General features: G+C 31.8%; 2 protein-coding genes across 3 annotated transcripts in view; both read right to left on the reverse strand.

The window, feature by feature from the left end:
- The window catches only part of LOC106693955 (TBC1 domain family member 30-like), a 526,797-nt gene extending 508,149 nt beyond the window's left edge, over positions 1–18,648 (reverse strand). For both annotated transcript variants that reach the window (XM_053741241.1, XM_053741239.1), the window contains exon 1: positions 18,536–18,648. In XM_053741241.1, the coding sequence (XP_053597216.1) occupies positions 18,536–18,629 (94 nt within the window). In that variant the 5' untranslated portion in view covers positions 18,630–18,648. The remainder of the gene's footprint in view (positions 1–18,535) is intronic.
- A 10,412-nt stretch (positions 18,649–29,060) lies between these two features.
- LOC128668222 (uncharacterized) lies at positions 29,061–34,430 on the reverse strand. Its single transcript, XM_053740619.1, has 5 exons — positions 34,361–34,430; positions 34,154–34,276; positions 32,377–32,468; positions 31,814–32,092; positions 29,061–29,306 (listed from the first exon to the last, which is right to left on the reverse strand). Exons 1-5 carry the CDS (start codon positions 34,428–34,430, stop codon positions 29,061–29,063), a joined length of 810 nt encoding a protein of 269 aa, XP_053596594.1.
- Positions 34,431–72,089: the final 37,659 nt, after the last annotated feature.

Raw genomic sequence — 72,089 nt, forward strand, 5'->3', positions numbered from 1 at the left:
CTATTACAAAAATTTAGCTATTAAAAATTATTTAATTACAATTTTAACCGCAACATAAAATATTAACAACACTTAATAAAATTAATTATCCAAATACAATATTAAACCGAAAATCTATTAACTATTTGAATATAAATTCTAAACCCAAAATTAAATATTAAACAACACTTGAAGTAAATTCATCATTCAAAATACAATTTCAAATATAAAAATTCGTGACCAGACTATTTCTTAAGGTCTTTTACAAAATTTGATCATTCAAAATACAATTTCTAATACAAAATTCGTGACCAGATTATTTCTTAAAGTCTCTTAAAAATTTTATCTGTGGTGTTTTATATTTAATATTTATTAACATACCTGGGTTTTCACCTTGCAGTATTTACCGTTGCGAAAATATTTCATTAAAAGGATATACTTGAAGAACCTTCAGTACAAAGCTCACTGATTCTATTTAAAAATATACTTTATAGTTCTACGTGGAGAAACTCGGCCACTGAACTTAAGTTATGATTTATGATACACACACTTGGAGATCCTGGTCAAGAGAGAGATTTCACACAACCAATTTTTCGGGTCTCGATTTTCGGGGCGTTCCAGTTGACCTCAAATGGGGGAAAACCGTGACCAATTAGGTGTCCGATTTCCTGGGCCCTTACCCTCACTCTTAGATTTTCCAGAGAGCGTCGTCTGAACTCCCACTACAGCTGGATGCTCTCTTATGTGCATGTGCACATATATGTGCGTATATGTGTCCACCCAAACGCAAGCACATTTACACATGAGCAAAACACACACACACATACATATTCATTTTTTAAACTAAAATTCTATCATCGTTACTATTTAGACTTTTATGAATTATTATTCATTATTTATTAAATATTATTATTTATCACGTCTGGTGTACTCACCTAGAACCCTTACTATTATTTATTAATTATTATTTATCAGATATTTAATTATCTACCAAGTCTGGTGTACTTACCTAGAACCTTTAACTATTGTTTATTCACTATTATTTATAAAATATTATGTTATTTACTAGGTCTGGTGTTCCCATCTAGAACTTTTAAACATTATTTATTTATTATTAAAATATGAAATATTATTATTTATCAAACTATGAAATATTTTTTTATGAATTATCTTTATGAAATATTTTTAGTTGAGATATTAAAAATGAGTCATTTGTTTAGTTAAAACATTCGTTAAATGAGTTTGTGTATATATCTTATCTATAATTCGAAAACTCATAAAATTTTTGTTTATTTGTTTGTTTTGGTCTTAAGCCGTTAAAAGCTTTTGTGACGCACCAAAGCGATTTCTAAAATGACCAGCGAGGTACTTAATGTATATTCTCATTATTCTGTTTTTAATTATTTAAAAATTATAACATGGAAAATAAAATGTTTAAATGTTGCCAGATGTAACAATGAAATTTTAAAAAAAGAAAAAAAAATAGATCCCATCGTTGTTCCATTGTAAGCATAGCTGGAAACGTTGAAGAATGGGTGAGAGTTTGCTGTGAGTACATGTTTTTTGTAAATCGATCATTTATTCTGAAAAGTTAGAATTTCAATAGAAGCGTGGTTCTAAAATTTTTTTTGATATTTTTTATTGAAAAGATATCTAAAAACAAACATTTTTTGACTTTCTAAAAATTTCGTTTAAACCACTTTTCACAAAGTTACAGGCATTTGAAAGAAAAATCTCTTCCTTTTTCAAAATTCGATGTTTCGAAAACGATTGGAGGAAAAAATTTAATAAAAAAACATGATGGCCTCCTTCAACCTATGCTAATAGATTAAAAAGTTTCAAGAAAATCCGAGGTTCAAAAGCTAAATGGTATCTGATTTGGCGTGAAACGCCTCATAGATAGCCCCACTGGGAATCGAACCCAGACCATGTTGGTATCGCGCTAAGTGCTCTATCAGTTGAGCTATCCGGCACTATACTAATTCCATTCAATTTGATCTATAACTTATTGAGCCACACCGTCCATCGTACGGTAATACACCAATTTTATAAAGTGGAAACCTACACAGAGTTAATTTTTTTATTTTGCTCTACAATCAACTGAGGCAGTACGAAATCTGCCGGGTCAGCTAGTTGATAATAAATATATATAGTCATAATTTAAACAGGGACAAAATTTTTTTATTAAAATTTAAATAATAAAAAAATAAAATAAATGCGATAGTTTCATTATTAATTAAGATACATTCACTTTCCTAAAATAGTTTTACGGTTAATTGAAGATTTTTGATTTTTGATTTAATCCAATATATTTTCAACGGAACTATCCGAATAATTTATTTAAATGTAGATTTCTTCAATACAAATATCATATTATTCAATTCAAGAAATCTACTTCTTCATTCAAGTATCGATATCTTAACTATTAATATATAGCGAGTTGTGCCAAGAATATTTGATTATTTAAAATAAATATTTTGTTTATAAATAATGAATGAAAATCTAACTAATCTAATTCTCCATAATTAACTCTTCCATTTATTTGTTTTAAAGAAAATATCTTAACTATAATGCTTTAATCTTCCGCGCTCTCATCATTATTTCTCACGGCGGATAAGTGATTGACAGTATCGTTGATCACTAATCAATCATAAGCGGCTCCCCTAATCGCATTCTCACCGCAAAAACCGCTCGAGTGAGGATGAAGAAGACGGAAGTTCTGTCTCTCTCATTCATCCAGGCTTTCTCTCATGATTATTGCTTAAAGTTGTCACGATATTTTAATATCGCGGCAGTCTCGCATCAGGTCGGTGGGCAACAGAGGGCAGCACACGCTGCTCACACGTCTCATCCGACACTGTATTATAATTATTGTTTGTTTACATGTAAGATTTTATTTAATTATTGTGCTAATAATACGTTATTGATTTCTTAGGTATAAAGTGTATTTGAATCAGGAGATTTCACTGATTAATTGAGCATATATTTGGATTTTGTAGCGCTGGGGGAAATAGTTGCGCATTTCATTTATGTGCTTATGATTATTTTGAATTGGTTGGCGCATGCGCGTCAACGCAGCAATTAGCATCAGTAAATTTATTTATTGTAAATAAATCTCTTAGTTTAGTAAATAAATCATTGATAGATTTATCTTAAAATCATATTAATAATTAATTATGGAAAATACAATTGGCCATTTAGCGTCGGGAACTTGATAAATTACACGGCCACAGTTATGTAGTACGTTGGTGGTACTTTTAATAAATAACATGCGACGGTTGTATATCTCTATTAGGTGAAGTGAGATATACGACAAAATGGCGTCGGCCTAGGTGCCGGCGTGAGATTCACGTGCTGCCATGGTCAGACGTGGGATAGTCTCTGTAAGAGTAGCGTGTGGGCTCTGTTACATTAAACTAATTATAAATTTGTCGCCATTTGGTATTTTGTGTAGATAATATAAACCCATTGGCATTAGTTTAGCATTTTGATAAATCACATAAAGGAAAATTCATTTACCGTATTAGCGTGCAACCAAGGGAGTTGAATAATACGTAAACTGTAAGTACTTTTTGGCTAATACATTGGCGTGTGATTTTGGTTCCCGAATTGGTGATCATTTGTATATAGCCTGAGCGTGAGAGAGATAGTAAATTCTGAGTATTAGTAACTGGTCATAAGCATATGATGGAATGCGTGAATGTTATACTCAGTAAATACGAGTACAGTCAGTGAAATTATTCAGTATTATTTTACCAAATGTTGAGTGCGGTAAATGTTTGGTTATTTTTCATTATGATTTATTAATAATTTGAGTTATAAATTATTATTTATTTGAGTATTATTTATGAATTATTATTGATTTGATGTATGCATTATTATTAAGCTGAGTCATGAACTATTATTTACTTGAATATTGATTATGAATTATTATTAATTTGCGTATTGATTATTATTAATTTGAGTTATTAATTATTGTTAATCTGAATTATTATTATATTTAATTTGAGTTTAATTCATCAAGTATTATTCAATTATCACGTGAGAGTGATCAAGGTATAAATACCAGTCATAAGTATTATACCCAATAGGTTATTTATCTTTATTGTTTGCGTTTAAATAATATTATTTTGAAATACCGTAAATTCGCCAGTGGAATTTACTGGGAATTGTTACTGAGAATAATTTGAATAAAATTACTTATGTTCACGTGCGAGTGAAATATTAATTATTATCAGATGTGGGTTTTACAATACATTTATTGTTTATGTAGTATTGTTACTATTTGAAGTTTATATACACATATTATTATTATTATCATTATTTTTGTCAGTGAGCTATTATTATTTTTCCAATTATTATTTATGTGAATATGCGATATATGTGACTGGTTAATTTATTAATTAATGGATAATTAAAACAAGTGGTCATCAACCCGGTATTTATTCAATTTTTTTATTTTAATTACTGCTATCTTTCTTGCTATCCTTATTCCTAAATCTGAAATCGCTATCCTGTGATTCATTTTATTTTCATTTTCATTTTTCTCCGTTGTGTTATTTTTGAGTTAATTTTGTTCGTGGGGCACACGAACTGGCGCCCAACTAGGTTTTCTAACCCAGCCTGAGCAGAGCAGCCAGTCCAGGGAGATTCAGGATATCTCCAGGTGGGACATTTGTTTTCTGGGTTTATTTTATTTTTTAGTTTCGACCAACGGAGAGCCATAACGGCTATTGAGCGCCAACCACACTCCGCCGTGGGACACGTGAAATAGAGGAGAACGTTATAAAGTATTCTCTTCGCTGACGCATTGTGCTCTCATTAAATCTCTCAGTTCTTAAAAAATCAATAGCGTTCTCATTATATCTTATAATAGTTTTGTTCTCATAATCAATCTCAGTGCATTCTCAATTCAATTATTCTCACCGCGTGTACCAGCATAGTTCACATCTAGACGCCATTTTAGCCATGTATTGCACGCGAGTGAAATTGCATTAAAAAAAAAAATATCGAGTGTTAAATAAAATTATTACTACCAGAACAATTCTCACATACCAAATCCTCTCATCCTCTCATTTTTTAGTGTACAAAAATATTTCTGCAGAGTTTTCCTACAAGACATAGAAAATAGAAAAGTGCAATGTGGATCCATTTCTTGTTAGTATTAAGAGCTCTTATTATCACAAGTATATTTTTATAACTGAATAACACTTTTCAAACGTTTTCAGAGAAAAAAATATTTGTGTATCATAGGACACCTGAGAAAAGCTAAATTCCTTTTCCGTTGTACATAAAACCCTAATTATTCATCGATTAATATGATATAATTTCACAATGGTAAATTATTAATTAGAAATTTTCAGGAATGACCTTGAACTTTGCCAACACCCTATAATTTTTAAATTAAAAATTGCCAACTTTAAAAGAAAAGTTTATCTTAGAATTGAAAAAAACACTCGTGTTTATTTCATCGAAACTTAAACGAATATTTCTCTAGTTTAGTAAAAAAGTAATTATTTTCGTTCTAATTTAAAAATTCAATCGTAAATCACTTATTTTCAGATTATAGATTAATAAAAAAAAAAATCTTCTTTGATTTATTCAATAAGTTTTGAAATCTTCACGTTTTTTTTTTTCTAATTTTATTTTCAATTCTAATCACTGAAATTAGCAGACATCTAATATTCTTAAAATAATAAACTAGTTAACTTTTGAACTAGATGATTTTTTTTAAATTGAAAAAATTACTCGTATTTATTTTTCTGTTAATTCAATCGAGTAAATTTTTACTTATAAAAAATATACATATATTGAAACTGTCACTTGAAAATTACTTATTCAATTCTCCATTTTGAAGTTATGAACCAACATAACAATTTCAAAGATATTATATGTTTCAAAAGTTATATTTTCTTTATTTTAAAAATTCCACATATGTGATAATTTCAAACGGTTCTAAGCGTTTTCATCCCCAAGACGAAATACTCCCAAACAAAAGATCTCTAAGACCCCAAATCTTGTTTAGAGTTGAAATTCCAAACTATGATTGATGGTGCATGCATATGTAGAAACGAAAAAGCGTTAGACGCCATTTTTAACTTCCCGCTAAGGAAATCGATGATTTTCAAAAATTTCGGGAAGTTATTGTTTTCACCCTGATTTTCAAAAATTGAGTTTTCATCAGATGTTGACGTTTTGAGGTCCTAGGAAGCTATTCTGACTATTTTCAGAATGATGTCCGAATGTCTGTATGTATGTATGTGTGTGAATGGACTATAACTTTTTAACTAATTAACCGATTTGAATGATTAAGGTAGCAATCGAAAGAGCTTGTTGGCCATCAACTTTCCTAAAAATTTCAGATCACTTGATTAAGTAGACTTGACAATATTTGTGAATTACGGCAAAAAAATTTTTATTTTTAGTTTTTTATTGATTTCTCAGAAACCAGTTGAACGATCAACTTTAAAATCTAATCAACTCTAGAACTTTATAAGCCGCGTCAAATGCGATGACAACCATCTCAATCGGTCGATTCGTTCGAGAGATATCGTTGGAGAAAGAAATGGTAAAAAACGGTTTTTTTCAATTATCTTTGAAGTAACTCATCCAATTAATTTCAAAATCTAATTAGCTCTAGAACTTAATAAAACGCTTCGATTGCCACCTTAACCATCTCAATCGGTTAATGAGTTTGAGAGATATCTTTGAAGAAAAAAATGGTGAAAATCAGATTTTTCGAAATATCTTCGATATCGCTGAACCAATTTAATAAAGTGGAAACTTAAAACATGCAAACCTTCTCAATAAGACAATTTATAAATAAATTGAGAAAAATATAGATAGCCCGAACTGGGAATCGAACCCAGACCATGTCGGTATCGCGCCGAGTGCTCTACCAGTTGAGCTATCGGGCACTATACGATATTCCGTTCAATTTGATCTATAACTTATTGAGCCACAGCGTCCATCGTATGGTATTACACCAATTTAATATAGTGGAAACCTAAAACATGCAAACCTTCTCAATAAGATTGCGTGATTAAAATGTGTAATTTGCCACGTCAATTTATCTGCTCATAATATTTGTCAAACTTATAGTTCAATACGCACCGAGCAATATTAGATTTCATCTCAGATATGTTTTTGGGATCATACGCAAGGCACCTCCAACACATTCTGCCTCATACTTAATATTGAAGTTACCAAAAAATTATAAATGGGTTGGACCTGTAACGCCACCGTCCATCTTTTGGTTTTAAATAAAATTAATTATCAAATATTTCATAATTTTTATTCAATTTATTACAATATGGTACACATGCGATATCACCCAACAATGCATTTTTTAAACTTTTTTGGATCACAAGTCAGTGGGACCAATTGTCAGGGGATCAAAACGCTCAGAACCATTCTTAAAATTGGAATCGAGAAAAATCAACAAGTACTCGTGTAGATTTCGAAAAATGTTACATAAATCAAGCAAACTTTTGATTTTTGTTTTAATTTATAAATAGGGATGTGCGAATCTTGTTCAATTCAATATTCTAGCCGAATATCAAATAGCTCGAAATATTCGAATAGTTTGAAATTTTTCTGAATCTTCGGCAAATAACATTATCGCATCTGAGAAGTTTAATATTTATGGCTTTATCAAATTCTAAAGCCATTATATTATTATATTTGTAATAATATTATTAATGAATTAATTTATAATAATCGAGCTATTCGAACATTTCGAATCTTCGAGGTGAATCTTGAATCGAATTGGTCGATTCGATTAGCCTCGAATAATTTGAAGTTTCAAGTATTCGCGCACCCTTCTTTATAACCTAAAAATAAATGATTCAAAATTTTATCTTCAAATTATGACGAAAATAATTATTTTTTTAATAGACAAAATAGCAATCCTCCCAATCCCAAAAAAAAAACAGGAGTGTTGTTATCAATTCAAAAAAATTTTTTTTTTAAAGATTAGGAAACTTTTATTTTAAAAAATGTCAGATGACGATGAACTTGACGATCATTTTTGAGTCTATGAAAATAAAAATAACATTAATATCTAGTTTTGAAATTAATTATACTTGCATCAATAATATTCAATGCAATAGTCTAATCAATCTGAACTATTTATCACAAAATACATTTTTTTATATTTTTAATATATTATTAAAATATATATTTTCATTTTTAATATAATATACACAGTAGTTTATTATTATGATGTCAATTATACTATTATTAGTATTATGATTTCTTCGTTAGTTAAATGCTCAAGGGGTTATTACCGATAGTCCAACTCTACCAAGAGCTTCACCTGAGTATCAAATTGTTACTGCTACGATGATCTATCAACAAGATAGCCAGTATGTGCAGCAGACCAAGTTTCGTTGCCTTAGGAAACGGAGAGATCCGAGGATAGCATCCTTTTGAATGCAAGATGTCAGAAACTCAACTTGCGATAAAAAAGTTGATATACTAGCCAGTGCAGACACAAAAGTCTGCTTCATCCCTCTTAGGACGCCAACAATAAGTACGACAAACTTGACACTGTAGCCTGGGTGAAGATCGTCAATTTCGAACAGGAAATCCTGATATATCTGGTGTTTGTGCTCTTCTTCAACCGTGATGTTATACTCAGTGATTGCTGAGAACTCAATGACATAAATGTCACGAGTGGTTTTATCAAAGAGCACAATATTAATTTTATTTTGGTCAATCTTCCGCGTTGTTGCGAATGCCACGTTCCAATACATATTGTAACGGTCATTCTCAACAACTTGCGGAATATCTCTTGACAGATAAGGCAGCACTGGCGTTTTATCGAGACCGTGCATCTCAGGATGTTGCTTACACACCCTACATATAGTGTCGGGTAACTGCATCTGAAGCACATTAGCATGGTATTTGAGAGTATTGATCAAACCATCTTGGCAGGCAAAAATATACCCTTCGGTGTCTGACATCAGGCTAGCTAACTTAAGGAAGGAAAACGTCAGCTGGGTGGACAAGCTTTGATCACGCTCGTGTTGAAAGAACACGTGTGTGTACTGAACAGTTTTTGCTGCTCAGCGTTTCTGATTACTCTCTTCGATTCCTCCTTAGGAAGTTCAATTAGAGGGTTTACTCTCCTAAGACCGAGGGATTTTGCCGCGTATATCGCTGCCTTATATAAGAACGCTCCCTTATGCCTATTCTCATGACGATAAACAATTTCCATAAGGAAGTCATCTTCATCTGCAGTGAAATAGACAGGTTCGTATATTAAACCCAACACCAAACGATCATGTAGCCACTCCAAGCTCTGCAGCTCTCTCTCACCGATGTGTCGGGAAAGGTTTAATCTGGTGACTGAAGATTTAGGGTGCATACTCCAATTAATGTTCATGACTTTACGCGTCTTGATATCGAGGTCTTTAAACTCTCTCTAGGCCCATTAGAGGACACCGAAGGAGTAGAGTAGTACCGAGACAGCAATCATGTTTGTTGGAGCAACTTTCTTCTTTCCGAAAAGTTCTGATAACCAGATTTTCCGGAGTCTCTGCACATACTTGCTGCAGAGAGTCATTTTGATTTTAGAGACGTCCTGCATAGGACTCCCATCAATCTCTAGATATTTTTATTATTATTATTATTATTATTATTATTATTATTATTATTATTATTATTATTATTATTATTATTATTATTATTATGGTTGTTATACAACTTACCTTAGATCATTTATTTTTTATCAAATATTTTGAATAAACACAGGTCATAACAATAAATAGTTAATACGAAGAGGGAGGTTAAATGCACCACAACACATGGCTCTGAATACATGTATATTTTATGTATATATATATATATATATATTTTTTTTTTTTAACACGTAGAAAATTAGACGCCGACACGTGGTCACCAATGTCGTATCATAATGAAAGCCCTTAATTTAACGACTACTTGATTGGTTTTGTTGTTGTTTTTTTATATAACTTATTAACTACTCACTCGGCGGGTTTCGTCGTTTACTGGTAAATTATTCTGAAAGTAGATTAGGTTGGTACTCTGGGACGAGAAGGATCCGAGGCTCAACTCGTTATCGTCCCAATTAAAGTACAGCTAGTAATAAGTTAACCGTAAGTAGGATAAGTTTTTATTCAATTTAAATATTTCGATGTTAAGTGGCGTGGAGGACAAACAACTCGGTTGCGAATCAAGGGGGAGTCATTGCGATCGACGGAGCCGAAATGCCAGACGATGTCAACTGCCGAGCCTGCGAAGTGACTGCTGGAGCAATTAACCAAGCTACCAATTAACACTCAATGCCGAGATGGAGGCAAGCCAACAGAAAGTCGGGACGAGACAATGACGTTCAGCGGAGGGTCCAGTGACGGGTAACCGGCGGATGTTAAGTGCCGAAGGGCAATATAAGCACTATAATATTTAGCTATTGCTCCAAGGTAGTATAACTGAACGGGTAAACAGCCGTGAACAAAAGGCTGTTAAATGTTACTATAGCCGGGCCTGATGGGATGTCTTGAGGAGCCCGTATTGCAGCCATCTGACAGCTGGGAAAGTTAATTGAAAAGATCCCTGTTTGGATGGAGACGTCGTCGAGTGACCAAGAATGCCGCCACCTGATCGCCCGGTCAGAGACTAAGAAACAAAACGGGACTTGGAAGGAAAGATGATGACTGGCGGCCATTCTGGATCGTGCCACGAGATTGCCAACACGCGGTTTGTCGTTTTTTGTTTTTTTTTTTTTTTCCTGTTGACGAGACGTTTCACGAATCATTACTTCAATTTAAGTAATTCACAATAAAACTACATTTGGTAAATTGTACAGAGTGGTTTGTCATGTTTTTTTTTCTGGAGCCGGAGAATATTGTGCCGTGATCGGCTGGGATCTCCCGAGTGAGCGGCTATAGCGGGCTTGGTGCAAGAAGGACGAAGTTAGAGATATTGCTGGCCACGTGGAGTTGATTCAACGGGAAAATTGGAAGAGTGACGGGTTGCCGACGGTAAGCGAGTTGTCTGTCATCCTCCTCGTAAATGAATCGAGCCGGGATCGAAGAGATTGTTATTTGGGTCGGACTTATTTTGGTCGAGTACCTTTATTGTTATTTATTTTTCCTATTAATTGACGGGGTCAGTTAACACCGCGCGTCGTTGTCGCGAGGAGCGGAACGATACTGACTCGAGTTATTGTCGCTGATGCGCTGTCAAAGCTGATTTTTTTTTATTATTATTTTATTCTTATGTAGTATTATTCAGGAAAATCAAAATATTTTTTTTTTTGGTTGCGCTGTGTTTGTTACCCACTTATATTTTATTTTGTGTTCTAATTTTTTTTGAGATCATTTTATTTGTTTGTTTAGTATCGTGATTGTGCCTGGTGAGATCACTCCGTAATTAGAAGTGAGTCACTTGTTAGTTACAACCCGGGCTTGAGCCTTGTCAATTCGCAGGAGTCGGGAAAATTGACGGACGAGATTTGGTGGCGAATGGACGTCAAGCGTGCTACCGGTTGCCACTCTGATATATGACGCGAATTTGCCGGTAAGTTACCTGGTAAATGGACTGCAGGGAATACTCAGTACGTACCCGGTACGAGTTGACGTCCGGGCGCGGTCAATTTCATAATTTATCGAGTCGGTCGTGAATGCGGCGTGTTAGCTGGGGTACGTTTGCGTTTATTTGGGAACGGCAGGCTTCGTTTGCGATGCTCGAGGAAGCCAAAAATTCGCTTTCGGGTATTATGAGGAGCGACATTACGGGAAGACCCGTGAGTCCACGGCTTGTATAGGGTGGGGGAAGAATGAATGGAGAAGCGAGGATGCGAGATTGACTGCTAGTAGTATAGTATGCGAGTGAATGGAGTAGGAAAATAGAGAGAAGCTGTTGAGGAAGGACTATGGTGTCCGAAAGTTGAGATTCGGAGTTGCTCGAGTACAAGCAGACCCGATAGTCGAGTTTGGGGTCTTGGAGCGAGTGGTGGTGAACCGGAGAGCCCCAAAGGTAGACCTCGACCACACCCTCGATGGATTCCATTTTGTTCGGGCTAGTGGCTCTGCGTATTGAGTTTTTTGAGACGTTTTGTCGTGAGATTTGTCGTTTTGATATAAGAACCGCGTCATAAAAACCGCGACCCTCTCTCCACAACCTAGCATACTGAGCTCACCAGGACATGCCGCTATCACCGTTCATTGCTGTCATCTCCGAAGGATTTAGGTATTAGGTTTTAATTTACGTGTACGTTTAGACCCGTTGCCGATACCGGGGAATTAAAAATCGACTGGCGTCCGTCAGGATCTGGAGGAAATGAGAGGAGTGATCGGTAGGCAAAGTGCAACATAGCCCGATTTTGTGTAATTTGAGTTTGAGTAATTGAGTAAATTTATTGAGTTAATGTGGAGGTCTAATTTTGTTGAGTTCAATCAAGTATTAAGTAAAATATACGTTACAATGATGTTTTAAAATATTTGCATAACTAGAAAACAAATGCCTTCTTCTCTTGTTTTATAGATGCGCGACTAGAGTCAATCAGTCATATATTGACAGCATAACAGCATACATCTGTATATCAATAAACTATATCTCTCTTTGCCTTTCTTTTACTGCTGTTAATTGTGGTGTTATTATTTCTAATATAAGTGTGTTATCATTGTAGTGTATAAGTGATATTAATTTAAGATACCAGCCACTACAATTTAGTGCCAGAAGTGGGATAAGTGCGCGTAAACTTTGTGTGTCGTGTGAAGTTACAAATATAAAATTAAAATAAAAATATCGGTCAAAATATCGAGACACGACGGAAAAGGCAAAGATCAATACAAAAACGATCGTGGTTCGTTCGTTGTTACTAAAGATGCAAATAATAATAAATTAAAAAATAATTCGGTGATCAATTAAACGAGTTTAGTGAAAACATTTTTTTCGTTTTATAATGAAGTGTGTATGTGAATTTATTTAAATTTAGTGATGAATTAAATACATTTTGTGAATATTGAAGTGCGTGTAGTAATATAAGTAAATTCGGTGATTAATTAAAAAAAAAATAAAAAAGTTCCATGGATATGTGTTATTGTGTTGAAATTCACGTAGTAATATAAATAAATGCGGTAATGAATTAATTAAGTCTTGTGAATATGTTTTATCATATAGATTTCAAATGCGTGTAATAATTAAACTGAATTCAGTGATTAATTTTATAAGTTTTATTAAAAAATTTTTTTAATCGGCGTCAAAGTACGTATTGGAATTTACTTGTGTGATATACCACATATGTAAAAAAAAAGTTCGTGATTAATGAATTAGTGTTGTGAAAATATTTTTATTAATTTATGTTAAAGTGCGAGTATGCGTAATTATGTGTGTGATAAAGATATGAAATAATAGTGATCAAAACATTTAACGCCAGATATTGTTATTATTTTTTTTTTTTTAAACACAGTGAAGCTGGAAGAATATTTTCTTTTTAGCAACATTTGAGGAGTTGGAGTTAAACTCATGAACAACTTGAAAATTCGGAAAGAATGAATTTTTGATGTATCATTATTTAATACTACTAGTAGTTACGTGAAATAAAAAATAATAGAAACGTCATTTTATCAGACACAAATTAACTAAAAATATCGTGATATCCAACCGCTCTTTTGTATTGTAATCGATTAAGGTGATTAATAAACCGGGTATATTTAATGATTTTGTGTTGAAGAACGATAGATAAAAAAAAAAATAACATTTGTATAGATAGTCAATGTGAAAATACTTTTTTATTGTCCTGTCACGCTGTATAATACCTCAAGTATTTTATTGAGTCAACGAATATAAATTTAGACGCATAAATAAGGAATTTTGTAAAACTGCTAATATTATTATCATGAATTAAATTTAAAAAAAAAAAAGAAAAATCAATATTAACAAAAATAATTTTAAATTTTGTTTATTTCAATGTGATTGGAAAGGTCCTTATGAAATTGAAAATAAATTAAATAACGTAGTTTACAGAATTAGGAGACTACCAAATGGAAAATATAAAGACGTACATGTAAATCGACTGGCACCATACTATGATCAATAAGAGATAATAAAAGAGAAGTCCAGCTGGAGTCCTGAACGACCTCAGTGTAGACGTTGAAAAGGGTTTCCGGGATTCTTCAGTCAATTGGTAAGACTAGGATATATCTCTTTCGAACTGATAGAAGTGAAAAATTTGTCTGGACGACTTACTAAAGACTGGTATAGTCCTTGAAAGAAGTCTGGCAGTGGACCCTGAATAACCACACTGTAGACACTGCCGACAAGTTCCCGAGATTCTGAAAGAAGTCTGGCAGAGGGCTCTGAACAATCTCAGTGGTAACGTTGTTCGAGGGATTCTAGATATTCTATTAGGACTGGGGATGTTCTAGGTTCGATTATTAGCTGAGGGAAGTCTGTCTGAAGGCTCTGAACGATTGTTAGTTGCAAGGGGTTCCCGAGATTCCAGTGCCTTTGATGAGAAACTGGATATTTCTTTTGATTTACGTGAGCCCAGCTAAAATCAGAAGTTTGAATTCTTAGGGCTTATCATTGGTCAACAGTATCCTGGCAGGAGCTTTGAGATACATCTGGAGTTGACATAGTCAGCATTTTTCTTAAAGAGTGCGCGACTTCTGGGAGATAGGTGGATACCCTGGAGAGTTTTCGAGGAACTTTTAGGGGGAAAAATTGAAATTCGTTGCAACGTGTATTATTCAGTAATCATTGATGTGTTAGCTCGAGATAACACATCAGCATATGAGGTTAATGAGTCGAACAGTAGAACATTGAGCATGTAAGATCGGAAATTATTGAATTAATCATAATGATAGTTTATAAATTAACAACTCACAAATAATAAGATGTAACGATGAAATATGCTTAAGTATAAAATTAAATAAAATGTTGGAGATACTCGTTTTGTTTTCTTTATTATGTGCAGATAATATTTCCAATTTCATTGGGGAATATGAGAAGGAATCCATTCCTAGCCCTTCAAGGAGAAGAGAAAGGAGTTCCTGTTCCCATCCCGTACCAGTTCCCATTCCCTTAAAGATCCATTAATCATGACGAGGGTTACATTTTTTATTTGATTTATCTTGATTCGTTGATTAGAAAAATAGAGTCACGCGTATCGATTAACTTCTTAGCAGAATATTTTATTTTTTTTATTAATTCTTATCTCAATTAAATGATAGACTATTTTTTTAAATTTTTTTATTATCTTTGCGTTAGCTTACCGGTTTGTTTTTGAGCTATGGTGTTTTTTTCCCTGCAGGATGATAGATAGGGTGTGTTAGGACCATAGTGGAATCAAACCAAAATTGTAAATGATTTTAATTTCAATTAAGTTCAATTCTTCCAACACAATTTTTATCAGGACGATAATTTATTGAGAAGGGCGTAGAATAACGAATGTGAAACTGATGTTTTAAAATATTTAAATAACTAGAAAACAAATGCCTTCTTCTCTTGTTTTATAGATGCGCGACTAGAGTCAGTCAGTCATATATTGACAGCATAACAGCATGCATCTGTATATCAATGAACTATGTCTCTCTTTGCCTTTCTTTTACTGCTGTTAATTGTGGTGTTATTATTTCTAATATAAGTGTGTTATCATTGTAGTGTATAAGTAATATTAATTATAAGATACCAGTCATTACAACCCTGGCGGATTCGTGATCACTGTAAAATCATCGTAAAACGACGGTAGAAAGACCGTAATGTACGGTACCGACAAATGACCGTATATCGACTGTAAAAGAACCGTCATTTGATGGTGAAAGACAAGTGCCGTTGTGAAAATTCTCGACAGTAACTGTGACGATTAGTTGATACTTGATTACTGATGAATAAAATACCATGCAACGTCTTACACTGTTTTTAAATGTTATTTCGGTAACAATAATCTGAATCGGTAGCCTTCCGCAATGCCATTAACTATAGCGTCATTTCTGGACACGTCTGCTCGCTTCGAGCGACCAGAGTCGAATGCTTGAGTCCCTACTCCCCAAACTAAAAACATTATCGCCATTTTTATCAGCACTGTACTTCACTCCATAACTCCAACTCAATATTAAAGACTCAACAGGCAATAATTAAGGGCATTCTATTGATTATGGATATACCAATGTGGTTGCTCTCCTGGACTTGGCTTCGGTTGAGATCGCAGACCAAATTCCTGAATTTAAGTGACCAGCGGTTACCCTCAGCAGCACACTGGTCAAAACTGTCCACTGAGGTCTACCAACTAACCGCGAAACTCCAAAAATGACCGGAAATAGCGGCTTCCACAGCGATAATGGCCACAAAATTATTGCTAAGTCCTGCCAATCATAATATCAAAAAAACTAATCTCATGTTCCTAATCCATAGTCCGTATTTTGGAGCGCTAGCATTTCAGCTAGACTTATGCAATCCACATAGAAGTCTCATAGGGTCAGGCAAGCATCCTGACATCAGATACAACCGGGTGGCAATTACTTGAGCCCTACTCCACGGTTGTTCTGACTTGTTTACATACTCAATACACCCAAAACTGTAAATCCAAAACTCCAACCAAACTCTAATCTCAAGCCATATCCCATAATAATTTCCCATAAATCTGATCCTAATTCTTTACTCTAATTTTTCTTATCAACAACTTTATCTGTAGCCAGACGTTACTCTATATTTCATTCTTAAACTATAACTCAAATCAAAAATCTGTATCGAAATCGTAAATTACTGTAAGCTAAACTATAAGTCTTGAGTTATCATGCTCGAAAATACAATACAATTAGTTGGTGCTTGTGAAGTTAACTTTAATCCAAGCCTCGGACAAAAAATAACGTCACAATATATATATATATATATATATATATATATATATATATATATATATATATATATATATAATACACACATAACATACATGTACATGATAGAAGAGAGGAAAGAGGAAACAGGCCCACTGCGCTCTGCCTGTGGCAGTGCCTTCTCTCTCGCTCATTTCCATTGCACTTTCTCATGTCACGTTACTTTTTCTGTGTTAGGTCTCCATCCCAAACGCGCGTAAAGAAGATTAGCTTCAAAAAAATTTTTTTTTTTAAACTCCCTAATATATAAATAAGATCGATTAACAAAACACAACTATTTGTTTTTCAAACACACACTTAAGAATTCCAGTAGAATAAAAGAAGAGGCCTGCTAAAATTTATGCACTTATTATTAATATTAAGTACTTCCTCATTGCAATTTTCTATTCCCTATTTGAATAGATCAAGGAAATTTTTGTTTCAGTTTGAAAGATTTACTCATCATCTAATTATTGTATTAGAAAGCACATTCCATATTCTTGTTCGAAATTGTTAGCTTCATAAAAACGTTTTTCTTATCATTTTTTGATTAATTTACTCTTCCAAAAGTTATTCAACGTCAAATTTATATTCATAGTAAATTTCAGTAATAATTCATGTTTATGACGAAAATACCATTTTTATCAAAAAATGTTGTGAAACTTTTTGTAGACCATTTTATTCTCAATAAATTATTTTCTACCGTTTTTGAAATTTGGCAATGCTTATTATTATTATATATTAGCCATTTGCATTTAAATGCTAATTTCTTAATTATAATCGTGTTCTGACCATTTTTAACCAGTTTTCGAACTGAAAATGTTACATTTTTCGACTTAAGGTACTTGTTTAAAAGTAACTCAACAACATTGCGCGGACCATGGAGAAAGACTGCAACCTCTCAAAGTCTTACCGAACATGGACTGAAAAGCATTGCAGTTGCAAAATCTATCTCCTCCAGTCGTAATCTAGAATTCTCATTGGCCAAGTCTTAACTCGACTCCCGCTACTTTCAATCCAGCCATCTTATTAGAGCGCAGGTACCGAATTTTCCCACTCCGCGCCGAACATTCTAGAACCTGGCTCTCGGGTATAAAAGAAGGGAATCCGAGAGCAGCAGCGTATTCATTATTTTCTTTACTTTTACCCTTTAAGGGAATGAACAAGCGGATAATAGCTCGTTCGGAATCCGAAAGAGAACAAGTGACGAAGCCTTTTCCATAAGCTACCATGTTGACTAGTGCTGGAAGACTGGTACCACGAGGGGGGGGGGGGCTTTCCAAGCCCATTTCGATAAGAGTCTCTTTATTTTCTGAGATGACCCTGGTGTTTAGCCTAGAAGAGATAGGACTCGTGGTGGATGTGGTTAGATACCACGCACAGTGAGGAGTTTTGATTATACCTCCGGATAATCTCCACCTTAGTCGATTATTTTCGACTAAGAGTGTCGTCCGGGTAGTAAATGGGGTATACACCTCGCAACGCGTGTATGCCCAAAAGGGTGAGAAAACCGCCTCTGGTCGGTGGAAGTGGACTTAGATTAGGTCCCGTTACATTATTTCATTACACATACATGCATACCTACAAACATATTTACACTGACAATTTGTTATTTTCGAATAATGCATCCTATGAATTTATATTATTTTTTAAGTACAAATAGGGTTCAGAATCACCGATAAAGATGCATTTGATAAATATAATTGCATTACCTTCATGATTACTTGCTTCTCCATACTTTGTAGTGCCAGCAACATGAGTAGCTCCAGTTGCAAGACTCTTGAGGGAGTTGAAAAATGCACTCATTGTTGAAATAAATTCTCTGATTTTTTTTTCTTTAATTTTCTTCTTATTTCATTTCTATAACATTATTTTATTTCAATTTTAATTAGAAATACACTCATTCAAAAAATTAAAAAAACAAAAAAATTTTGCTCAGTAAAACGAATGGTGGCTTTAAAAACTTCATTAAGTTCCCTACGAGACGCTTTCTCAATTTTTTATAGAACAAAATTATTTCTATCTGTAGCATCTGTGAGAAATAAGTACAAAGAACGATTTATTTTAGTTTTTTAGTAAATCGCTTGCTACCTTGGAAATATCGATTGAATAACTAATGTTGCCAGGTTTTTTTTTAAGTGAATGTACCCTTAATAACCTCGTAAATTTTTACATTGATCCATCGAACCGTTTTTCCGGGGTGATTGATCAAAGTTTTACAAAACAATTAAAGGAACAAGTTTTGCTCCTGTGATTGTGTTGTCATCATAAAAATGAAAAAATAACTTTTTTCGATTTTTGCATTAGTGACTAAGTAAATGCAAAATAAATAGAAAAAAAAATTTTCGACAAATTAAAAAAAATACCAAATTTGAATGAATTTAAAAATAAAAGTCCAAAATTTTCTTTTTTATTAATTTTTTTTCTCCTCTTTACCTTACATTAACTGAGTAACTAACGCAAAAATAGAAAAAAAAAAACAATATTTCATTTTAATGATAATAACATACCCACAGAAGCGAAAATTGATCCTTTAATTAGTTTGTAAAAAAGAACCTGGTAAAATTAGTCTTTCTATCGATATTTCCGAAGTAGCAGTCGATTTACTAGAAAACCAAGAAAAGTCATTTTTTCGATATTTATTTCTGATAGATGTTCAAGATAGAATAAATTATTTTTTATAAGCATACAATAGAGTCTTGTAGGAAACTCATTAAACTTTTTGAAGTCGCCTTTCGATTCACTGCCCGATCATTGGTACACGGAAAGAAAATTCCACTATTATTTACGATGGTGACATCGTAATCGTGGATTATCGATGAAAGACGATTTTATCTCATTATATATAAGTATATATGATTATATATGAAATCATACATAATTATATATATATATATAATCATTAATGGAATTACATATGATTATACATGGTTATACACAGGGAATATAATTCCAGTTAAATTGACGATGCTAACATCGCAATTTGACCTATTAATTATTATAGTGGTGGACCATACCTTCAAAATCATACCTCTCACTATGTAGAATTAAAAATTTCATTTAAGAAATAATACTTCAGACAAATAATGCAAAGTCTTGAGCTCTATAGTAGAAATTACGATGTGAACATAGTAAAATTTGAAGAGAAATTTTAAATAAAAGAGTAAAATAATAATCGTTTAGGAGATGGATTGGAACCTGAGTTCCTTTTAATGCAAAATGTCTGACGCCTTGGACCACTCGGCCACAGCAGAGCCGACAAGTCTACCGTGTTTTTAAGATTTTAAAATGAGATCTTAAAAATAACTTTATTCGCTCATGGATGATTATATATAATTATTGGGGTGCTTCATTTCAGAGCAACATTTTTTTTCTAAGTGCATGTGAAAAAAATCATATTTCAACACAAAAAAACAATTTTCGCGCAAGAAAAAACATTCTATGTCGATTACAGACCTTGCTCATTTATAAATTCGATTTCCCTTTTAAATAACACGGGATAAAAAATTTTTTTTCATTTCGAGTATTTTTAACTCGTTAACAAATCAAAGGGTCAAATAGACTAATACTGTTTTTGAAGAAAATTGAACGCTCTACAAAAAAAAGTCTCTCATCATTTTTAGATCAATCTGCCTGTTTAAAAGTTATTAGAGCTCAAAGTAAAGTTGGAGATCTTTTTCCTTTTCAAACGAAACTATCATTCTTATCACAAAATGTTATGAAGTCTTTTCTTCGACAATTTTATTCTCTACAAATTATTATCCGTAAAGTATTTTCTAATTTCGCATTGTTTTCTAGTTATTTCCATTTCAATTTCAAGCTCTTAAAAAAGCGGTTCTGATCGATTTTAAGAGCGCGATATTGAAATAAAAATAACTAGGAAACAATGTGGAATTTGAAAAAGCTTTACTGATTATAATTTGTAGACAATGGAATTGTCACTGTGTTTTTTTTTTGCTCTTTACCTTACATTTACTGAATAACTGATTCAAAAATGAAAAAAAAATCCGAAAAAAATTAATTTTTTTATTTTGATAATGATTACACAGATTAAGGAACAAAACTTGTTCCTTCAATTGTTTTGTTAAACTTTGAGCAATCGGCTCGGACAAACGGTTTAACGGATCAATCTGAAAATTTCCAGGGTTTTCGGGGGTACATTAAGCTATGAAATCACCTGGCAACATTAACCTTACCATGAAAATTTGCGAAGTATCGATGATTTGACTAAAAAACCAGAAAATCACCATTTTTGTGGGTTTTTCAAATTGATATTAAGGAAGAAAAAAATTGCTTTTTTTTTTTAATTGAAAATCGAACTTGTCGGGATTTTATTCAAGTTTTTTAAACTGCTCTTTGAATTTCTGTGCGACCATTAGTTGCTGAGATATGGATAATTACAGACAAAAGGAACTTTCTCATTTGAAGGCTGATGTCTCAGCAGCAAATTATCGTACAAAGAAAAACAAAAAAGTAAATTGTAGCTGAATAAATTTTCTAAACGAGCCATGAATTGGTTTATTTTTTTGTAAATTCTCCCGGCCTCATAGACCTAAAAGACGAAACCAAAAAATTTAGAACAATTTTGTCTCGACCTATTTCTTATGATTCCATAAAAACCATGGCTGAAAAATCATTATGCTGGAAAATCTTTAAACTAGAGATTTCAACCTTCAATTTGCTTATTTTATTGGGCAGGCCCCGATCACACAGGAGTATATTTCACAGAGAGGTAATTGCGCAGAATCAATTTACACATGTATATATTGCACAAAAAACTTTAGTACAGACGAAGGTTACCCATAGCATTTTTTTTACACAGATCCCGTTTGCACAGAATTACTTGTAATTTTACCATCTGTGATACAGATTATACAAACAACTTTACGAAAATGACGTTCGATGGATCAGAATCGTCAAATAATCCATTATGAAGATTTTCAGATCATTACTAACCCTTTATTCAAATTTTTAATCAATTTTTAAATTAAAAATCTGAACCTTTTAATTAAAATTTATACTAAATTCAAATTTTTTTTTTATTTTGCCGGCGAAACTATTAGATGTATCACAAAATTTCACAAACTCTTATTGCAAACAATTTTATTCACTGTCAAATATATTTAAGTAGTTTATCTATCGAGTGCGATCGTGTTTAAGACGCGAGTGTGAAGATTGGTGCCCGAGCCGAAGGTACCTACACACGAATGTCTTAGACTCGATTGTACAATATAAATACATTAGTTTTTGTGACAGATATTTGAAATTTACTATATTTAGTGCCTATAAATGGCAGGTTAGAAATCCGCGTTTATTTATTTGGTAAGATTATTTTGAATATTTATTGAAAATTAGAGAAAAGTCGGTAAGTGGACGAATTAAAATGATGATAAATTTTGTCACAAGATGGCTCGTTAAGTTACTTCGATATTTTTTTGTCGTTTGCTATCGCACATGTAACCAAAAAATATTTTTTTATCCGATGATGACGTCACTATTAGAACGATTAGGTATCTTTTTTAACAGCTGTATCTTATCTAATATTTTTAGCTGCCGGCTATAGGTGCTAAATGTCGTAGATTTCTAGTGTCTGTCTCAAAAACAAAGTTTCGATTTTGCATGATATTTTTTAGTTATTTGCATTTCATTGTCAAATTTTTAAAAAAGTCGTGTTCTGACCGATTTCAGAGCTTTACATTGAATCACAAATAACTGGAAACAATACTGAATAATTATTAGAATATTTTGATTTTTTGTAACTCATATGAATTTTTTTATTGGTATAATAAAAAAAAAAACATAATGAAACACTGTGGAGGATTAAAAATTCTCTAAAAAGAATATCCACAACCCTTACTTTTTTGAAATATTCGGGTGCATTCAGAAATGCTCTAGCTCTACCTATATCCAAGCATTGCTATATAGCGAGAGCTAGAGCTAGAGCATATCCTAATACATCCTGCGTTTTCTTATCATAATATGTCAATTTTTGGTAAATACATCAATTTTTTTAATTGAAAGCTGCGGGGAGTAAAAAACGTCGAGAATTCAATCATACATGATCAAACATTAAGATTTTACTTACGTAAAAAATGATCATACCACTTTTCATAAATCATACACAACCAAGCATGACGCTATGCCTACAATTTTTTGGGATATTATAAGGATATCTCTCGCAACTCCGAGCTCACCATGGAAACTCTACAGCATCACCGTAAATGCTCGGTGGGAACACCGTGGATTTGTTTCATTTTTCCATGACGAAACCACAGTAGTTCCATAGCAATTTGACTACGTTTCTCCAATATTTCTGATGTGTTTCTACGCTTTAGTAGAAGTTTGTCAATGATAATTCAATAGTTTCGCAATTATTATGCGATAAATTCACCGTAGAATCATTCAATGAAATTCAGGCAGCCATACACCGCTGTGTAGCTAAACTCCAATTTTTTTACGATCTACACACTAATATCATTATCTAATTACAAATACGCTTTCATTCAAAGAATAATTTATTTTTTCAAAACATAAAAACATTACAAAACAGCCTTTATAATAATGTTAGTTATGTTGATAATGCTAAAGATTTCAATATTTAGATTAAATTTAAGTTTATATGTAAGTATTATTTTTAACAAGTTAATAGAATCATTACTAATTTAAGTAATAAGTCATTGAATATTTCATAAGACATATTTATTTTCAATAAATAATAAAAAACAATTTTCATTATTTTTAATGAGTAATTTAAGACAATTTTAATAAATTCTGAAAAAACAACATTTATAATAACAAATTTAATTTTACAAAAAAGGGAAATAATTAATTTTTTTGCAAAAATAAATTATTTCCCTTTCTTTTAAAATGAAATTCGTTTATTTACTTTTTGATTTTAATTTATAATTTTTTTTTCTTTCGTTACAAATTGGGTAAAATATTATAAAATTATTGAGTGTAATTTATTTATTTACAGTTCTTGATTTTGAATAATTGTAACGTAACTCTAAAATTAATGTATTTACCAAAATCTTTGAATATTGAATGAAATTCTTAATTTTCGCAAAAAAATAAATTATTTCTCTTTCTTTTAAAATAAAATTTGTTGTTATATGTTTTTTTCTTCTCAAAACAATAAAATTTATTTATTTATTATTACTTTTTTTCAATGTATATATGCATAGATTTTTAACTTCCCCCTAAGAAAATCGACGATTTTCAAAAATTTCGGGAAGTTATTGTTTTCACCCCGATTTTCGAAAATCGAGTTTTCATTAGATGTCGACGTTTGGAGGTCCTAGGATGCTATTCTGACTATTTTCAGAATGATGTCCGAGTGTGTGTGTGTGTGTGTGTGTGTGTGTGTGTGTGTGTGTGTGTGTGTGCGTGTGTGTATGTAAACTCTTTGTAACTTTTGAACTAATGAATCGATTTGGATGGTTGAGGTGGCAATCGAAAGAGCTTGTTGGCCATCAACTTTCCTGAAAATTTCAGAATATTTGATCGAATAGACTCGAAAATATTTGCGAATTACGAAAAAAAAAAATTTTTTTTTTAGCTTTTTATTGATTTCTCAAAAACGACTCATATGATCGACTTCAAATTCTAATCAGCTCTAGTACTCAATAAAAGGCGTCGATTGCCACCTCAAACATCAAAATCGGATAATTCGTTCGAGAGTTATCGCGGGAGAAAGAAATGGTAAAAAACGGTTTTTTCTAAATATTTTCGAAACGACTGACGCGATCGATTTCAAATTTTAATCAGCTCTAGAATTCAATAAATCGCGCCGATTTCCACGTCAACTATCAAAATCGATTGATTAGTTCAAAAGATATCGGCGTTGAAAAGTTAAAAAAATAACATTTTATGTTATTTTTTCCGGATAAATCATAATATAACGTACTAAAATGTGCCTGATATCATACCAACTCATCTTTTTTATGGTTTCTTTCGATCATATAATGTCATCGAACTTGGTTTTTAGTTTAAATCATATTATCAACAAAAAAATCGCTCTTTGAGGTCAAAAACAGCGGGAAGTTTTGGGGCTGGCCCGCAGGGTCAACCGACGCTCAGATTTTTTTTTGTTACAATGTGTTGAAATTTTTCTAAACTACTCATTAACAATAATGAAAATTGTTTTTAATAATTTATTAACAATAAATATGTCTTTTGAAATATTCAATTACTTATTACTTCAATTAGTAATTATTTCATGAACTTATTAAAAATAATACTTGCATAAAATCAACTTCAAATACTCAAAACTTTCGAAGGTTTTACCCAATTTAAAAAAATTAACCTCAAATTTTTAAAACACTTAAAGTTTTAACAAATTTTTCATCACTGATACGTTTCTTACACTATAATTTAGGAAACATTTATGGATAATATAGTTACATATATAGAAATAATTCACGTTTTATAATTAATGTATATGAATAGTTTTTCGTACATTGGCTTTTCTATCAATTCCAAATATAGCCACACGTTTTGGTGAATACCTTGCGATTATTCTGTATACGAGTTACCCTAAAAGTCACTTAAATAAATATGCACTTTAAATTATATTTGGTGGCCAACTTCATCATGTCGTTTTGCGGTACGCTTGCTTGTACAGCTCTCAATTTAACTTTCTACTAAACGCGGCAAAAAAAGTTAACTTAAAAAAATTAGTTTTTTTTTGGCCAATCCTTATATATACATCGCTAAATTGTAACTATATAGAATTATTTAATTATTAATAGTTTATACTTTATCTTTTTATAATTTTAAATTAGAATTTAAAATTATAACCAGTTAAAAAATAAAAAAATCCTAATAATTTTGATATTGAGTGGAAAGAAATCAAACTATTGGAATAATATTTAAAGACATTTTTATTTATTTTAATAGAAATTGTCGGACATAAATATAAATAAGCCGTTCATTTAACTGTTATAGGTAAGCTCTCATAAGCGCTTTTTTTAATTATTCAATTAGATAATATTGATAAGAGTTTCCCAGTTAAGTAGATGCCACACAATTGATTTTTTATAAATTAATTTCTCATAGACAGAATGTTGGTACTGTTAGATTATCGAGTTTCTATCGTAAATTCTCGATGTTATTACTGTGTAACTATTACATAATCACCGCGAATTTACCGTGGATTCTTCGTTTAATCATTGAGAGAACTAATTGCATACCGATCGTAAATACATCGTGTTTTCACTGTGGATCAGTAACATAAGCACAATTAAACCATTGTGGATTAACATTGTGCTCAAAGTGTAACGAACGTGGATTCAGCGTTAATTCACGATGATTATTCATTGTGTTTTTACCGTAGATTTGGTGTGAAAACACCGTGGACCCAGCGAAAAACTACCGTGGAAATATTGTGGAAAAATGGAACAAATCAACCGTGGAAACTGCATAGGTTGCACGGTGTTTCCACAAACACAGTGTTTCCACGGTATTTCCACGGTGAGCTCAATGTTGCAAGGGATATTAGTTTTACCAATGATTTATTAATGTAATTTTTTTTTAATTAATTTATAATTCATTGAATCGTCCTTTATAAAGGGATCGTATTATGAATTCATTAAAATAAATATTCTAATTCATATAACTTACTCTGATTACATAAAATGATTCGAAACGATTTGCAATGTTAAATTTCCATATAAAGGGCGATTCAGAAGTATTCAAAGTATTCAAGAACATAAAAACGTATTCAAAATTTTGTTTTTCAAATCGTTTCTTTTAATAAGGCTTACATACTCCATTCCTATGTGATTTATGCATTATTAATTAATTTAAATCAACACTATGATTCGTACTATAATTCATTAATAAACATATATTTATCATTTAGAAATTTTTTTGCAATAATTAAAAGACTGTCATGCATAATTTCAAACACGCAACACATTATAAATAGTTACCACTAAATTTATTGCAGAAAAAATTAATTTTACATTTTTAGGTACAGAAAAACTACTTTATTATTTCAGAAATTTTTTAACTTTATTGTAATATGTATTTAGAGTAGGGTTGCAAATTCATTAACGAAAAAAGCTTTTTTGAAAACCCTGATTAAAAGAAACAATTCGAAATGATTTACAATGTTAAATGCCCATAAAAAGGGTGATTCAAAAGTATTCGAAGTATTCAAAAGCATTAAAAAGTATTAAAATTGTTTTTTTTTTTTCTAATCGTTTTAAATCCTTTCTCTTAATAAGGTAATTAAAAATTAAATTTTAATTCGAAATCATTAAATTTAAAATTTGTAGTATAGGGTTGAAAATTGAAGACATTATAATTTTTAATTGAAAGGTTTAGATTTTTAGTTTGAAAATTAATTTAAAATTCGAATAAAGGGTTTGTAATGATTTGAAAATTTTCATAATGGATTATTTGACGATTGTTATTTATCTAACGTCATTTTCATAGAGTTGTTTGTATAATCTGTATCACAGATGGTAAAATTACAATTAATTCTGTGCAAACGGGATCTGTGTCAGAAAATGCTATGGGCAATCTTCATCTGTGTTAAAAATTTTTGTGCAATATTTACATGTGTAAATTGATTCTGCGCAATGACCTCTCTGTGCAATATACTCTTGTGTGATCAGGGCCCGTCCATTTTATTTATTCAACACGATCATTTGTTAAGAAATGACAGCTTTCCAAAAACTACTAAAAAATGTATAAATTTTTCTTGTTCCTTTAATTCTTTGGATAAGTGTATTTTTTTATTCACTTTTCAATAAAATAAATGGTTGCGTAACAATATTTCTGCGGAAAAAATAACCGCAATAATTATCTGCGCGAGAAAATAACCGGGAAATCAAAAATCAGTTGCGAAAATAACCGTGACAAATTTCTATACGGCAAAATATCAGCTACTACAGAAACATTGGTAACGGTCTAGAAGTGGAGCTCCACCTTCTTTTGACTGTAAAATAGCTTCCCTGTTGAAAAAATCTTATAAATTTTTATAAGAATAAAAGTATATGGAAAAATGTATAAGAAAGTGATGTGTATTCGGCATTGTCATTGCGCATAGTTCCTCATAGAAATTTTTTTTGAGAAAAATTCCAGACCTGTTACTTCGGTTTCCATTTATCATAAAACCTTGTAGATCTTCTATGAGACAACAAAATTAATCTCTTCTTTTATGACGTTTTATAAGAGACAAAATTTTACATAACATGACTAACGGTATTTATCAGTTTAAAAGAGTTTCACGATTGATAATTATATGAGCATATATGGGTACTGTATAGTTATAATTGTATGAGAAACTATACAAAAGTATGTCTCAGATTTTTTAGTAAAGTTCTTTTGGTTATTCTGTAGTTATGAAAAACTGTAAGATCAACGGTTGTATGATGATATATGAGTATTTCATAGTTATAATTCTAAATGGATTTAATACAAAAATAGTAAGCGTTGTTATCGTTGAAATTCTTAAAGTATTTTGTAAGGTTCTGTGAGGTTTAAGAGTCGACAGTTATATAAGTATGAATAAGTATTTTAAAGCTATTATTTTTATAAGGATTAACTCAAAAATATAAGACGATGTTAAAATTAGAATTCGTAAAGTATTTTATGAAGTTCTATAAGACTTTAAGGTTGACAGTTAAATTTATAAGTATAAATGAGTATTTTATAGGTATCATTGTATAATGATTTATATAAAAGTATTAGGCGTTGTTGTCATTGGAATTCTTAAAGTATTTTGTTAGATTCTATGAGGTCTTAGAATTGACAGTTTTATGAGTATGAATAAGTATTTCGTAGCGATTATTTTATAAGGATTAATTCAAAATTATAAGACGATGTTAACATTGGAATTCGTAAAGTATTTCATGATGTTCTATGAGATTTTAAGGTTGACAGTTAAATTTGTCAGTATGAATGAGCATACTATAGGTATAATTATATAAAAAGTTATACAAAAATATTAAGCGTTATTATCATCGGAATTCTTAAAATATTTTATAAGGTTATATGAGGTTTCAGAGTTGACAATTATATAAGTATGAATAAGTATTTAATAGCTTTTACTTTTTAAGGATTAATATAAAAATAAGGCGTTGTTATCGTTGTAATTCTTAGAGTATTTTATAATATTTTATGAGATTTTAGCTTTTCAATCATCATCCACTGCTTCACTTCCTGAATTTTTTTCAGGTTCTTTTTGATTCACTACTGGAACATCAGCTGCTATTTTCTCTTTTCCTGCTATTTGTCAACCTCGGTTAGATCTGTATGTTTCTGTTTTTTATCCTCTACTTCGTCTTCTGTATGTTCTACTTCCTCGTCGTCTTCATCTTCTACACCATCTGTATATTTCTCTTCTCCTTCATCTTCATTTTCCTCTTCTTCTGCATCTTCTTCATAAGTTTGTAGTTCTTCGTCCTCATCCACGCTTTCTAAGTCATCCTCTACTCGAATTTGTTGACGGCTATTTTTATGTTTTGTAGGCTTCTGTTAAAAATCAAATTATTCTAATAATCAATTTAATTTATGTACAGCAATTTATAGTCATAATTAAAAAATAACTATTTTGGATGGATATTGATTAGAATTAATTTTACGGTTTTAGATTTCCTCAAATCGCTAATTTTACTGCTTATATACTCATTAGTTTCTTTTAATCTAATTTTATTTTTTCGGGATCCATGTTTACTGATTTGAGATAATACTCAAAAATATCTATGAATATATAAAACATTATATTGAATATTCAATAGATCTAAGCTGTTTATTGCTTAAACAATACCTATTAATTTGATTATTATCAAATCAATAAGTATTATGCCAAATAAAATTAAACATTTTTTTTTTTCATATATTTAGGTAAAAGTAATTAACATACGTCTTAGAGCTAATAGTCTAGTCAACAAGTTCAAAAACGTGTTAAATAGACATAAAGCTCCTAAAAATATGTATGATAACTCATTGGATGCGGAATGATGTCTAGAAAAATGTTTTTTAAGGGCTTATTAGCACATGAAAAATTGCGATTGTTATAAACAAAATAAGATTAAAAAAAAAAGGACTTTGGTTTTTCCTTAATAATTTCTAAAATAATGATATTTAAGGAATTTTGAAAAAAGATCCTGAAAGAGGAGGAAATTTCCAAAAAAAAAGTCTTAACTTCCAGAATTCTATCTCTATTATTTGTAATTTTTTTTTAACGCTGAAAATAGGGCTCCGCGAGGTCGTTACGGCATAGGCGCGCCGTCTAAAAAGCCGGTATATCACCTAAAATAATTTTTTTATAGTATTAAATAACAATTTAAAAATTTGAATAAATTATGGTGTAATCTAAACACTTGAACGAAAAAAACCTCGGTGAAAAAAAAATTTTATATCGATTTTTCAAAAATTTACACCATTGTTAAGTAACTAATTTTTTTCCAATCTCTGTTTTTATAAATTACGGTATAAAAGCTTAAATAATTCATCTATAAATTTTTCCCGTCGTGGAGCTCTTATCATTTAGGTACTCAATAAAGTAATGCAAAAAAATTTTTTAATGTTTATTATTTTGTTAATTATAATTTTTTTTAATTAACAAAAAATGAAATTTCTAAGAAATGTTATGAAAAAAATTTTTTTTCAGTAATATCTTATTATTGCTGTTTTTACATCTACCATAGGTATTAATTAACAGTGGAAAAAAAAATTTTACGCTATTTGTTACGAAATTGTTTATAAACAAATAGACAATTTTGGGATGTTTTAAATAGTACATTATGCCCCTAGGGAAAAAAGTAGCACATTCTCTTCCGTGGTGCACATACTATTTTTTTTCCTACCAGGCCAAAAGTTCGTAATTAATGTAATTATATATCGATAATTGACGTACTAAAGTCAGGTTAGGCGAAGCAATGACAGGATATAAATAATAAATTTTGTTTTCATGTGAGTTTAAAAACAAGAAAGGGGTCCGGGGCGAAGCCCAGGCGGGGGTGGGGGCGGATTCCCCCCACTCAAAATAAAAGTTTTTAAAGTTAAAATATTTTTAAATAATTTATTTTACGAATTCAAAAAAAAGTTTTTAAAGTTAAAGTAGTTTTAGGAAATTTATTTTATGCACTCAAAATAAAAGTTTTTTAAATTAAAATATTTTTAAATGATTTATTTTATGAACTCAAAATAACAGTTTTTAAAGTTAAAATATTGATAATAACAATGAACATTTATTTAATTTACTTAGTTTATAGCTGTAATTTTTAATAATACTAGTAATTCCAATAAGTAATTATAATAATACTTATAATTGCAATAATATAATAATTATTATATTATTTGGTGTAGTTAATAGTAAGATTGATAATCTTGCACTTTTTATTTTTACTATTGGACAGTCCATATTAAGGTCTTCTACAAATTCTGTAGCTAAAGCTGATTTGTTAGAAGTTTTGTCTCTTGCTCCTGCTGATAATTTTTTTGAATGACTTGCCTCTTGTGAATTAGAATTTAAACTTAGTACCGGTGAAAATTCATTATTAGTCTTGACATTATCGAAATCTTCGTCCCACACGATGTCATTTACAGCTCGTAGTTCATTTTGATAGCCCGGTAATGATTGAATTCATTCGTGTTTGTTGTTCGGTGCAATATTTTTCTTTGCACGAATGCTTTGTCATAGCTAGCGGTGCAGTAGGCTGGGAAGAAGTTGAAGTTGAAGGTCTCGATTCATCTTGCTTCGAAGTTTCTGTTGTTGGGTCCATCGAATGATTCTGGATTGTAAATAATGTATTTTCTGAATTTACAATATGATTAAATATTTTTGTTTTGTTGTATAACGAGTTCTCAATATACCCCTCAGCAACGGAACTTGATCTCCAGCCACCATGCTGTTTAAGAGTTGTGAGATTTGCGCCGGCATTTGCAAGTAACGTTGCTGAGGTACGTCTGAAGCAATGTCCGGTGTAGCTTGAGGCATTAGGCAATTTTAAAAACCCAGCAATTTTTTTTGGTACATCTGCTATTGTATTTTTATCCATTGGTTGACGTTTGCAGGCCCCTTTGTCGTACAGTATAAAAAATCTGTCAGTGTTCGAGTTTTCCGGTTGTAAAGCTACGTACTGACGAATTTTATCGCTGTATTCATCCATGATGACGAACGAACCAGGATAATAATTTTTTGTGTCTCGGATAGTAACAATGAACTGAGTTCCAGTTTCTTCAACATCTTGAGTTTTGATTGAACAATATTCACCCGATCTTAATGCCCCGCAAAATCCAAAAATGAGTATCACCTGTAATAAGAATAATCTTAGTATATATTTATTTGTATATAAAAAAAATTGTAAATAATTTACATGTATTTTGTTTTATATATCTTTTTTATATTTATTTGTATATTATTTTATTTTATATATTTATAGAAATATATAAATTTGATATGAATATATATATATATATATATTTTTATATATTTAATTGTATATATTTTATATATTTAATTGTATATATCATGAATTTTATATCATTATTTTAATATTACTTAGATATTTTTTATGTTAATTATTTTTCAACTTACCTTCATAGCCAAATAAATATTGTCGGAAGCGTCAACGAGAAATTGTTTGATCTGAGACAATGATAAGACTTGAGATTTTTTTGTGTGAAACCCTTTGTTATTATTTTTCATGAAAGTTTTAAGTCTGTGAAATTTGTTAATATCAATTGAATGATTGAGGTTAAACTCGGTTTTTAACATTGACCATCTACTCCAAAGCGTAGATGGTTTTAACGTTTTTGACAATTCATTGAAATAAACGAGCAACACGTTTTCTGATATGTCGTTTATGTTTCTGTTTGTTTTCCATTTAAAAAAATTTTGATAGCAAAGATGATATGCTGGTGTTGATTTTTTAGCAACTAATTCGTTTGTTATTGCTTGAGCCTCTTGATCAATTATCATATTTTCATCATCATTTGAAACTGAGCTATCGCAAGAACTCATTTTTAATTAATATTTTGAAAATTATTCAGTCACTGTTATTTATTGCACCACCACGATTAACAACATGAAGCATGAATATAAAAATGGGAAAAAAGGTTAGAAACGTAATAGCTAAAATCACGGTCTTGTATAAGACGGTGGCTGAAGCAGATATTAGTGCGCATGCGCAAACTTTTTTCCCGAAAGAAAAAAAGTGGCACTTTTTTCTCGGATTAGAGGGAAAAAAGTCGAACTTTTGGCCTAGGGAGGAGAAAAAATTTTTTTTCTCGCCTCCGGGCGGAAAGCGTCAACTTTCGTCCCGCAGTGCAAAACGAAGTTACTGCTTTCCGCCTCCGTCGACGAGAAAAATAGTATACACTCCTCGGGAAGTAAATAAGAAAGCCTCAGATCACATGTTTGTTGATCTCAACAACTACATGTGATCTGAGACATTTCTTACTTTACTTCCCTAGGTGTGTAATATACTATTTTTACCATCTCATTGTATAGGTGAAATAATGATTTTTTTAAAGAAAATTTTTTTCTTAAATAAATTTTTTAATTGTTTAAAATCGTTTTTTTTCATATTTCAATTGTTTAAATAATTAGTTAAGAAATTATTTTTTTCTTAAAAATCATCATTGACTCTTTTCAACGGATTAACAAAGAAATACATTTTTTGAAAAATAATTTAATTGTTTATTAACTTAACAATTTGTTATAAACAATTAATATTAATCGCTATATTTTTTTCGAAAACTACAAAAAATTACAAAAACAACCATATGTAACAAAAGATAGAAAAAAATTTTTGTGTATTTTTTACAGCATTTTTAAATATTATATGTTAATGAAATTACAGCCGTTACATAATTTGTCAAGTTATAAATTGTTATAACTCTTAAACTATAAAAGATACGGTAAAGAACATTTAAGTCATTTTTATAAAGGATTTATTTCTCTTTGAAATAAATAAAAAATCGATCTTGTAACTATTGTTCATCAGTTGTTATTAGCATTTGTTTATAAAAATTTAAGATTTTTTTGATATTTTTTGAAATTTCATAGCTTATAATTTGTTGAATAATATAGGTACAGCTACGGACCCAAAAACTTTTCTTTCAGGACTACTAAAAAGATGACCATAGTGTCAAAACATACTACAAAAGAACTGTAACGATATCAAATTAACTGTAAATACATTTATGTGTAAAATAATAGTGACAAGAAAAATCAAAATGCTAAAACAATTTAATCTATTATCAACTTACTTAGCGTTCAGTTTCTTAATTATCGATTTTTCACGACGTGGAACAAAAAATTAAAAATATTAATTTAAGAAAATATGAAATGCGAATACACATTAATTTACTTGTACCTAAAGGTTCTGATGATAGTCCTTGACGTGAAGTTCCCGCCATGGAAACATAATATTCTGCGCTCTTATACTCCTCTTCAGTATTATCAGTCGATATTAGTATTGTGTCACAAATTTCTATTAAGAGTTCATTAAAGCATTAATAAAATCCTTGATAACGAAAAGATAAATTTAATGAACAAAATTTTTACGAATCAGTACCTGGAAATCTATCTAGTTTGGGTGATGAGAATTTATGAGCTTGCGTCAAGTCCTTTTCTGGTATCTCCATTGTTTTATTTTTTTTCGGTATTACGAGAGTCATATAAACAATCACTGATTTAAGTTTATAAGTAGCTAGGTAGGGATGGTTCACTCGCACGCTAAAACAGATTGTGGGTTCGTGTCTATGCTAAACTGTTTTACTGGCGGATGGTAGGTTGTTGGCAGCCGATTTGAACTTATCTAGGATCTTTTGTCAGCTATTCGATGCTAATTGACGTCATTTGAGCTTATCTAGGACCTTTTTGAGGACTTGTCAGCCATTTGATGCTAATTGAAATCATTTTGAACTCTCTTTGAGCTCATCCCCACCATTTTGAGCTTGATTTGAGCTCATCCCGCCATTCAGAGCTCGTGGCATAATAGATTGTGCCATGTGTATATTTCAAGCGGACAATTTTAAGAAAAAATTATGTACAATTTCATTAATGACTAGAGTGGGTTCTTGCCTATCAGGTTACAGGTTTTGGCATCGTGTTTGTGCTTAACCCCAGAGCTGACACTGGCGTAGCCTACCCTGATTAATGCATATGTACATGTAAATGTATGATTTGAGGATTGATATATCCAAACTAGGGGTAGTATGGGCACTTGCGAGAAGACATGCCATCTAGTGGCGTAGTTTCTCGCCCCTCTTTTTTTTTGCTGATGCGTAGTAGATGCCGTCATTCAATACGTTTGAACTTGTTTTTGAGCTAGCTCGCAGTATTCAGTCTACACAAAAAGTCCTTAGCGGTTTGTCAGTTACAAAAAAACAATTTTTATTCTTGAGCGACGGCATACAAAAAAAATCAAAAATTATTTATACCTTATATTTTATCTGAAATTTAAGAAGAACATCATGTGCATTATTATCAAGTAAGTGCTAATAATTACAACCTAATAAATGGTTCTAATTAAATAAATAATTGTTTTAATAATTAATTTCTTATTGGTTAATTTAACAATGGATTTGTCAGAAATCAATAAAGTAAACTGCTCGGCGCATTACCTGCCAGTTAAAAAGCTTCAAGACCTAGAAGTGGGCAAAGCATACAAAATTATTGAGATGAAAATCATTAAAACTCCGTATGGACCTAGTATTGTCGCTCATGTTCAGGATCAGTTCACCATCTACTTCCCAACCAGGACAAATAACGAGCTGATTGGTGATGCGGAGAAAAAAAAACTTTACGATATGGCTACCAAAGCCTGTCTTTATATTTTACACCACGGTTCAAAATACAACAAATTTGAATTTTTATCACAGCCATCTTAAATGTATTTATTTTTATTCAATAAATTCAGAAATTAAAATATCTGAAATGTTTTTAATTATTACATGTACCCCATACACACATTATAGATTTCAATATATATAATTAAAATTGTTAAACCTTAGAAAAAAAAAAAAAAATCTGTCTATCGGTTGACCCTGCGGGCCAGACCCAAAACTTCCCGCTATTTTCGAGCTCCTTGAGCTCGAAAACAATGTTCTAAAAACATTTTCGAGCTCTTCGAACTCGAAAATACTTTTATATGCAATTGTTTTCGAAAAAAATTGTTTTGAGTATTTCTTTCTCTTACGATATCTTACAAACAAATCAACCGATTCTGATGGTTAAAACAGCATACGACGTATTCTATTGAGTTCTAAAGTCTATCAGATTTTGAAATTGTTTGGTTAAGTTGTTTCAAAGATATTCGTAAATAACTTTTTTTTACCATTTCTTTCTCCCGCGAGAACTCTCGAACGAATTATCCGATAGAGATGGCTAAGGCGGCCATGGACGCATTTTATTGAGTTTTAGAGCTGATTTGATTTTGAAGTTGATCGTATAGGTCGTTTCTGAGAAATCAATAAAAAACTAAAAAAAAATAATTTATTTTTTTTTGTAATTGGCCAATATCTTGGAGTCTACTTGATCAAATGATCTGAAATTCTCAGAAAAGTTGATGACCAAAAAGGTCTTTCGATTTCCGCCTTAACCATCTAAATCGGTTAATTAGTTAAAAAGTTATAAAGAGTTTACACACACACACACACACACACACACACACACACACACACACACACACACACACACACACACACACATACATACATACAGACACTCGGACATCATTCCGAAAATAGTCAGAATAGCTTCCTAGGACCTCAAAACGTCGACATCTGATGAAATTTCGATTTTTGCAAATCGGAGTGAAAACAATAACTTTCCGAATTTTTCGAAAATCGTCGATTTTCTTAGCGGGAAGTTAAAAAATAATTATTATTCATGATAGATATATAATGTAATGTCAAAAACAATTAATACATAAATAGATAATTTATTCATTGTAGTTACATAAAAAAAAAAAAATAATAATTATAATGATCATAAAAACATGCGAGAAATTCAAGCAGGTATTTACGCATGCGCGTCATATAGTAGTATAGTGGTTCAGGACACTAGGGTCATCAAATCACTAACAAGAGAATATTAGCAATAATAATTATTTATTCGACAAATGTTATAATTTCTTAAATTACGCTCGGTGTTATATATCAAATCTTTTCTTTATATATCGCTACAGCTGTAGCCAGATACTTGCGTTCACACACACACATATATATATATATATATATATATATATATATATATATATATATATATATATATATATATATATATATATATATATATATATAAATATATATATAGTTGACTCTGGGAATCAACGTTGCTTTCGTGGTTTTTGTCTAGGTTGAGTTTGTGCGACAGACGCTCACCCTATCGTTGCCTGCTGGTAATACCGGTAAAGCCGCCACAGTAGTACAGTCATATATGCGGGAAATTCAAAAGTCAGTTCGCGCAAGAGTTGGGATGTAAGTGATGGTAGGAGAAAGATGTATAGGGAAGGAGCCGCGAGCCACAACAAGGCATAGATGCTGCGGCGGAGGATCGAGCAGCAGTGACGGTTGGAAAAAGATGTAGGGATGGAAAGAGGAGTCACGAGCAACAGTGCGCTTGTTGAAAAGGGTGGTGGAGGGGGAGGATGAAGAGCGAGCGACCATGGTACATAAGGGAAGATGGCATTTATTTATTCATTAATTATCAGTCTTCATTTAATTATAAATTATATATTTTTTTTCTTAATAAATTTATCCAAGACAATCAAATTAAATTTTTTATAATCTTACACTTTATTTAAAAGATACTATGGTAAAAATATAATAGAAAGTATGATAAATAAACATAATAATAATTATCATAATAATACTACAATTATTGAGTCAAAACTTATGAAATAGAATTGAAATGAAAAAAAATAAATAAATTATAGGAATTCTAAATTAACAACTTAAAATCTATAGGTCTTCATCACTTAAGATGTCCATTTTTGATCACTCGTGATGCTTATGTTTTCTTCACATGCGATATTCATTGGATCATTTTTCTTTATTTTCATTCTAGTGCCTCCCATTTCTTTAGATTTGTACTGTTCCATTTTTTTCTTCAATTCACTGATAATTTGTTGTTAATCTAAATTCTTCAAAACCATTTCTGTGTACTGTAACTTTAGTATTTTGATTTTTTTATTTTTTTCATCAATTTCTAGGGGTTTTAGTTTTAACTCGTCGTTTTTAGCTTTAAGGAAAAAAATTTACGATTTAACTCCTCTACTTTTGAATTTGGATCTTAAACCGTTGGAATATCATCATCATGATTTTCCTCAAAAAGAGGATCAAGTTCAGTTTCTTCATCATCATTTTTATTTTGTGGACCACTTCTCATAAGTCTCAATAGGTAAATTTGACGATCTCGTACTGCTTGCAACCTGACAGCTTCTTCTTGATCATTTCGGTAATTTTCATTGTCATTCGCGTCATTATCATCAAGAATGATAATATCATCATCATCATCATTATCTAAATTAATCCAATTACCAAGATTAATACAATTATCACTGAAATAATTGTAGTCGGATGTTGGCATTTGATCACCTAGGATCATGAACCACCAACATAAGAGGTGGTTTAAAATGTGGAACACTGTAGCTACACCAGCAATTGTTATAATAGGACTATGGAAATTCTGATCCTCAATGGTGTACGAACTCAATTGATCTCCTATAATATTAATTAGCTTATCAGGATTGTAGTTTTCACTCCACGTTCTCAGAATAATGTAACTGTATGTTAATACATTACCCATCTAAAAATTTTTGAATTATTCATTCATTAAAATATTTTATTGTTATTTTGTTGTTATTATAAGTATTAAAATTATAAAAATGTGGTTTTACCATCACTGAATTTGATTGTATTGATTTACTGTTGATGATTTCTTTTTATCAATGGCTTTTGTGTGTATGCTGATCCTAAAACTGAAAAATGTATTCGATTTTTATTAAAATAATTTAACAGCATCTAAAAAATAATCAAAAATTATTATTTTACCTTTACTAAATGGTAAAGTGGCTGATGGTTTTTGGTTTCATCAACAGCTTTCATTTTTTTATGTATGAATCCTAGAATATAAATTATTTTTTAAATTAAAAGCTATTTTAGAAATAATAATGGAATTTTTGTTTGTATCATATATGATTTGAATCTGCACGTCTTCATTATACAGAATTTAATTATGAATATTTATATATATAATTGTGCATTATGTACACTTTTCTAGCTGCTCATGAATTATCCATTTGTTAAAATTTTGTGTTAAATTCAGAAAAACGTAATGGTACATCAGTTGCTGTCTAGAATATCTTTAACGTAATTCTGTATCTTTACTATCAAGTTTATTATTATTATTATAATAACTCGATTATTCAATATTTGATTCATTTATTTATTTAATAAGCTATTAGAATAGATTGAAATTATTGTTGAAAGATTTTTATATGTCTACTGTATACGTGCATCACTACACACATAGGCTTCATATTTTCTAAAGATATTTTTTCATTTAAAAAATAGCAATTATTTACTTTTATTTGACTGATGTTGTTACCATTTATTGAGCGATTTAATTATTTATCTATGTTTATTCAATTATTATTTCTTTATTAATAATAAGATAATACTTACAACGTCTATAAAAAGCCGACGCTCATGAAGCTTGTCTAGACGTATTTTTTAGATTGAAGTCTTGAGAGATTTTGATCTTCTCAAGTAAACAATTTCTCTGTTGAGGTGAAAATCAAGCAATCAAAACACTTGTTATATAAAAGACGGAGCTTGATTGGTTCGCTTTTGAATGGCGCGCATATAAACTTCAGCACGTGCACTTTGGTTAAAAATGTTTATAAATGTTTGTCAATATAAATTATTCGCTATGAGTGTGACTGCAGCGCCAGACAAAATATGAACTATGGGAGGCTGTCAGAGTATGTTTTTATACGTATGTCAATAGCAAGAAACATAAAAATAAATAAATATTATAAATAATAGTAAAAAAAAAAGTTGTAAAAAATATGTGACCGTTTTATAGTAATTGCAGTTTTGTTTTTTAGCTAAACGGACCATCAATAAGTAAGTATATTGATAAAAAATAAAAAAGATTGCAGTAAGCATTTAGGTTAAGTTGTTTGAAATTCATATCAAAGTCAAAATATGATACTAAGAAAAAAATCAAAATGAAAAATAAATAATTAAATAATAACAAAATAAATACTTTCACGTGTGCTTGCTTACAATTTCAGTAATCATAGCCTCCCGTAACTCCGAAAGTAACCACTGCAAACGCTTCAGTCAATTTGATTTCCCCTACCATGGCTTTACTCAGAGCGAATATTAAAATATTATCCAAGACACAACTCTTAATGATTTTAAATATTATTCTTAAACAATCATTTTATTTATAACACAAAATTAACTTAGAAAAATAATGTGCGGGAAGTAACTGCCATCTTACAGGATAAACTAGATACATCCATGCGGTTGTCAATTCCGTATACTATCAATCAATAATGACGGTCGAAAATAACTGCCATCTAGTGGGATAAACCACCTACTAAGATTGGCGTTAATTCTATAGATCTCTATGTCTTCATATCATAAGGAAAAAAATTAATTAATAATAAAAAAAAATGATATACTCGCCTGATAACTATATATTTTTCAAAACAATGAAACAGTTGCACACTTTATTAAAATAATTTTCAACTTATAAAAATCACTTATTAAAATCAAGATTAATTAAAAATTAATTAACTATTTAATGCCTTAAATACATAATTATTTTTCAAGTAACTCTACACTATTTTATAATGTCACGGCTGCTACATCCAAAAATTTTTAATTTTTTTTTCTCTCTCTTCCAAAATAAGTACACACTAAAACCTCCTGTACGTAAACCTTTTTATGTATAACGCCGACTTACTGATGCCAGAAGACGTACCGGACAAATATACCTACCTGAGCGTTGTCAACGCTTTACAATTAAGTCGTATTGTACAAATGGATCACGCGTATGATATATTTCTCTTTATGGAAATTTCATGATTTTTACTTAACGTACTTTTAAAATTTATGTATCCGTTCCCATTTAACTAATCTAAGCATAGAAGCGGTAAACTTCTTTGATTTTTCATCTTAAAACTATAGACCACCCAACTCATGCGCACCTGCATGTGATTCTTGGAAATTAGAGAAAGCTAATGGAAACCTCCAAATTTATGGTTTCCTACACGGGAATGCTCGGCGACAGAGTGGCGCCAGGTCATCGGCCTACTTAATAGTCAAAATCTGTTTCCCGGAGATCACACGTGTGCATGAGCCTAGAACCTTCGGCCGAATCCGAGTCCTCTCGTATGGGAAACTGGTTACCATCAATTTTCATATGTGAGGATCATATAAAAAGACCATGGTTCTAGCTCATCAGTTCTTTTGGGAATCGAACTCTGAACCTTACCGAACTCCGGACACTTAACAGTGTTCGTGGCTAGAGGATTGATATCCCGATTGAGCATTCGGTCACATGAGCCCAGATCATTGGATCGGTCCTTGATCGTCGTAAGCACTCGTATAATCGGTATATTATTTTCTACTAGCTTCAGAAGCATAATCAACGCGATATTATCTTATTTTAATCCATTTAATTTCATTCATTTTTATTATTTTTATATTGAAATATACCACGAGAAACGTGAAAAATCAAAGATTATTTTACCGCGATAAATGCGAAGATTTTGAATAATATTTTGCCGCGGAAATACGCGAAGATTTTATGAATTTATATTTTATGTTACCGCGAAGACGCAAAGAATTTGAATAAATTGAAATTATTTTACCGCGAGAAGCGTGAAGACCTTCATTTTAATTTAACCTACAGAGATTTAAAAACGCATAAACATTGAAATTTATACAACAAAGAATACTAAATAAATAAATAATTCGATAAATTAGAATCACATTAATTAACCGCGAGAACGCGTTGTGAATAAGTATCCTCTGTAACTGCTGACAGTCCTGACACCTCACCAAAACCTGTTTAGGGTAAGTTTTTAAACATTGTAACCATTGTTTGGTATTTTTATCTTTATAAACTCCGAAATATTTGTAACCCATATGCATGAAACATTTACTTTTATATTTACTATTCTAAGTATTGCCATTTGTAACCCTTTTGTATTTTGAGAATATTGACTCATTTAATAGATAAATACTCGTTAACATAAAAAATTTGAAAACATTATTTAACAGACAAATTTACTTTAACAATGGGATACTAGCTTCACGAGGCTTTTCGGCAACCCACCTTCCTTTATCCCTTATTTTTCTACCTGTCTAGCCACTCAGATCGATAGTTCACAGTAGGGGGTACACAATCTTACGTTTACCGCTCGGCGTTTGATTGTGAAATTAGATCAGTCACATAATAAATTGGAAATCGTTTTGGGTTTTATCAATATTGTCTTCAACAATACTGTGTGGGCGCGAATTAAATATAAAATAGAATAAACTGAGCATTTGGTCACGTGAGCCCAGGTCATAGGATCGGTCCTTGATCAATGTAAGTACCCTTTTATTCACTACATTTTATACGAATATCGTACCTACGCGCATCACGATCTGCAATCGTGACAATAATAATTAAATTTAAATTAGTTGAGTTTAAAAAAAATCAAAAATAAAAATTATTTAAGTTGAAAAAAAAGTCAGAAATACATTTTTCAAATTTTAATTTAATAATAATTCAAAAACCAATTTTTCATTAATTTTACATTTCCTAAAGCACATGAATAATTTTTATCATTTAATTCATAATGTTAATTACAGAAATTACTCTCGAGAAATTTATTATTTTTAAGAGCCGGACATTTGAAATTTTCTAGATCGATGACAATTTTATCATGTCCAAGTAGATCTTGTACCCAGTTTTTTTTCACTGCCTTTTACATATATGTACTTATAATTACTTGTTACAAGATTAGAAACTTTATGTAGCTTAAAATATGGTGTCTTTCCAGCATTCCAGGTGATCCCATGGAGATTATTTATGATCCAGGTGTTTTGACGCTGATATTGATGTGGTAGCAATTCCCAATTATATGGTGGTTGAAATAGTGTACATGATAAGTCTTCAAGTCCTTCGATCTCATGTTAAATCGTAATTGTAGCAAGTTCTTTCACGATAAATTGACTGTCAGAACCTTTGAGTCCTTGCACATCTAGTAACTTAGCAACAGTCAGAGAGCAACTGAAGAATTAATACAGCTCAGCTATTTTTGTTTTTGTTTTTTATTATTCCCCCCACCACACTACTTTTAATTAATAATCATCAATTTCGTTTGCTGGAAAATATTCTTTGTTTAAGATAACTGCGTAGGAGAATGTTTATTTCTAACTGCGCAGTAGAATTTTTATTTTCAGATTATGACTCATCCAGTTCCAAGAAAAAAACTTCCCGTTGTTATTTTAATTTTTAACTGCACAGTAGAATGTTTATTTTTAGATGATGACTCACTCGATTCTATTTTTAGATCAAAACGTCATCTAGTTCAATTTTTAACTGCGTAGTAGATGACGTCAAACGTTCTGTCGTGACATCTAGATCTTAAGTTATGTTGATACAATCTAGGGAATTTCTGTTCTTTTCTAGAAAATTATTGTCATTTTCTAAGGGATTTTTTCAATTTTCCGGGGATTTCATTTTATAAGGTTGGTACTTATCAGAACTATAAAATTTTCTACTGCGCAATTGATGCCTATAAAAAGACGCGCGTAAAAGCGTACTTCTTTAAAAAGAAGTACAAGTCTCGCAGTGATGTACATAACTCTGTGTATTCACTCTGTTGATTTTGTGTGAAATTCCTTGTGTGATTTAAAATTATTCTGATTTTTTTTAATAATCAATATTTCAAGTGATATTTTCTACCAAACTTTTAACCTAAAACTTTCGTGCTTTACAGACTTTGTGCTGAAAAATTTGTTGATAAGTGAAAAAAAAACTCTGTGCTAGAGAAAATTATTATTTTAATAATAATTATTTATAAACAATTGCGAATAAAAATTTTGATTCTTTCTGTGTTAAAGAACTGTTTCGACTCAAAACAGTTACTTTGTGCATTCAAAAAAACTTTCAACAGAAAAAACTTTTTTTCAAAATTGTTGGTTGTTAGTGCTTTATTCTATATCAAAAATATTTTTTTAATTGTGTCCACAATTCATTTCTTTGTGTTAAAGAACTGTTTAGACTTCAAACAGTTATTTTGTACATTCAAAAACTTTGAGCAGAAAATGTTTAGTCAAGGAAATTAGTGATTGAATAAAAAATAATTTTATCAAAGATGGCGAAATCTCGTGGTATTATTGATGCAATTTAAAGTTTAGTGGACACAGTAGCAAAGTCATTTAATGATTTGCAACAAGACGCAGTGAATGAAGAACAATGTCAAAAGTGCTACCAAGTATGTGTTCACACAATTAATCATTTTAATGACATTTTATTGGACCAGCAAACAAGTGTCCAAGTTAAAAGAAGTGTGCAAGCGAATATTGTACTACTGTGCTGGTATGGTGATCAATTTTCTCGTCTTAGTGGTCAAGTTACCGGTGGTGACTTAGGTGTAAGAAATAATTTAATTGAATGACAAGACCTGACAAACGCATTTGCGAATAACATTAACACAGGCTGTGTGGTGAATCATGTTTATACTGATTTGAGAACTTTCTTAACTGATTCTCAAAATTTAGTGAATGCAAATGTTCAAGATATGTTGAATAATGTTGCAGGTCAAAGTCAGTGTAGAATTATTTCGCAAATTCAGAAATGCCAAAAATGAAAACACTGTTGAAGAAACAAAATCATTCAACATTAAAAGCAGCGAAAATTTTTCCTAAAACATCTCTTGCTGACTGATATACGGACAATGTAAATGAGAAATTGTTGAAAAAAGTTGGAGACTTCAATCAAAAAGATTCTGGGTGGAGTTTGATTGAAATACATAACTTGGTCATCACGATGTCAAGATATGCAACTCTTCAAGCTGGTGATTCAACGTTTGTCATGCTGCCCAAGGGCATCCGAAACAAAAAAGCAGTTATAAATATTTAGAACTCAGATGAGTTTTGTTTTCTATGGTGCGTCAACGCATGTTACATTAGCCCGTTCCAACCCCCCAGAGAACTTCAGAATACAAACATTTCAGCTTGATTCTTAAGTATGAAGGTATTCAATTTTCTATATCCATTAAAGATGTTCCTCAATTTCAAAAATTGAATAATTTATCCTTAAATTTATGGTATTGAGTCTGAATATACCGGTAGAGAAACTGAAAAAAGAGTAATTATTCCTTTGTATTTGAGTAAAAATTTTAAATCTGATAAAGAAACTATTTGTCTTTTAATGGTTCAACAAAATGTAAATTTAAATATATTTGACGATTTAAAAACGTTTGAACCGAAATTTCATTTTGTATTAATAAAAAATTTATCTCGATTAGTTAGAAGCCAAATATCAGATTCACAGTCAAAATTATTCTTTTGTGACAGATGTTTAAATCATTTTAGATATGAAAAGCCTTTTGAAAATCATAAAGCAGACTGTTATAAAGTTAATAATGTTCGAATGCAATTTCCAGATGAAAATGATAAAATTTTTAAATTGTAAAATTATAAATGTAAACACACTGTCCCGTTTGTTGTTTACGCAGACTTGGAATGTACACTTGAGTCACAATATGATGAAACATAAAAGCACGTCCTACACAGTATAACTTTCTATTATCATTGTAGTTATGATAATGAATTATCCAAATTTGAATTAAATCGATCACCAGCATGTATTGAGTGTTTCTTGAAAAAAACTCAAAGAATTAGCTATTGAATTTGAAGGATATTTAAAACATCCCATAGCCATGAAGCCACTAACGAAACAACAGCAAGCAAATCATAATCAGGCAACTCTTTGCCATATTTGTGAAAGATCATTTTCTTCAAATAAAGATAGATGTTATGATCATTGTCACTTTACAGGTAATTATCGCGGTCCAGCACACATATCTTGTAATGTCAACTATTCTAAATCTCATGTTATTCCCATAGTCTTTGATAATTTATCTGGCTATGATTCTCAATTTTTCATTAAATCTTTGGCTACAACTTTTGAAGGTGATATGACATTATTGCCAATTAATGAAGAAAGATATATATCATTCACAAAGTCTATTGCAAACATTTCAGTTTCTTTGCGTTTCATAGACTCATTCCGATTTATGGCATCAAGTCTTGATAAATTAGCATCATATCTTAGTGATGATGAGAAACAAATAACAAAACTTAACTATCCTGATGTAAAACAATTTAAATGAGTTACCCGTAAAGGTGTATTTCCATATGAATATGTTGACAATGTAGATAAACTTAATGACAAACAGTTGTCTGATGAAGACGAATTTTTTTCTAAATTAACTGATAATGATATTTCTGATGAAGATTATTCTTTTGCAAATTTAGTTCGGGATTAGCTTAACATTCAAACTCTCGGTGATTACTCAAATTTATATTTTAAAACTGATGTACTTCTGTTAGCTGATGTTTTTGAGAATTTTCGTAGCAGCTGTTTCGAAACTTACAGTCTAGATCCGCTACATTACTATACTGCACAGGGACTTGCTTTTAATGCGATGCTGAAACACAATGGTGTTGAGCTTGAGCTTCTGACAGACCCAGAAATGGTACTTTTTATTGAGAAAGAAATCAGAGGTGGAGTATCTTGGTGTACAAACCGGTATGCTGCTGCTAATAATCGGTACATCGGTAAAGATTTCGATCTTAGCAAGGCTGAATCTTATCTCATGTACTATGATGTAAATAATTTGTATGGTGCGGCAATGAGTATGCCACTACCAAAAGACTCATTTGAGTGGGTAGAGGATGTAGATAATGTAGATAAATTTTTTAATGATGATGTAAATATAGGATATATATTAGAAGTAGATTTAGAGTATCATGAATACTTACATGAGCTTCATAAAGATTTGCCTCTATGTCCTGAGCATTTTGTACCGCCAGGAAGTAAATATTCTAAGCTATCAACTACTTTGTATGATAAAAAAAATTATGTAATACACTATAAAAATTTGCAACAGTGTCTAGAATTAGGATTAAATTTCAAAAAAGTTCACAGGATTCTTAAATTCAAACAGTCTGCTTGGCTTAAATCATATATAGATAAAAACACAGATTGTAGAAAATTAGCAAAAAATAAGTTTGAAAAAAATTTTTTTAAACTAATGAATAACGCTGTATTTGGTAAGACTATGAAAAATGTTAGGAAGCATAGAGATGTTCAAATTAAAACTAAATGGACGGGAAGATTTGGTGCTAAAGATTTGATTTGTAAACCGAATTTCCATAGTCTTACCATATTTGATCAAGATATGGTTATACTTGAACTAACGCAAGTAAAAATCTTTTCTAATAAACCAATTTATGTCAGCTTTGCAATATTGAACTTGTCAACAACATCCATCTAGGACTTCCATTATAATTATATCAAACAAAATTTCAAAAATGACGAGTCTAAATCAATGTACACTGATACAGATAGTTTAATTTATCACTTCACTGAACCAGATATATTTGAAACCATCAAACGTGATATTTCAAAGTTTGATACTTCAGACTACCCGGTTGATAACATTTACAACATGCCGCTAGCAAATAAAAAAATTCTCGGTCAAATGAAAGATGAAAAGAATGGTGAAATTATGACTAAATTCACTGGACTCAGAGCTAAATTATATGCATTCAAGACATATAAAAATGAAAAGGCTAAAAAGCGAGCAAAGGGAGGAAACGGTCGAACTTTGCGAACAATCACGTTTGATGATTACAAACGATATTTAAATAATCATGTAAATTTAACGAAAAAACAGTATTTAATAAAGAGTGAAAAATATAATGTAAAAACGATTGTACAAAATAAAATAGCATTAAGTTGGGCTGATGACGAACGTCAGCTCATTGACAACAGCACCGATACTTTGCTATGCGGTTGCAAAGTGCCGAGTGTTGACAATATAATTGTAGATAAAGACGGAATAACTATAATAAACGAGAAAGCTAATGTAAAAAATTATAATTTATTCTATAAGTTTGTAAAAATTTTTATTAAAAATGAAAATTTTATGTAAGTAATTATAAATATTTATTATCTAATTTGTAAAATTATTTTAAAGGTTTATAAATAAAAAAATATTTATACAATTAAAAGTTTGGTTTTTATTTATTGGAATATAAATTTACATAATAAGATTTTACAGGTCTGATTTATCAATCCAGGTGTTGTGTGAGCTGTCGACGCCAAGCCACTTTACATATCATTTATTTCGACGTTTTTTTATAATTTTTTCTATTAGATAGACATCTGGATGCTTGACTTTGCTGAGTTCTCGAACATTAAATATACCTTTAATTGGCTTATCCTGATAGTCAACAAGTTTATATTGTTGGATTTGTATTCTACACTGCCTTGATTGCAAAAATTTCCGTGATCCAGTTGGGTGTGTAGCCTTTTTCAAACACATGTTTGTACTTGCTGATTCAAACTTTGTATATTTTTTCAAATATCTGTTTCTCATTTTTAACAGTGACATCAATAGGTTCCAGTTAAATAGTACGATGTTTTCTAGTATTATGTTTGTGTACTAAATGTTCCAATATATCAATCCAATTATAATTTCCACGAGCAGTGAATTGACGCCACATGTTATTCTTAAGTGTTCGATTAAAACGTTCACATATTAATGCCTTCAAGTTGCTGAGTGTCGAGTACATGTTGATGCTTTTACGTTTCATAAGTTCTTGAAATTCTATATTATAAAATTCTTTGCCTTGGTCAACATGCAAATTTTTAGGTACACGCCCTTTCATCAAGTGCTCGTATGTCAACATGACGACGATGATAATTTCTGCGTGCTGGTCTGTGCAGCTCATACGCTATTACTGATTTTTTGTCCTTCATTGTCAACAAAAATTCTAGCTTCCAGTTCTTTTATTCGTTGTGAATCTCTACTAATTAATTCTTTTCATGACTTTATACGTTTTATTATATTTTTCAATTTTTGAGAGTGCAAGTGTGAAATGATCTTTGAGTGATCATTCCTCATACTATCATACAATAGAGACAGCTCTTTGTGTACAAGATCACGTGTAAATTTGACAATTGCTGCATCACTATCTTCTGCTGGTTTGCCAACATGGCACAGTCTCTTGCTCTCAACATCATTCTGTCCATCAACAGTTATTTGAAATCCTCGTCCGGGTGGTCCTGGTGATCCACTGATTGCAGCACCACTTGGTAGTGACCGTCCAAAAATATCGATACTCATTTTTGCTCTATTTACTTCAACAGTCGGCGAGTAAATAACATAAATTTGATGCAGCGGCTGCTAATTAATAATTCCTGCTTCACTTAGCTCTTCGATAATTGATATGACTTCATTGGTGTGACTTGGATTTCCAGTTGCTTGAGATGCCATAAGTAAACAAAGACGGTCAACTAGCTCATTTGGATTATCATGAATTATTTTTTTTTAACGTCTTCTTTGACTTCTTGTTTGATTTTATGTTTAGATGATTCGACTAAACTCTGCAGTGGTGTAACAATAGGCATGAACATTTCACCCATTGCATTCTCAGCCGTATCTTTACCCAACTTGAGCATTCTGTGTTTCCGGCGGATAGCATCACTAGCCTGAGATATCTGATGTAAGACATCTCATTGCTTTGAAAGTTCCTCAGTCTTCATATTGATACGTTAGAGTTCACCTAATCTCTGATGACTATTTATCAAGTACAAGTTAATTTATACTAATAAAGCAGTCGAATTCTTTTCTAGATCTTCCGCTATTTAGCTCACTGTCTTTGTCAATCACTACAAAACCATATTTACCATCATCATTCCAACATGCTGAACACAAGTCTTTAAATAAATTGGATGACATGTCAGTATTTACAGGATCATCATACACATGTTTCAAGTTCATCTCATCTTGGCGAAAGAGAACTATAAAATTCGCAGTGTCGCGTATCAAATGTTTAGAAATGCGTGTATAAGTCAGAGATAAAAACTGTCAACATCTTTATGTCGACCCATACAAAAATATGCTCTGATATGATATTGTTTTTCACAATCAACATCATCAAATATCATCGATGTGTTACGTTTTGTATCTTCCGGTTTCAATACTTTTTCATGCTCGTTGAATGTAAGAAATTTAATACCTTCTATTGGTTTAAGAAGTTATTCTAAAAATAGATATTTCCGTTGAATTAGAGATTTTGCGTAGAGATAAATATTGTCAAATCTTAGGCCATTGGGGTGTAAATGAGTGAGAGCAGAGCATTTGTTTTTCCACAATTAGATGGACCACAAAATAAAGCACGTACACTGTTTGGTAATAAAGCACCTTGTCTCTTGACTTTTTTCATTCCTGTACCCTAAACAATTTGATCAAAATTTATTACTGGCAACTTGGCCACTTGATTTTTGAACTCCATGTTGATAGTTTGCGATCACAACAATAACTTACTCAGCGAGCTATAAGTATCAGATTTTATATCATTTTAAGTCAGTTATGATGCTGCTATTATGGAGAGCAGATGTGTAGAGACCAGTGGTACAGGTTTAGTAAACATTATAATCAATAAGCTGCCATTTGAACTACACATACCTGGATAATAGTACTGTGGACCAGGCACAAAGCTAGCCAAGAGATTAGCTCGTAGAGATCTTGGAATTAATCGTCTGGACGCTGCGTGTAAAGAACACGATATCGCATACTCATATAATCGTGAAATTTTGGCGGCACGTCACGAGGCTGATCGAATACTTGCTGAGAAGGCGTGACAACATTATCAAGCAAAAGACGCTGGTATTGGTAAAAAAGCTGCTGCGTAGAGTGTAAATAAAATCATGAAGATGAAAAACAGATTCGATATGGGGTTAAAGAAGAGAACAGCTGGCAAGAGAAAGCCTAGCAAAAGAAAGTCTGACAAGAGAAAGACTAGTGTAAAGAAACAAGTAGCACTAAGACAAGCTGTCACAGCTGCCAAAAATTCCATGACTCCAGGAGGTGATCCAATCAAAACAGCGTTGAAAGGAGCTCGTCAGACAGTTAAAAAATCTGGTGGGAAAAAAAATATCCGACTGCCACGAATTTGACCAGTTCCATCTAAAGTTGGTGGTGTACGACCAGTTTTAATACCACTTTTTTCTGGCCTGAGTGCAAAAGTAGCTTTGGCTGGAGGTGCAGCAGGTATAGCAAAAGCTGTAAATGATGCAAGTGCCGCTAAGGATCCATTAGAGGAGAGCAAACGTCATAATTTAAAAATGAAACAAATATTCATGGGTAACGGTTTATACTTGAGACCTTACAGACGTGGTATAGGCTTATACTTGAGACCATATTCGGTAGACAGATGATGCAAGTCAAAAAACAAGTAGAGCTACCACATCGAGCACTCACAAACATCGATTGACTGAAATACGCTAAAGCTCTAAAAATTCCAAACTTTCGTGGTGTTTTTATGAGAAATGATTTACCTGAAACTGGACCAAGAAAAAATTAATCAGCTTATTATTAATCTTGATGATAAACGAGGACCTGGTACTCATTGGGTTGCATACAAGAGAAATAATGATAAAGTTATTTATTTTGACAGTTTTAGTAATTTACAACCACCACAAGATCTTATGGAATATCTTGATGTTGGTAGCGTAAAATATAATCACAAAAGACATTCAACAACAGCGATGAAATAAGAATTGCCGTTCAACATCAAGATTTGTGTCTCCTTCCAAGTAAAAGTATATTACATGTGTACGGAAAATTCACAAAATCTGATGGTACAGCTGTAAGTGCAACTACTCACATGGTAAACTTGACAGTATGTCATATGTTTGAAGAAATACACTACGAACTCAATGATGTTGAGATTGATCGTCACAAAAATGTCGGTATTCCAAGTCTCATCGAAGAATATACATCACTGAGTCCAGCTCAACAAAATACACTAGAAAATTCAGGCTGTATTGTGAATAAAGCTGTGAACTCATTACATAATAACAATGGCTACTTTGATGTATCTATACCACTGAGTCTTCTGCTTGGCTTTGCTGAAGACTACCATAAAGTTGTCATCAATGCAAAGCATTAATTAATTTTATAAAGATCAAATTCTTATATGAATGCCTACGTTGTGGCCACACCTGCTGCTAGAGTTCATGCTGAAGCTGTTGAAATTATGCTGCAAAAAATCGAGTGGATTGAACCATATGTGACTATGGCTGATAAACAGAAAATTAAAGCTTTGAATTATATTACAAGTGATCCAGTTATCTCAATCAGTTTCCAGGCTTAGGAGCTGTACGAGTATCCACTATCACCTAATACTTCAAAGCACATTTTGGCTGTCAAAACATCTACGCAGCTCGAGAAACCACGTTTTGTAATCCTTGGATTTCAAAAAGCAAGAAAAAATAATGCAACTAAAAATGCCAGCGTGTTTGATCACTGCAACATCAGAGATATAAAATTATTTTTAAACTCTCAGAGTTATCCTCATGGAAATTTAAACCTCAACATTCCAAACAATCTATATGATCGGTTGTATGACATGCATATAAATTTCCAAATTTTATACTACAACAAAGAACCTGAGCCACTGCTAACGAAGAAGAAATTTTTAGAACAAGCAACACTGTATGTTATCGATTGCTTGAAACAAAACGAATCGATAAAATCTGGACCAGTAGACATTCGTCTAGAATTTAAATCTACAAATCAATTTTCTGCGCGGACATCAGCTTATTGCCTCATTATACATGATCGCATAGTCGAGTATAATCCTATAAGCAGTATCGTACGAAAACTAATATGAAGACTGTTAAATTTAATCCAACACCAGCTATACATTACATACATGTGTGGAGATTTGCACACGAACAAGCAAGAATAGGCGAATGGGAACAAGCAGCAAGAGATCGAGAACGATTTAAACAAAGAATTAATAAATTAAATATAGTTATTGAACCTGTATTAATTGAAAAACTTACATTTATAAATGATTAAACTTTTTTTTTATATTGATATGTATTGTTTTTTATTACTTATAACCTAAAAATATACATTCAAGTCTTACGTAACCTTAAATGTTTTTTATTTGAAATAATCTCAAATACATAATAAACTATAGTTTTTTTTCTTAACCTAAATATATACATTTTGGTCTCTCGAGCTCAGCGCTCAGCTCATTTCCCCCACCCTAGGTCGAAAACAAGTTCAGACTTGTCTGATGACGTTATCATCTAGAACATTCTACAGCGCAGTTAAAAAATAAACATGTTACTACGCGGTTAGAAATAAACAAAGTAAAAACCAGTTCACGCTTGTTGAATGACGTCATCTACTACACATCAGCAAACAAAAAAGGGGAGAGAAACTACGCCACTAGATGGCATATCTTCTCGCAAGTACCCATACTACCCCTGATTTGAATATACCAATCCTCAAATCATACATTTACATGTACATATGCATTAATCAGGGTAGGCTACGCTAGTGTCAGCTCTGGGGTTGAGCACAAACACAATGCCAAAACCTGTAACCTGATAGGCAAGAACCCACTTTAGTCATTAATGAAATTGTACATAATTTTTTCTTAAAATTCCCCGTTCAAAATATACACAAGGTGCCATCTACTATAACACGAGCTCAAAATGACGGAGATGAGCTCAAACCGGACTCAAAATGGCGAGGATGAACTTGAAGCGGGCTTAAAATGATACCAATTAGCGTCAAATGGCTGACAAGTGCTCAAAAAGGTCCTCGATAAGCTCAAAATGATCGTAATTAGCATCTAACGGCTGGCAATTGCTCAAAAAGGTCCTAGAGAAGCCCGAGTGACCTCAATTAGCATCGAATAGGTGACAAAATGTCGTAGATAAGCTCAAATCGACTGCCAGCAACTTACAATTCGCCAGTAAAACAGTTTAGCATCGATACGAACCCGCAATCTGTTTTACCGTGCGGGTGAACCATCCCTACCTCACAACTTTTATAAATCTATGAACGAGTTGAAATTGTGAGGGAACAAGTTAAAATAGAAAAACAAAATGTTTTTTCGTAATAATTCTCCGAGCATACTATCAGTCTCTGCCCCAAATTTCTTTTTTGTCATTCCTGCCCTTCTAGTTCTAACCCTTTTATAAACATTTGTACAATAAAATTCAAATGTATTTCTATAATTAGTTTAGAAAATTTTTTTAGTGTTACTGAACTTACAGGTGTTTCGAGTTTTTCTTGTTTCTTGATTATCAGGGATTTTAGTTTCTATGATGAATATTTGCATATAAATTTTAATATCATTGAATTATGATGATAGATAAATATTATAACATAAGAAATTACAGAAATAGAACGGAACTTACTTCTGTATTGCCTTCTTTTTCTTTTTTTTTGACCTTGTCACTGATTCTCTACGAAAAATTTGTTCAATTAATTGATTTTTAACAGAACTTTTTTTTGTTAATAAAAAAAATTTAGTAACAGGAAACAATAATAATAAGTACTACAAAGTTTTGTCACAAAATGTAATTAGTAATGTGAAAGATGTCAATTATTTTTCTCTCATCATAACAAATTGTTATCTAATAAAAATATATATTAATTTTCGGAAATCCATGAACATGATATTAGCTTTATGTTATATACGTACAATTATTTTTGTCTATGCTTGCCCTTTTTCAGTCATCTCACGGTCGTCAATTTTTCGCTAAAAATAGAAAAAAATATGAGAAAGAATATAGTGTTATAGATAAATTGTTCTTTGTAATATCTATTTACTTTTTTAAATCTTTTATCGCCTTTAGTCGAAGCAGTATTTACATTATCTTTTGTGCTGTTTGCTATTCCATTTGCTATCATTTCAGACGTATTTTCTAAGCTGAAACGTACCTAAATAAATATAGATATAGAAAAAATATACATGTGAATAAATCATTTTTCATCAACATATTAATGCATTGTAGATTAGATTCCATTGTAAAATGCAAATAGAATAAAGTATTTTACGTACTATATTTACAAATCAAAATTTTTCTCAACTATTTTATGTCAATTAGTTTATTTTTTTTATAATATTTATTTTTAATCAATCAAGTTTTATATATAAATGTTCGAAACGTCATGCGAAGTCAATATAAATCTTGTATTCTAATTTATAGAAGAAATATTGATAGGAGTGATTATTGTAGTTTTTTTTTCATCATGATGAAGACAATTATTTATTCTTTGATTCATAAAGTAAAAGAAATAAACTAACTTATCCATGTTTGATTAAGTATAATTAAATTATTTAGGGAATGGATTTCTATTCGCGAAAAATTCTAGCTAATTTAAATTAACAATGTATGGAAATAAACAAATATTTTTTTTCTGATCTATCTGGGAGTGAATTACTTTTTAAAGTTTTCAATACTTGTAATAACGACATTATTCCCACACTCATTCATCTCACGATAGATATGATCCATCTGAATTTGACCTACAGAATATGGTTTAATTAGCACACAACATTCATAAATATAATATTCTTCACGGACTACAATGAGATGATGTACGTTGATAATTTCGTTAGCAATAGACAGTATAAATGTATCGTCAGTTTTCGTGGTACGTGTATATTCTACACTATGAATTATAGTCTTCTTAAAAATGCATTTCTTGAAAATTCTCATGGAAAGATTATTATCATCAAAATAACGTTTAATTTTTATTTCAATTTCTTTTTCTACACTGGCTTCGGCTGTAAGCCCAACCCCATAAGGAAGTCAAAGACAATATTGAAGCTGATCATGTTGGATTAAATTTTCTCAAAAACTTTTACAAGCTGTAGGTATTGTAGATGTATTCAATCATGATAATAATTTTTTTAACTCCCCGCTAAGAGAATCGACGATTTTTAAAAATTTCGGGAAGTTATTGTTTTCACCCCGATTTTCGGAAATCAAGTTTTCATCAGATCTCGAAGTTTTGAGGTCCTAAGAAGTTATTCAGACTATTTTCAGAATAATGTCCGTGTGTGTGTGTGTGTGTGTGTGTGTGTGTGTGTGTGTGTGTGTGTGTGTGTGTGTGTGTGTGTGTGTAATGTCAAGCAAGTCTGGGTTCGATTCCCAGTTCGGGCTATTTATATTTTTCTCAATTTATCTATAAATTGTCTTATTGAGAAGGTTTGCATGTTTTAGGTTTCCACTATATTAAATTGGTTTTTAAGTAATGAATCGATTTGGATGGTTGAGGTGGCAATTAAATGAGCTCATTGGCTATCAACTTTCCTAAGAATTTCAGATCGTTTGATCAAGTATGCTCGTAAATGTTTGCGAATTACAAAAAAAAATTTGTATTTAGTTTTTTAGTGATTTTTAAAAAACGACTGGAACGATCGACTTCAAAATCTAATCAGCTCTAAAATTCAACGCGTCGATTGCCGCCTTAGCCATCTCAATCGGTTAATTTGTTCGAGAGATATCGCTGGAGAAAGAAATGGTAAAAAAAAGGTTTTTTGAAATATCTTCGAAACAGCTAAACCTATCGATTTCGACTTTTCATCAGCTCTAGAATCCAATGAAACGCACCAATTGCTAGCTTAAACGTCATAATCGATTCATTAGTTTAAGAGATATTGGCGTTGAAAAATTAAAAAAATAACATTTTATGTTATTTTTTTCGGATAAATGATAATATAATGTACTAAAATGTGTCTATGTGTAAAATCATACCAACGCTTCGTCTTTATGGTTTTTTCCGACCATCACATAATGTCATCTAACTTGTTTTTTATCTTAAGTCACATTATTAACAAAAAAATTGAAAAAACGCTATTTTAAATTTTTGTCTCAGATTTTCATATTTTATTGTTTCTGACATGAGTCAAAATTTATTTAAATCTTGATTTTGATCCCTGACATTAATTTTTGCCTCAATGCACTGATTTTATTGAATATAATCGGAAATAAAATTTTAAATACCGCTTCTTTATTAATGATTTTCGATTCCTAAATTTTCAAACTTCAGCATTAAACATAATTGGGTAGAGCTTGAAAACATCATAAAAAAACAGCAGCATCTAATAGGATTTTCGAGCTCAAAGAGCTCGAAAATACATCCGCACTAATGATTTCGAGCTTGAGGAGCTCGAAAACAGCGGGAAGTTTGGGGGCTGGCCCGCAGGGCCAACCAACACCCAGATTTTTTTTTTCAAAAATCTCTTTATAATCTGATGGCTGACACCTCTAGGTCCGGTTATTAACTTTTTTTGATTGAATATACTACTCTCAAACGCAAAAGGTGAACTACTCCATAATGGCCAAGTTTTTCTAACGGACGTATCTAAATGCTGTAAGGAAGGAATGCAGATTGAAAATCATCGTGGCTTTTCCGAATGCAACTTGGAAGTTTCCAAAAAATTGTAATAGATCATATTCTGATCTAATGATATCTTCATTACTTATTTTACGTTTCAGTAAAGTGTAAATGCCTCTGACAAGAAGATCATACGTTTTTATAAAAGTTTGATTCGCGACCCCATCTAGTCATAATAGACTCCAATAAAGGAGTCATGATTCGAACTCGGAGGCTTTCCATTCACACATAACTGCAGTTGATCATGGTAACCTGCAAATTTCATGAGGTGGATTTATAGTAACTAAACGTTTATTAACTATTTCCCATTCATGTTTATGAAGTCTATATTTTGTATCTGGAGTATTCAATAATTCGAATATTTGCCGCGTAACCCCTAATAAATAGCTGTGCATGTAGTCATTTGTGAATCCCCAGATACTATCGAATAATGGAAGTTTTTCGATAAACGCCATTGACGCTTTAACTCTCATAATATTAGGCACATAATTTTTTCTCGTAGAACATTCTTTTATTTGTTCAACTTCACTAACATTCAATAAATGTGCTTCATGAGTTCTTACCGGTGTTTCAATTTCTACAATTGGAAAATGTACAGCATTTCCTACATGTTGTTCCGGTTCATAACACCAGCTACATCCCCAATAACCACTGAACTTCATTCGATTCTCACACGTCGCTCGTACAGGTGTATCGAGACAACAACACAACAATGTACATTTTAAATTAACATTCTCTTGAGTGGAATAATTATACACATTAACACCGTTATTCTTTAAATCAATGATTTGGTCAAGTAACAGAATTGTATAAGTTCATAAAATCAGATTTCGGTTCCTGCGTTGTTAAAAAAATTCCACCAAGTATATTGTACTTAAAACGGAGTTTCTAAAGACAATTCATTAATATATAAATGCTGGGGCAAAAAATTCTGTTTGGAACTTTTGAATATTGACGTACCATCAGTATTAAAATTTAATGTTAATATTTGGGAATCTTCAGCTTTTAATTTCTTGTATGATTCAGAATCCGAAATATTGGAAATATCAGCAGATGGATGATTCACTTTAGTAACATTTTTAAATAGATTATCTTGAACTTCGGGTATCTTTAAAGTTAATTCGATCTGATGACGAATATCGGGACTCATAAAAACATTAGTACTTTCAGGAGAAATTTCAAATTCTTCATCACATTTTTTACATGTAATTTTTTCTTTTTTGACACTTTTTTAAAAATAATTATTACTTAGAATAACTTTGCAATGTTCACAAAAAAGTATAGGGTAATTTTGTCATCTGGTACGCTATACGTTTTCGACCGTAGGTAATAACTACTTTCTCATTCTTCGAAATCTGGTCTAGCCAAAGTTTTGACCAATTTTAATAATTCATTTTCATCATTTTTAGTCTTCTTTGTGATTGAAAACATTTTGACCATAAACAAAACGTCTGCTACCGTCAAGCCAGCTGCTGGAAGCATCATACGATTATTTTTCATGTGACTGGTATCAAATTCATTCTGGTCAATATTTATTTCTTCGTCAGTTTCGGAATTTAAGTCATGACAACAAGAACAATCGCTATAAATTTTTACTGTATCAGAGCAATCGGTGAGAGCATCATCAGAAAAGACGTGATTTTCTGCTTTGTGAGTGATGTTTATATCTTCGCTTAAGTAATCGTCACTATTATATCCTGCATCCATGTCAGAGAATTGATTTCTATGAAAGCCTAAACCATTTTCAGAATGTAATAAGCTATCATTGTAATTATCCTGAACAAAACTGCCAGCAAAATTTACTACTTTTTTACTTGTAATAGTCTTGATTTCTATAAATTTTATTTAAAAAAAGTCACAAATACATTCATTGATCAACGATAATAAACGAGAATTTAGTTTTATTCAAGTTCCAACAATAAATTTTTTATTTACAAACCTAAATTTTGTTGCTCTTAAATAGTACGATTACTTTTTGAAACCTCAAATGAGTTCGTGAGCTAACGTCTCCTTCGTCAAATGATGGATTTAACAGACGATTATACATTTGTTTTTTATGATCCATTATAATTAAGAGACTTAAATTGAACTTGATTGTGTTTCATAAAATATTTGAAAGTGTTTCTTTTAATTTCAAATATTCAAATAATAATAAAGAATTGTATAAGTTAAATCGAAAAATAAAATTCTAAAATTTATTTCATAATTCGAGTAGAAGACTTATTTTTTATAAGCTACGCTTTTATAATCAAATGCCTATATCAAAGAATAAAAACTTCATTATAAGTATTCATTATTCATAGTCGTAAAAAAATATAATATTGATTAAGCTACTCGTGGTTCATAAACAAGATAATGACTATATTAGAGGCAGACGAATGCTTATTTTTGAAATCAAGTTTTGTGGTTTACGATTTCAAGCCTAATAAATATATTACAAACGTATATATCAATTCGCACTCTAAAACCAAAAGTGTTACAAGTATATTATTTAAACACACATCAAATGTGTTCTATTTTAAGGGCCAATATACCCCCCAAAAATGGTTAATTACAGGAGGATCTAATAGATGGTGACACTTGCAAGGCACCATCTGTTGGCAGCCTCTGTACTAAAATTACAGATTCCACCAAAATATACTCAGTCAATAAATTATCGTTAATTATTTTTTTTTTTTTTAAGGTAGAACTCTGTTTTTCATCTAGTCGTTTTTAATGTAGCTCTTACGATGTCTCAAACATAATAATAATTATTTTTATAACTATAAAAATACTTTAACAACTTTGTTATAAATTTTAATTACTAATTAAGTTGACCATGCTTAACATCATGATTTATTATTAAGGAATCATGTGTTTTTTCTCTTTTAAAAATAAAAAAGATAGCTTCTAGTCAACTGGCTAAACTGAGTTGTCGTAAACATATTTATCAATTGTAAAGATGTTAAAACAACTTTTTTCATAAATTTGATTATTAACTGAGTTGACCATGCTTAACATCATGATTTATTATTCAAGAATCATAGGTTTTTTCTGTTTTAAAAATAAAAAAAATATTTAAAAAACTTTTTTCATAAATTTAAATGCTAACTATATTGACCATACTTAACGTCATGATTTCTTATTGAAGAACCATGTGTTTTTTCTCTTTTAAAAATAAAAGAGATAGCTTCTGGTCTACTGACTAAACTAAGTTGTCGTTAACATATTTATTAATTATAAAAATGTTTCAACAACTCACATTTTCAGTCCTCGTATACTAGAATTCTAGAATTATTAGGTGGCTACCAGCCTACTCTAATTGGACCAAACACTCTCCCATTACTATCGTCATGAAACATCTGCTTTACTCGGTCTGGCTCTTCAGCTACTATCTGCAATACAAAACGTACAATATTATATGCTTTCCTTACAGACTACTAAAGGTCTTGTTTAGATGCAACTTACTTTTTTAATTCGGTTAATTTATATGATATTTTTAACTTTCAGTCTTCGTACTATTCTGATTATCATGTTGTAGGGATCGGCATATTCTGCAGTTGGACCCTACTAAATACGAGAAATAAGTTATTAATTGACTGCTCATTATATTATTCTATGATAATTAAATCTTATACTGTTACCTATATATATATTCTTTACATATATATTGTTACATAAAGCTAGTGTACCCTGTAAATATAATGCTATGTACAGATCAACGTAAATTATCAGGTAACTACCAGCCTACCCTCCTTGAATTATCCACTTTGGATTTTAAGTGTATTTCTAGCTTGTATATCTTTGTAATTAAATTTAAAAAAAAAATTTCGAAATTTTTTGATTGTCTGTTATGATCAGGATCTTAAAATTTCGTATTCATCTACAGCAATTTGTTACTAATACCCAATATGCATTTACGTCAGAAATAAAAATTATAACCTATAGCTTCATCCTTCATTAATCATTTTAAATATTGAAAAATTTTCGACATGAAGTAAATACCTACATTAATTACAAGCTTAATTTATCATAAATATTGTTTTAAAGGATAACATATTATTTAAGGGGGCTTGATCACGCGTTGAATCGTCTTATTTTGAATTGTAAGGCCAGTGTACATTGGTTCTTTTTTTAAACAAATGGATTACAAATAAGTAAAATCGAACAATATGAATGTGTAGGAAAATCAAGGAATCACATATACAATTTCTGTTAATATTCTTTTTTTAACATACCGTTTTTTTAAGCGACCAACAATATTACATGTCAACTAACTTCAGTGTTTTGCTATTTTCACTTTTGAAAGATATTTGCTCACTTTTTCACTATCCACAGTTGCACTGTTTATTTTTGCACGTGTATACGGCTTTAACACAATTTTTGATTATGTTTATTTTCGGTCAGCTGTTCGATTCGTTCGTTGTGTTTACATTTGCTTCAAATAGTGGCGGGAAGGAGCGTGTCGTGTTCTACGATTCAAATTATTTCAAAAGGTTACGACGTCTTTTAGTCTAGACACTGTATTACCTTTTCGTGAACTTTCGTGGTCGGTGTACAAAATGATATTATTTATATGTTTTTTTTACCGCCAGAAACCGAACATCGCAGTTATTATTTCGAAATCCCGGGTCATCAATGGTTTATAACCATTTATTTAAATATTTGTTTAAAAAAGAATTTTTTTGGGAACGGTTTTTTTTTTTTTTTTTTTTTTTAATATTTTAACCAATTTGAAGACGAAAGTTACTCTTTCAAAATAGTAAAAGCGGAGCTAAATACTGTCTTAGTTAAAGTTTTTTTTTAAAACAAAAAAATTGAGAATCGAAGGTTTCGGACTTCGAAAAAATGACCGTTTTTTTGAAAAAACTGTGTCACGTAACGACTCAAATTATTTAATTTAGTTTAGTATAAGTTAAATACTTAGATTATATATTTGAATTTGGGTCGTTACGCGGGCATTCGCCACCATTTCGCCGATGGAGACAGCGGTCCGTGCACGGTGCTAGCGCATGCGCGCTGAGTATGAGAGAGCACGTGTGTGAATTAATTTTATTTTATGATTTAAAAATACAAACAATTGATTTTTGTTAATTTTAAGTACTTGTTCATGATTTTGAAACAGTTGGGATGCACAATCCAGCGTAACATTATGCCCCGACAACTGTCTAATATATTATTTTATTTAAACTTGCCATCCGACTAAGGATGTCAGTTCGGTTGGAAAATATTGACCGCCGGGTAACGGTAAATCAATACCTTGGCTAGATTCCCGACGTCAATTTTATAATTTTTAAATAATTATTATTTTAATTATTGGATAAAATAAAAATAGGCATAAATTATAAATAGATAGTTAATACATATAAATAATTACTCATGTATCATTCAGGTATTGAAGGATTGTCTTTGTATTTTATATTTTAATTTAAAACTAGGCCCAAGGCTGATAAAAATGATTATAATAGTAATTAAGGGCGACGGTGGTGCCAGGTGGGCGACGACCAACAGGTGGAGAATAGGGTAATTAAATTAGAAAGATACGGGCTAGCATTGTGGGTGGACGCTGTTTTAGTAATTTGTACAACCGTGTATTTATTATTTATTTTGGAAAAATAAGAGAATAGTTATTGAAGTTCACCGGGTGAATTAACTGATATATATTTGTTTCAATCCATATTACTTTGGTTCCTGGAGATTATTAATTTTGAGTTAGTACTTTGAATTTCTTTCACGGCATATATTTTTCACGTGATAACCTCCCCCGGTAGTTGTTGGTCGCCGCGGCGAGGGAAATTAATTTGTTCATAATTGATTACTGAATGATACATGATTTATATTATAAATAATTGTCGTTAATGATTGTTAGATATTTCGTTTACTATTGTTAAAAATATTCTGATATTTCTATATATATATATATATATATATATATATATATATATATAAGTTAAGTAACGTTGCCGGTATACCTATATATATACCTATAGATATATATATCTATAGAGCGCATACAGTACTTGAGTAAATTCCTCAAGTACTGACGTCAGCACTTGGGTGAAAATTCCCAAAGTATTTAAAATTATTTTTTTTTGTTCTCACTCAAGATATTGGTAGAAAAAGATTAAGCGTTATCATATATATTTATTATTATTTATATTTATTATTATTTAAAATAATTGAGTAACTTTACTTTTTTTTACTTTTGATACCCCAGCGGTCAAAAATTATCATTGAGATTTTTATTTCAACACTATAAATTATTTAATGCAGAGCAATTTATTATTTTGAGCGTGAGTGAGGATAAATCCCGTGTCTTTCTTTCTCTCATAAGTGTTGAGAGATAGCATAAGAAATAGAAACACTGTTATTATTTGTCATTCTTATTTTGGGAAAATTTAAAAGTTGAATAATTAATTCAATTACTTAATATTAAATCCAGATTTTTAATTAAGAGAAATTATATTTATTTTTTTTTTTGGTCTATTAAGCTCATATAATTTATTGTAATATTGCGATCATATTCTGTGGCAATCACCAGGTATTATTGTTGGTAATTTAACCAAGTTAAATATTGTGTAATATTATTATTTTTATATTGTTCATAAAAATTCAAACTCGGGAACCAACAGCTGTCGGGGAAAGTTTAATATTTATTTCTCTGGATCTTTTCCTACCGCTTAATTTCATTTTTCCTGATCTTATTTATTACTTGTATGTAATTAGTTATCATATATTTACTAATTTTTGTTTTCATTATTTATTTTATTTCTTTTGAATGTTTATCCGCTTTGTCGTGAGTCACTTGCTCGGATTTTCCCTCGTAAATTCCCACTGAATAAATTTTGTCCGTTTTGGGATAAACGGTTTGGCGCCTGCGTGTACTAATTCAGCCTGAAGAGGTGGTCCAGGCACGACAAATATTCATTATTTATAATTTAATCATTGTTTAAATTTATTATTTCATTTTAATTCGATCTCGGTACTTAATATCGTTTATTATTATTTATTATTATTTAAGAACACGCGTGGGCGACCGCATACCCTATATTAGGCTGTTCCGCGTCTCCGTCGCGAAATTTCAGCAAAGTATACGTTAAAACTGAAATATTTGATATATTGTGACTTGCGAAAAATTTTTTGTATTTTTTTCTGAAAACTACATTTAAAAACACAAATTTTGAAATAAAAAAAGTGCTGATAGGTTAATTTGTGAGAAAGTTGTAGCAATCAAAAAAAAAAAAGGAGCGGTTTTTTTCAAAAATTCGTAACTTTTTTTGAGTTGGGTAAAAAAATATGAAAAAATTCAGAAAAATGTATTTGGTAGGATAGAAAATGATAAAAAAGTTTCAGCGAAATCGAAGGAGGTCGGGTCAAAACCTCGGTGATTTGACATGGAATGCCCCATATGCAAACATATATGTATTATATATGTCATATTCATAAAAATATATGTTTTTCATATAAAATATATACTTCGACAAATTTTTTTTTTGCGTCAAAATATATTTCAAGTTATATAAAAAAATATATCTTTTGATAATTGTAAAATATATACCTACATATATGCATAGGCAGATTTATATAAGAATATAAAAGACATATATGCATACATATAAGTACATATACATGCAGAGAGGTGCGTAAATATATGTCGGCATATATGTAGACATATATGTCTACATAAAGAAATGCATACACGCAAATATATATATATAAAATAAATATTTTCAAAAATAATTTTTTAGTCGACAAGAATCGGATTTATTTTTTTATTCTATGGAAATTGGTACAGGAAACGGTGTGGGAATTTTAATCAGAAAAGGATGTTTCAGTGTAAAGCTTATTAATCATTAACGAAAAATAATTTTGTTTGACCGAGCTTGAAATCAAACCCAGACTAATTCGTTCTCACGCGAGTACTCTGCAGTTGAGCTACCAGGCCTTGTGTGAAACAGAGTTCAATTTGTTTATATCAATTAAGTCACGCCATCTATTACCCAGTGGTATTTGTGAAATGACTTATATATATGCTTTTCATCAGACATACGTCTGTCATATATTTGTATATGTATAGTAGAATATTATTAAAAATTTTTCCTCAATTCATAATTAAATTTTAAATATATATCTGACGATTTTTTTCTTAAAAAGCATTATTTTAATAAGGGATTAGATTACCATAAAAATCAAATTTTTTAAATCTTATTTAGAATGCATTTGTTTGCAACAAAATATTTAAATAATGTCGGTAAATTTTTTTGAAAATTATTTTTACGTAGCTTCTAGCAGGAAAAAGAAATTAACCAAAAAAAATTAAAAAATCAAATTTTCTAGGCGTGCACCCGTCACTACCCTTTTTTTGTCCTGTTTTTACCGAAAAATTAAAATTATAAATATTGTCAGTTCAGCTTGGTGAGGTAGGACTTCTCTTTAGGAAATTTCCTGCTTTTTAAGGATTTTATTTCAGACTCTGAGTATCTCAAATGTTGTTTGAAATATATATCTCGATTATATTTCGCTATATTGAAATTTATAACCTTGATTGCTTCAATTTCCGTGCTTTATTGTCAGTAAGCTCACGTAGATTTATAAATAATATTCAACTTAATATTAAGATCATCTAAACAATAATAAATTTTTTTCTTGGAAACAGGTTAAAAAGTTTCATTTACATAAAAAATGACGCCTGTGAGAATGAGAACTCTTAATATTAATATTAAGAGGTTCCTCATTGCACTTTTCTATTTTCTATTATGTAAAATGAGCGAATATATTGTAGATCTGGTTTAGGCGTGAGGAATTAAACAATTCAAAATTACACTGTTTTTATCGAAACATAAATTAGAGATTTATTTACACTTATTTACACCTTAAATTGTAACTTATACTTAATAGCGAATGAAACTAAAACTGATACGCGATTGCGAATGCAAACTCAATGATAAGATTCACGTATATAAAATTGACACGTGGTCAGAGCGGTTACCTATGCGGTAATTATTTATAATAATTATAAATAACAATCAATTAGTTTATTCTCAGTAAATAGCAGCCTTAGTATACTGACTAAATAAAGAGAGAAATTAGCGTAGGCGGTTTGATTTAATCATAAAAGAAATAATATCTGTAACAGAGAAGCAGATTTAGAATACGAGGTAGCAACTAGCTAAGCACGTTGTAGAATATTAAAGATGGTAGCGTCATTGAGTCGTCGAGAAGCTTGGTGTTGACGAAGCAGCCTTGCTGCATATAACGAATTTTCCCATTGGCTCAAAAGCGTGCCAACAGGAAGTATTTGATAGCGAAGTCTCTCATTGGCTGGCCAATATAAAACGAATTATATGATTGGCCGGCTTGTAGCGGGTTCTCACGGCGTCTTGACACAGTCCTGAGTTAGAAATTGTATGTGCCGGGCCCAAATAGCAAGTGACCCAGCATTATTCTGACCTTCAGTCAGTAGCAAGTTCGGCAACTGCCGGACGTAGCGGAAATGCACGAAGCTTGATTCAAATTAGTCAAGCTCGTGACTGAACATTCTCCCCAGCGCTGGCGACAGTGTCGACTGGATTGTCTTCTGGAGAGTGAACTGGTAGTACACACAGCTTAGCGATTGGTCGGACTAGTTTCGTGGTAGCAGTCTTCAGCGTAACTACTCGAGTCAGGCAATCTCTGCCTAAATGTAATGCGACTAATCAAGCAAACGGCCATTTCGATGGTGGGAATCTTTCATCAGTCAACAAGACTAATGAACCCACTTTGATGTTGTTTTGAGGATTATGCCACTTAGATATAGATTGATGCTTTTGTAGATACTCCGATGACCATCTACTCCAAAATCTTTGGAACATTTGATGTAGTTGTTGCCAGCGTGCCAACGTAGTTGAATTGTTTTCCAGTAGCGAGGGCCCGGGTGCAGCGATTAGCGCTTCACCGATGAGAAAATGATCAGGAGTTAGAGCAGTTAAATCTGCAGGATCTTCAGATAGCGGAGCGATCGGTCTTGCATTTAACACAGCCTCAATCTGTGTTAAGACTGTAGCGAGTCAGTCGTAAGTCAATAGCGATTCACCAATAGTCCGTATGAGATTGAACTTGATTGACTTTACGGCTACTTCCCACTTGCCACCAAAATGGGGAGCGCTTGACGGGTTGAACTTCCAGTCTGTGCCATCTGTAGCGAATAAATACTGAAGTTCTTTTAGCTGACTCGATCCTGCTGCGAATTCTTTCTTTAGCGTGGCGTCTGCTCCTACAAAATTTGTACCACAGTCCGAATATAGGGTACTGCAGGTGCCTCTTCGACTAGTGAATCTTCGAAATGCTGCGACGAAAGCGTCAGTAGAGTAATCGGTGACAATTTCAATATGTATAGCGGACGTATCGAAACATACAAATACAGCGATCCATCCTTTATAGGTTTTGGCATCTCGACCTTGGAAGGTCTTCAGTGTTACTGGCCCAGCGTAGTCTATTCCAGTTTGTAAGAATGCTTTAGATGGTCTTACACGAGCGGATGGCAATTGTCTTAATAATTATTGTGCACGAACACCTCTATATCTCGTGCACACGACGCAGCGAAGAATATGTGATCTGACTGGAACTCGACCACCTTCTATCCAGACAGATTTCCGCAAATCAGCGAGAGTCAATTGAGTTCCTTCGTGGAATGTTTTCTGATGCGAACGATCTATTAATAGCGTACTTAAGCGTGATGACCTTGGTAAAATAGCTGGATTTTCCTGTTCATCATCCAGCAGCGAGTTCTTCAAGTGACCGCCGACTCTAAGTACTCCATTGTAGTCGATGTAGGAAATCATTTTAGCGAGACGATGATTTCTATGTAGAGAATCACCATCCTTCAATATCTTCAACTCTTGCGAATAGTACTGACTTTGAGTATACTTTATCAACAAAGCCTTAGCGAGTTCCAGGTCAACTGTAGAGAGTGGTGTGGCCAGTATGGACTGTGGCACTTCTTTAAATTTAGCGATGGCACGAAGACAGATTCCAAGAGTGCGAAGTAACGGTGACAACTTAGAGAATTTATCCAGTAGCGTGCATAGCGGATGTGAATGTGCCTTGAAGATGGTAAAAACCAGACCTGGACGTTCTTCAAGATGTAATACCGTCTGCGTAGGGATGTCAAAGGATGGCCAGTTTTCTTTTGATTGACTGAGTTACTTTGGTCCCGTCCACCATAGCGAATGCTGTTCTAGTTTAGCTGCTCGTAAACCTCTTGAAGCGCAGTCAGCTGGGTTAAGTTTCCCAGGAACAAAATCCCAGTTGACACTTGGTAGCGATTCTTAAATCTTGGTAACTCTATTGCGAATGTAGACTTTCCATCTAGCTGGGTTGTTTTGTATCCACGTTAAGGATACAGCGGAGACTGTCCACGAGAAAACTGGTATGTTTTCAAGTTTCAAAACCTTATTGACATAGAGTACCAGTTGAGCGAGTAAGACAGCGGCATTGAGTTCTATTCTTGGTATAGTTATAGGCTTCAGTGGTGCAACTTGTGTTTTGGCACACACTAACGAAATATTGGAGCTTCCAGTAGTGTCAGTTACTTCTAAGTAGACGACAGCAGCCATAGCGAGTTGTGAAGCGTCAGAGAATCCATGTAATCCGATTGATACACCATTTTTTACATGATTCCAGCGAGGTATCTGAATCTTCGAGATCTGATGTAAGTCATCTCGAAACGAATTCCATTCTGAAGAAGCAACGGTGATAGCGTAGCATCCCAATCAAAGTTCTGCAGCCAGAGCTTCTGCATGAACATCTTGTCTGTCCCGTTGATCGGTGCCAAAAACCTCAGTGGGTCAAACAAGCGAGCAATTTCAGATAAAATTGTGCGTTCAGTAGTCGGTGATGCTTCTGGAAGCGAATAGCCGAACTGGAATTTATCCTGTGTCGAATTCCAGGTTAGCCCGAGCACTTTTACTGTAGTATCTCCAAGCTCTCTTGGTGTATCTTCTTGGGTTTCAACTGGAGCGACTTGAGAGAGTAATTCTGTTGAATTACTTGCCCACTTGGCGAGCGGAAAACATCCTGCAGCACACATATTTTTTGTATCGAGAGCAACTTGGATTGCCTCAGCGAGTTCATCTGCGCCTCCATAGATATCATCAACGTAGCGTGTATTAGTTAGCGGTTCGACAGCTTTCGGAAATTTATTTCCTTCATTATCAGCGAGTTGTAAAAGTGCTCTTCCAGCGAGATATAGAGCTGATGTTGTTCCATATGCAACGGTAGAGAGTGCAAATACTATTAGGATTTCATCTTCGTCAAACCAGAGTATGCATTGTAGATGATGATCATCCTTGTCAACTGCAATCTGACGAAACATTTTAGTTACGTCAGTAGCGAATAAATAGCGATGGCAGCGGATGCGAATAAGTACGTCACTGATGTTAACTTGAATCTTGGGGCCCACATGAAGTATCTCGTTGACTGATACGTCAGATGTTGTTTTCCAGTACCCATTAAATATCACCCTGAGCTTGGTGGTAGTAATCTGTTCTTTGAGAACCTCATGATGAGGCAATAGGTAGCTGTCCGGTGGTGAATCCTTCAATTTTATCGGTCTCATGTGTCCCAAGTCTTCATACTTCTTTAGGAAATCGAAGTACAACGTCTTGTAGACTGGATCAGCCTCCAATCGTTTGCGAAGACGTAATAAAGCATATTGTGCAGCTGTGATCGAATCACCCAGTTGACTTGGCGAAGATTTAAGCGCCAAGCGAACGACATATTGACCGTCAGACTGTCTATACTGTATATTGACAACGTGTTGTTTACACTCTTCTTCTTCTTCAGTATAGCCTGTAGCGAATTCTGTCTGTTGCTCTTCTTGATACCAAAACTTGCTCAACAAGTCTTGTAGTTGATCATCAACAGTGACATGAATACCATAAGCGGTCAATTTCGATGTAGCGGTGTCCACAGAGCCATATATGATCCAGCTAAGCGATGTTGACTGAGCGATTGGGTCATTGTCACTATCTTTCCTTATTTTAGCGTTGATTATATGTGCAGCTGGTGCTGCACCAAAAATGATGTCAATAGGTCGTGATGTCAAGAAGTCTGGATCAGCGAGTTGTAGCCCAGTTATATGCGGCCATTTCTTCTTAGTCAGCGTAAATGACAGTAAGTTTACAGTCAATAGAGGAAGCACATGAGCTTGGATATTAATAGAAGCGTTGTTGTGTAGCGAATGCAGCGTCATCTTACATGACCCAAGCGAATGCCCAGCTGATACATTACCAATCCCACGTAATGGTACAGCTGCCTTACTGAATTGAATATCCAGCTTTTTGATTAGCGAATGCGTTACAAAGCATAACTCCGATCCTTAATCAATAAGTACACGAGCAGTACATGTACTTCCTGTTAGCGAATATAACATTACAATAGCTGTAGCGAGTAATACATCAATTGATAGTGAGTGAGTTAACTGAAAGTAGAAATAGTTAGCAGATTCTGTAAAAGGTATCGAAATTGGAACTATTCGGTACCTTGGCGATAAGCGGCGTGTTACTAAGCGAATTCATCGATGTAGCGTCCTAATACATCGACGCCATTAGTGTAGTGAGTATTCACCAATTTCCAAGCGGGATAGAAGGCATCTTTTTTTGACACGAGTCCATGAACTTTCTAGAATCGTGACTTTAGCATCAATAGCGGCAACAGTTCGTGTAAGGAGTACGTCAGTCAAGCGGTTGGACATATTGCACATCGTGTCGATTCATTTTATTTGCAGCGCAACTTGGGCTCCGGCGGCCATCTTGATTCGACGTGGCACTCAAAATGGACGCGATGACGTGAACCCGACTCTAAGTTTTCAATTTTTTTAAATTAAATATCTTTTTTACACCGGTGTGTAAAATTAATCACCACGGGCAGCATTCTAGCAGTGCTCAGTAATGACCACGGCACTTAGCGATTTTCATGACACAACACTATTATCACACGTTTTCGCACAATTTTTTTGATTGTGAGACTTCACAATGTAAAATGAGCGAATATACTGTAGATCTGGTTTAGGCGTGAGGAATTAAACAATTAAAAATTACACTGTCATTATCGAAAAATAAACTAGAAATTTATTTACACTTACACGTTTGTCACATAGCGATTATAACGTGAATCGCTGCGCGCGATTTTCCATCTCGCCGTGAATTTAACAACACCTCCGAGCTCAAATCAAGCGCATTTATTTATTATAATTTATTATTATTTAAATATTTATATTATTTTGATGGATTAATTTAGTATGATTTAATTATGAATTTATTGATATTATTGTTTATTATGTTTATATATATGTTTTGATAATTATTTTAAATTTATGTACTTAATTGATATTTTCATTTCAGTCAGTAGCACGCGTGTGTGTGTAGAGCATTCATAAAAATACCGACCGAAGGGAGAGTAAGTCGATATAGTAGATATAAAAATCAATATTTTTCTCCACCCACGTGGTGCACTGAAATGATTATTATTTTATCGTTTAAAGGATTAATAATTATTATGTTTATGCTAATAAATTGGAAATATTACTTAATTTATTATTATAACATTACTCAGGTCGTTTAATGATTTTAAATATTTTATTTTAATTGAAAATTTCGGGTCCGAGGTCATGAGAGAGGATAACACGTGAGCTATACCGATCCCTCGGAAAACCAACGCGGAAATATAGTCAGAGAGGACCGGGATTTTGTAAAGATAGGACATGTTTTTGTCCGTGATTATTTTTGAGTAAATTGTTCTTGCCCAGTAGCCT

Source organism: Microplitis demolitor, chromosome 1 (assembly GCF_026212275.2).
Source record: "Microplitis demolitor isolate Queensland-Clemson2020A chromosome 1, iyMicDemo2.1a, whole genome shotgun sequence".
Taxonomy (NCBI): domain Eukaryota; kingdom Metazoa; phylum Arthropoda; class Insecta; order Hymenoptera; family Braconidae; genus Microplitis; species Microplitis demolitor.

Excerpts from the sequence above, each read along its gene's own strand:
- LOC128668222 (XM_053740619.1), bottom strand. The coding sequence starts at position 34,430 with ATGGAGATACCAGAAAAGGACTTGACGCAAGCTCATAAATTCTCATCA. Across the intron at positions 32,469-34,153 it reads ATCAGAACCTTTAGGTACAA|GGTTTCACACAAAAAAATCT; the intron begins GTAAATTAATGT and ends ATAATAACAAAG. Across the intron at positions 32,093-32,376 it reads ATATTTATTTGGCTATGAAG|GTGATACTCATTTTTGGATT; the intron begins GTAAGTTGAAAA and ends TTCTTATTACAG.